Genomic DNA, 72089 nt, shown 5'->3' on the forward strand with positions numbered 1-72089 from the left:
GTTTCATTTTAATAAATAACATTTTGTCAGGACATACACAAATGAAATAAATATCTTACCTTATATAACAAGAAAAGGGATAGAAGCCTCCACTGGAACCACCACCCAGCGCTGCGCCCACGTCGTGGTGGTCCAATGACGTCACGATCCCATGACGTGCACCTCCCGCTGTCGTTACCATGGGCACCCGCACAACGTGCGCTTCAGCACAGAAAGAATTTTACAGCAAACAGCCCTCACTTCTGGCTAACACTAAAACTGAGAACTTTAAACCGAAGTCGTCCTTTGATCCAACTTCCACTAACAACTGCATCAAAGTTTTTTTCAGGACTTTGAACCGATGTGTGGTGGATAATGTGAGGAAATCCCCACCAACACAAAACAACTTGTCTAAAGTGGAGAGTACTGCACTAAATAATCTTAAAGGCTATACTGACATAGTGATCTGCCCCGCCGATAAGGGTGGCGCTGTGGTTGTCCTCAACTTGGACTATTATAAGAATGAGCTGTTACAACAGCTAAGTGACCCACTGGTTTACCGCAAGTTGGATGCAGACCCCACTCAGGTATTTAAGAGAGAATTGGATGAGTTATTATCATATGCGGTGTTACAGTACATCAGTTTATTCCTGAAAAAGTATCAAAGACTCTTAGTTAGGACTACCCATTAACCCCAGTTCTTTACCCAATACCTAAGATACACAAAAACGCAATCTCTCTTCTTAGACGCCCTATCATTAGCGCAAGGGATTCACTTTATTACACCATTTCCCAATACCTGGACAGTTTCTTGCAGGAGTTGATACAGCAACAGCCAACATATTTGAAGGCTACAAAGGCACTACTGGTTGCCTTATCCCCACTTCCTCCTGTTTGCTTCCTATGCACACTTGACGTTATTTCGTTGTATACGAACATGCCCCATGGTAAGGGGGTTGAAGCCGTACAAAGATTTCTGATGTCCAAATCATCGTATTAGGGACCAGACATTAACTTTTTTGCCAGCTTTTGACCCTAACTCTAACGAGGAACTACTTCCTCTTCGATAAGAACTGGTACATCTCACTACGGGGTTGTGCTATGGGATCCTATGTAGGGCCGTCATTAGCAAATATCTTTATGGTTGAGTTGGATAATGATTTATTCCTTTTAAATTCATTGGTACAGTCTAAAATCCTTTATCTATAGCGCTATATTGATGACCTCTTTGTCATTTGGTCAGGGACGAAGAAGGAATTTGTCTCTGCAATGGATTATATCAATAAACTGGATCAAAATATCCAATTTACATTTGAAATCAGTGAAAATGAAGTACACAATCTGGATGTCGAGATCTCCCAGATAAATGGTCACTTATACACAGACCTATACAACACACCACCAGGAATACAATTTTGAAAGCAGACAGTCAACATCCAAGCTCCCTTAGAAAATAGTCTCCCCCATTCACAATTTTTCCAAGCGGTAAGAATTTGTGATAACACTGCTAAGGCGGGGGCTAGAATTGATGAGATGTCAATGCGATTAATAAGAAGGGGTTATGATGCGATGCAACTGAGAACTGTCAAGCAACAAGTTCAGTATATTCGGAGAACGGATATACTGAAGGTGCTCTCATGGGATGCTAGTAAAACAGAATTCCATTTGTACAACAATTTCATCCATACTGTCATACCAACATGCAGACCAGTAAATAACTATGGCCTATTATTACAGGTGACCCGGAGTTGAAGGCGTTAAAGGATTCCAAACTGATGCCCAGCTACAGGAGGACTAAAAACCTACATGATAACCTGGTCCTAATAACATCTCGGGCTTGGGTAAAACATGTCCCTCTAATTTTTTATCCCGGCAACCGGGAAGTTACAAGTGTCTCGGTTTTACTACTTGCCGGTACATGGAACATGGTCCCATATTCTCGAACCCACATTTGGGTATTCAAGTGAAGATTAAACACGTATTATCTTGCCTTAGTTATTTTGTTATTTACTACATACGTTGTGACAATGCTAAATTCTTTTATCGTATAAACAACCCTTTATGAGGTCTAAGAACACTGTACGCTGTTTACTTAAGAAGTACCGTAAGGGTACGCTAGTTGCGTAACGATCGCTTAGCCGTAGGCGAGACGCTCAAGCGTCACGTTCGCTCACGGCCCAGAGATCACAGGCAGGCACGCTATTGGCTGTTGACTAACGTAATGATTCGCTATGGCGTAGCAGACGCTCGAGACCACGAGGAGATCACCAGCGGCGCAGACGCTCACAACGCTATACCTTGATATCTATACCTTTAACAATGAGATACACAGTATACCTTTATGTAGAGACAATGTGTAAGTGCAACCTGGTGTAACCTGATTAACTACAAAGCTGTTTGAGCGTCACCGACGCTCTGTGAACACTTAACACTATGAGAAAATACACAGATACTTGTTTAGGGTCCAAAGCCTATTATCTGTATTATGACTATTATACTTGCAAAAAGAATCACAGTACAAATGATACACTACAATATAACAGAGACTTCCTAACCAAATAACTATACAAGAAATACAATACAATACAATACTAATCAAGGGAAAATACGAGAGAAAAGAGAAGGGAGAGAGAGAGAGAGACGGAGAGAGAGAGAGAGAGATGGAGAGAGACGGAGAGAGAGAGAGAGAGAGATAGGGAGAGAGATGAGAGAAATGGCTCACAGAAAGACAATGATTACGGAGAGAAACTTACGCACAAGGGTAACGATCGCAAGCGCTTCTGGACAGCCAGCTTCCCGATTATCAGCAATGAGAACCGTTTGATGAGAATTGCCAGCTGGATGCCACAGGCCCGTCTTTTATGCTACTCACACAATGCAATCCAATGGTCCCTACAATCTCATTGTCCATTGGACGCAGGAATTCGGCTTCGCATTATAACAAAGGTCATAGGTTGATTCATACAGGTGGGCTGTGTTGTATCAGTGGCCTTGGTTATGCAACACAATGGGTGATGACCAACACATTCCTGTCTTCTGGAGAGCTATTGTTTGACGAATACAAAACAGAATCCTGTTTGGGTTTTGTTCTATATTCATGATGTCCACTTTCAGTTGAGACAATGACATCTCAGCCCTCATTCTCCTGGATACAAACCCTAATCCATTCGAAAACACAGGTGTTGGCCCTCCTCATTGAGTCTCAAAGCTCAGTGTAATTAAAGACTATTGTACTCCGTCTGCGGGAAAGATACTGATTTGGAGTACAATTGATCTTCAATTACTATTCCGGTGCTTACCTTATGCATGTAAAGTTATGAGGCCCTCCCAACATGCAAACTATTGTTTGGGGGATCTCTGAGGTCAAAGAGCCATTTGAGACCCACTGATACCTGTCTCCACTGTTCAGGTGCATGACTAAGTAAGAACAAATAATAATAAATGGACATAACTTCTTATGTCCATAACTATTCGCACGAGCGATTAATCCGCTCCAAACCAACACCGGAATATTGCTATTTAAATACTCTTCCGATGGGTACCAAACACCACTGTATGACTCCTGTTAGACCCTTCGCACAATACAAAGAGGGATCCCTCCGTTCAGGGACATTCTATATTAACCAAACTTTCAGAATCTATCAAAGGGACCATGATCTATAAAATACATTATTTATAAAAATGTGTAACGAATGAGTCGCACGCTACGACTACATACTCTTTACCGTAAATACGCATACCGAGTGCGAGCGAGTGCACACAGTAGCGGGTATGCGCCTTCACGGGAAAGCGCACGCATGCGCAGCGCGTACCAGGGTGAGGTGCAAATATGGCAATGTGTATAGAAACATTTTTCTGACTTTGACAGTCCACCCTTTGGCAGTCAATAATAACTGCCACCTTCTAAAACATTTCAAAAGGAGAAAAATGTAAGTCAGGGGTTAATTGATTTCCATGGTGGGGTAAGGAAGAAGAGTGGAGCAGGTGTGAAGAGGGTATGACCTAGTGAGAAAGCAGAAGCATGTGTGTATGAGTCCATGTTTGGAGGGTCATGTATCATCGTGCCGTACGTGTGGTAAATCAAGCTTCGAGGTATTGCGAAGTATACATTTGAATTCCTTCTTATCCCGTGGTACAGGTCTGTGGATGGGCTGTCAAACTTTACCGAGCTCATTTCGGCTTTCAGTTGTAACAAAATGGGGATGCACATTTTAGTTGATGATACATGAATGGGGGAAGTATGTGGTTGCTGATATCTGTGCCTGTATTCCCTATCGACTATGTGTGTCATTACCTGAGGGTTGTAGAAATGAAGAAAAGACATAATTACGGTAAATGCGGTGGTATTCTATGTCAGGGAAATGTACATCTGTTGTTGAAGTTTTGTTCGGTATCTGTTGAGAGTCGTCTTCTTTGCGCTGTATTGCTCCTTGGGCATGAGCAAATAGCTTTGTCAGTGCCATCAGATTTACAAAAATGTTGGGCTAGCGTGAGTTTAAAAATACTAGGGAAACTGGGGATCCATGGCAAAGTTCATCAAGTGTCCATATCATAGGTTGTCAAAACTTCATCTTTGGTGCTTGTCTGTTGTCTGTATAGCGTCTCGTCAACTTCCTCGTCCAAGGGGGTCTTTGTACCTTGGTGAAAAGCAGAAAAACAGGTGAAAGAAACGGACCTTATAATCGCATTTTCATCACATCATGGTTTCTATCATTGGGTCATAAATCAAATCCAGGTTAATTACAGTTTCCTCACTCCTCAAACTCATCACTCTTGTACTTTGTTTGCACCTCATTAAAGCCTGCCCGCATCTAAATATCAATCCAATAAATATAACAACACCTAAGATACATAGTAGAAACTTTCCAACATCCATTATGACTCCTTGAGCCCAGTCTCCCAAACCGGAGAACCAATTTCGCGGGTTCAACCATGACACCCAACTAGTCAGCTCATTACCTACAGCAGCAAGGGTGAGATTGTGTTTTCGGCGAAATTCCCACTTTAATTGGAGAATATCGTCCATCTTTTGGTCTATGACCTCTACCGGATCCTCGGTGCTATTTGTGATATACGTGCAACACTTTATACCGTACTGTGTTGCCAATGTAACACAATATCCGCCTGTTACTGCTGTAAGATAATTAAGAACCATCCTATGCTGAACTAGTTCTGTTTTGTAGGCTTGAAGTTCTCTTCCAGTGTATCTAAACGTGTCATCATACATTTCAGTGATATTATCTAACAAATTTGCAAGCGCAGAGATGTATCTATAATTCATCACTCCTCGAGCGGTACGAGTGAAATCTAACGCCACCAGAACCTGAATCCCGGTGGATTCATGGATTAGATCAGAGGCCGGATGCTCTAACCTTTCTGACAGGTGTCTTTTAACTCGGTGCTCATAATGAGTGTGAGTATAAGGAGCTTGGGCACCACGGTGTATGTCTTTCATTTTGTCATGTGTTACAGTCATCACTTCAGGCAATACTTTTCCAATATAACACAATCCTTCAGAGTTTGGGGCAAGCCACTTGTACGCCTTTCTCCCGCATATGAAATATGCATCATCGGGGAGAACATATGGGACAGAGAAGGACATTACCATATTACACACCTTCCAGGTGAACTCTCCTGACCCTAATTCTTCCATCTGCTTAATGCACGTATCAGACTGTACGATATGTGCACAGTATCCTGGTGATACTTCTCCAACTCTAGTAATTCTATTTCCTAGGGTGTATCTATACCGGAAAGATTTTCCTCTACTGGCTATGTGGCGTACAAGCTCTGTATCTGTAGGCATTCTATCTGCTCTATGCGAGAAGGTCATGGTTAAGTTGCTCCATGACACTTCCCAATTTCCCGGCTTTCGGGGATTGGAGATGTTGAAACATAAGAGGGACCTATCCACATGGTATTGGTGGAGCTTCAAACTAGGAGGGCTGGAGATGTTAAACCTCCGGTCCACCGGTCTCCCACCACTTAGCTCAAGTACCTCCCCTAACGTTAAAGGAAATGGTACTAGCCCTGATTTGCTATGACCCTGAGGTACTTGAGAGCATACCCAACAGTCTGTTTGGTTTAATACGTTACCCACTAAGGAGTGATAGTCACTCAATGGATGCCGGTCCATATGGATATTAAAACTGGATTGGCATTTCTTTATGCACCCATCCTCAATCAAATTGTCACAGAGCCTACAGATACAGTTTTCTTCAGCTAATAATCCGTCACAATTTCTTCTATGATCAATGCTATCGGATCGCTTTCTGATACTCGCCTTTGCTTGTTGGTTTGGTTGATCTTGGAAAACTACGCCTCCATCATCATAATCGGAACCCATTCCAGAACCTCTCTCGACCTCTATGGTACTCTCGCCGGAACAGACTGCTCTGGTCAACATCATGGTTAACATCAAAATCCATATCACAGTCTCTTGGGGCAAGTCCATCTTACAGGAGGAGAAAAGAAGAAATTTGTAAAGGGGGTATAAGAAAACAGTTTGAGGGGGAGAGAACTTGTTACGATAATAAGTTCTCTCGTCTTGTTGTTCTTCTTGTTCTGCTGTCCTCTCAAAGGTGCTGTCTCTCAGTCTTCCAAACGAACATTCTGGTGATGCAATATTCCCTTCCTAACCGACGATCTTTCTGTAAGGAGCAAAAATCTGGCATTACCATTGGTCCAACTGAGGGGTGACATAGCATCTTTAAACCATGGAAACATGAGTGAGAAGAGAGAGAAAACACAAAAAAAACAAAAGAGATAGAGAACAATTCATGTGCATATATACATTACATAACTCGACAATAACCATCAATAAGAAAAGAGAAACAAAACATTTTTTTTAAACATTGTCAACATTAAGAAAACATTGTTAGCATTAGAAAAACATTGTCAGACTTATTAGGCTGTCATATCTATGTGTCTAATGGTCTCCTTGAGCAGTCCCTCCCCACCAGCACCTGCATTACTCCACTGTCTGTATCTGGCCAGAAATACATTGTGGCGGAGGTCATGCTGGGGTTTGGTAGACTTCTGCAAGGACCAAGTGGATATGCAATGTGTGAATTCTTACCACTACTCGTCAGAGATGGGGATAGAGAGAGAGAGAAAAAAAAACATTTTTCACAAATACATTTACAACTTTTCACCTGGTCATTCCTGTGTCTTCAGTGAATGACCTCCCACTTTGTTAACCGTTACCTCAGGCTTACCATCCGTCGTATGCTCATCTTTCTTGACTACCTATCATGGGTGTGGCTCAAAATTCCTCCTATCTGATCTCTGATTATAATGGTGTGTGTTGTAATTTTGCTCATTTCTTGGTCTAGGGGGTCTAACTTTATGTGGGTTATTACAGTTGTTGGCATAATGCCCTTCTCTTCTACAATGGTAACAGATCCTTGGCTTTCTCCAAGTGTCAGTGAACTGGGGTCTTGGCTGATTTGATGCCTCCTCAAACGCTTGGATGCTCATCACCATCAACCGCTTTCCCTGTACCTACCTGATTCCTTGGATACCATGATTATGTCGTTGTCTAGGGAGTTGATATACCTTCTGTGAATCTTTGATCATACAGTTAGATCTTTCCTAGGATCTGGGTAATCAGATATGATTGATCTCAATTCTGTCCGGGACCAGGGATGGCGCATTGCACTGTCCTTGACGGGAATGGTTCCCTGATCGCCAGTCTTCCCATTGGGGACTGCAATCACCCTGACCAGATCGAACTCAGCTACATCACCTTGTTTTGGTCTTACAATATGGGGTACATTTGTTTGTGCGTGATATAAAACATTGTACGTACCTGTGGACACGACCTCACCTGACCCTCCGTTAGGGGGTTTGATTATTGCCTTTACCGATTTGATCGTGTCCACCTGGATGTCTTGTAGGATGGCTTCTGGAAGAGGTGCCGACATTGTTCTGGGCTCACTTTCTTGTTTGTATTCCTGGGGAAAGTTTGACATGGGGTGCAACTTGCATAGGTTAATAGTTGTACATTCAACAACATTACAATAATCATTGTTACATTTATTACACTTATTCTTATGATCTATACTACAGTTGCTAAGAGCGTTTTTATTGTTCAACCTTGTGCTTTTCTCCGCAACCACAATCCTCCCTGATGCCATGTCTCTCTTCTCAAGATAAGAGTCAGAAAAGTCAATTGACTCTCTTTGTAATTCACCTTCCTGTTGCCATAACTGCAAATAATCATAATGTTTACTTCGTCTCTTTGTTGGTTCAATGAGACATATCCTCCTCCTTAAATTTTGTAACACTTTTGGGCTAAAGCTGTCTATATTTGGGAACTTCTCCCCATCATGTACAGTCATTCTTTCCCATTCATCACATAAAACTTCTGTGTGACTTCCATGTTTCTCACACATTATGTACCTGGCCGATCCTACTGGACGGTCTTCTGAATCAACCCGAACCGAGGTTGATCGCCCCCTACCTGAACAACTGGCCCCCATAATCTGCAGGTGTTGCTTACTACTCCTTTGATCTTTATATCACGGTCTTCAGCGAACCCTTACAGCAAACCAAATTATTCAAAATAGGCCGGCGGTGGCGGTTTACCGAGTACCCCACTCACTCGCCCACCTCGACCAATACGACCTGATCACACCGATATGGTGCTGGCGTACTCGATACAGGGCCCTACCAAAAAACCTTCTGTTTACTGGAACATATGAGGGTTACCCGCAGGACACTTACTCTTTCCAGTAAAGGTGGGGTTGTTAGATAGTTCCTGAGTGACCAGCGAACTTCCCTTTAAAAATAAAAAATTACACAAATCACGTCAGAATGTACAAATAGCGTTTGTGACCACTTTACTCTAATGGTATTAGGTCAGATTACTAACTACTGCACACAATTACGTGCGGTACAATCGTTCAGTACATAAGCACTACCTGTTATGTACTGAGAGATCAATGGAATCGAAAATTACGGCTGCGAATTCCTTCAGCCAGAGCTTCCAATGGCCTATATGGGTTTTAGCACCAACCCCCGGGGTTGTGCTTCTTGTACCTTTATAGCGGACCTTCTTTGTCTCCTTATGACCTCCTGGTCTTGTTCTGTACGACCTCCTGGTCTGACCTCCTGGTCTTGTATACTGGTCCGCTATACTCTAATGCTCATATTTTATTTAACCAAGGATGCCTCCTTAGCCACCGTATATGTCACTTACACGTATGTCCTACCCGATTTCTTTTTGGTTCAACCTCTAAGTTATATAAACTTATGTAATAAAAACACACTCACTCAACACATGTATACTTTCGTTTCTATATCTATTTCTGCGCAGAAATTTTCTTTAGCCCAGCTGTGTTACCAATTAGGAGCAGGATCTGTTAAACTAAATTTCAGATTTCCAAAAATAGACTTGCGTTATTTACCGCGTCGCGTTATCTACCGCTTTGCGCTAATTATCGCTTATCGTGACTTGAGCTACGTGGGCGTAACCGGACGCTACGTTGCGTAATGAACGCTGCGTGCGTCGGCCTTTGGATTGCGTACGCTAGTCTTTGTTAGAGACACGTGTACGCAAAACAAAGATCCACCGTAACACAATATACTTTTATCAATGTAAACGATCCCTGATCATCTACCGCGTACCCCACTGGCTTTGCCTTATCTCCCAGGCAAACCTGTGTGTTTGTCTTACACTTTTAACTATTACCTCTATTCTTAAACTATGAAATAACAGCAAGTCTCTTTTAGCACTTTTCTTTCAACTATAAAACTGGCAAACAGGATAGTGATATACGAAAAATGAAATACACAGATGGAAAAGAAATGCAGATATATATATGTATGCGTGCGTATATACGCAAGACAGAAGAAAAATAAACAGTTTTAAAAAAAACACAAGCGTTTTGTTCTTACCTCCGGTTCCCGGATTCCTTCAGCACTCTTTATCTAAGCAAAGCAGACGCTTATCCCGTCAGCACTGCGAGACAACCTCCCGCCCTTTGCTGAGGGATAATGTCTGCTGATCTACCTAGTGCAGATATGTGAAGGACTGGACGGCCCCCAATTGACAATGCTAAATTCTTTTATCGTATAAACAACCCTTTATGAGGTCTAAGAACACTGTACGCTGTTTACTTAAGAAGTACCGTAAGGGTACGCTAGTTGCGTAACGATCGCTTAGCCGTAGGCGAGACGCTCAAGCGTCACGTTCGCTCACGGCCCAGAGATCACAGGCAGGCACGCTATTGGCTGTTGACTAACGTAATGATTCGCTATGGCGTAGCAGACGCTCGAGACCACGAGGAGATCACCAGCGGCGCAGACGCTCACAACGCTATACCTTGATATCTATACCTTTAACAATGAGATACACAGTATACCTTTATGTAGAGACAATGTGTAAGTGCAACCTGGTGTAACCTGATTAACTACAAAGCTGCTTGAGCGTCACCGACGCTCTGTGAACACTTAACACTATGAGAAAATACACAGATACTTGTTTAGGGTCCAAAGCCTATTATCTGTATTATGACTATTATACTTGCAAAAAGAATCACAGTACAAATGATACACTACAATATAACAGAGACTTCCTAACCAAATAACTATACAAGAAATACAATACAATACAATACTAATCAAGGGAAAATACGAGAGAAAAGAGAAGGGAGAGAGAGAGAGAGACGGAGAGAGAGAGAGAGAGATGGAGAGAGACGGAGAGAGAGAGAGAGAGAGAGATAGTGAGAGAGATGAGAGAAATGGCTCACAGAAAGACAATGATTACGGAGAGAAACTTACGCACAAGGGTAACGATCGCAAGCGCTTCTGGACAGCCAGCTTCCCGATTATCAGCAATGAGAACCGTTTGATGAGAAGTGCCAGCTGGATGCCACAGGCCCGTCTTTTATGCTACTCACACAATGCAATCCAATGGTCCCTACAATCTCATTGTCCATTGGACGCAGGAATTCGGCTTCGCATTATAACAAAGGTCATAGGTTGATTCATACAGGTGGGCTGTGTTGTATCAGTGGCCTTGGTTATGCAACACAATGGGTGATGACCAACACATTCCTGTCTTCTGGAGAGCTATTGTTTGACGAATACAAAACAGAATCCTGTTTGGGTTTTGTTCTATATTCATGATGTCCACTTTCAGTTGAGACAATGACATCTCAGCCCTCATTCTCCTGGATACAAACCCTAATCCATTCGAAAACACAGGTGTTGGCCCTCCTCATTGAGTCTCAAAGCTCAGTGTAATTAAAGACTATTGTACTCCGTCTGCGGGAAAGATACTGATTTGGAGTACAATTGATCTTCAATTACTATTCCGGTGCTTACCTTATGCATGTAAAGTTATGAGGCCCTCCCAACATGCAAACTATTGTTTGGGGGATCTCTGAGGTCAAAGAGCCATTTGAGACCCACTGATACCTGTCTCCACTGTTCAGGTGCATGACTAAGTAAGAACAAATAATAATAAATGGACATAACTTCTTATGTCCATAACTATTCGCACGAGCGATTAATCCGCTCCAAACCAACACCGGAATATTGCTATTTAAATACTCTTCCGATGGGTACCAAACACCACTGTATGACTCCTGTTAGACCCTTCGCACAATACAAAGAGGGATCCCTCCGTTCAGGGACATTCTATATTAACCAAACTTTCAGAATCTATCAAAGGGACCATGATCTATAAAATACATTATTTATAAAAATGTGTAACGAATGAGTCGCATGCTACGACTACATACTCTTTACCGTAAATACGCATACCGAGTGCGAGCGAGTGCACACAGTAGCGGGTATGCGCCTTCACGGGAAAGCGCACGCATGCGCAGCGCGTACCAGGGTGAGGTGCAAATATGGCAATGTGTATAGAAACATTTTTCTGACTTTGACAGTTGCTCATGTGGACTTTTATATGTCGGAAAGACTATCAGGCAATTACGTGAGAGAATGGCTCTGCATCGGCAGGCCATTAGAGCAGTGTTGGAAAGAAAACATCAAGATCAACCGGTGGCTCACCACTTTGGGGACTTTAAACACCCTCTAGCCACAATAAGGCAAAAGATTATAGACAACATCCCTGTTAACATCAAAGGAGGTGATCGGAGTACACAATTACTGCAGATGGAGGCACGTTGGATGATGGATCCATTATCTCTGGACAGTGGCATCCCTGGGCCTCAATCAGACCAATAACCTGGGATGTTTTCTTTGAAGATCTATTCCCTTTTCCAGATTAGCATTTCACATTCTGTCCAACTAACCATTTGTCTTTTCAGGTTTAAATTAAGGTGATTGGCCGGGGCATTATAGCCTTTAGTACAGTTAGCAATAGATAATTTACTGAATTTGGACTAATAGAGCGTTTAATAGATGTTTTCTAAAAATATGAACATGGCAGAGTTCTGTCTGATTATAGGCCCTCATTCCGAGTTGATCGCTCGCTAGCTGCTTTTAGCAGCAGTGCAATCGCTAAGCCGCCGCCCACTGGGAGTGTATCTTAGCTTAGCAGAAGTGCGACCGAAAGGACCGCAGAACGGGTTACATTTTTTTCAAGCAGTTTCAGAGTAGCTGCAGACCTACTCCTTCTTTGCGATCACTTCAGTCTGTTTAGTTCCTGTTTTGACGTCACAAACACGCCCTGCGTTCGGCCAGCCACTCCCCCGTTTCCCCAGCCACGCCTGCATTTTTGCCTGACACGCCTGCGTTTTTTAGCACACTCCCGGAAAGAGGTCAGTTACCACCCAGAAACACCCACTTCCTGTCAATCACTATACGATCAGCAGTGCGCCTGAAAAGCGTCACTAGACCTTGTGTGAAACTGCATAGTTTTTTTAGAAAGTATGTCGCACGTGCGCACTGCGGCCCATACGCATGCGCAGAAATGCCGATTTTTAGCCTGATCGCTGCGCTGCGAACAACGGTAGCTAGCGATCAACTTGGAATGACTCCCATAGTTAGCACCGTTCTACCTTCTAGATCGCTAACTGGATGTTTTTTCATTACACTGTTCTTATACTCTGCTGCCATCTTGTGGTTCTAAATAAGTATGCACCTTTTCTCTATGGTGTTTTCTTTCTGTGCTGAAGCGCAGGCTGTGCGGGTTCCCACGGTAACAACACCGAGAAGTGCACGTTGCAGGATCGTGACGTCATTGGACTCCGACGGCATGGGCGCAGCGCTGGGTGTGGGTTGCGGTGGAGACTTCTATCCCTTTTCTTGTTATATAAGGTAAGATATTTACGCTTCTTGTGTATGTCCAGACAAAATTTTAGGCTGATGTTTTTAGTTAGCAAGTCTTCTGGAGAAATGAAGTCCCAGGAGTGCAGCAGGGCTAATGTTTGATATATATATATATATATATATATATATAGTAACAAGCAACCTACCACCAGACAAGACGCTGACACGGTTGTATGAAAGAAATGCAGTCCGTTTACTTCCACAGCATAGTAAACAGATTTTATCACAGCAAGTTCAATGGGTACCTTAATTAGGCACCAGTTCACAAACAGCATGTACACAATCTCAGGCTCCCTGTCTCTAACCCACTGGCCCGTCCTCTATCGCCTGGCCACTTGTTGGAATCAGGAGTCCTGAGCCCTTGCCCTAACAAGCTTTATAAAAGTGTGGCACATGTGTGCCTGATTGCTGGGAGCGCTTGCTCCAATACCTGGACTGGACCTACATGGATGGGATCTCATGTATGGAATTGCAGGGTATTTCTGTGTATCAACAGCAATACAATATTATAATTTCCAACTGCCAGATAATCTTTGACACAACATTAAAGAGACAACTTGATGTGTCCCAACACCTCCCTGGGCTTCCTCTTGGTCCAGCCCTAAACCCAGGTCGCCTTAGCCCAGGGCACCCGAACTGTTGTGCCCTGTCCTGCAAACACCCGGGGTGGCATCCAGACTGGACTGCCACATATCCTCTCCCTAAGCTTCGAGCCTCTGGGTGAAGCTGAGTCCTTCTTTGGCGCACATACCTGCTTGCCAATCTCAGCAGGCATACCCCTTTTCGGGTTGGTCTCTCTCCGAGTATTCCTCCCCACCTCTAGCTGCACCCCACAGAGCTCTGCATCTTTTGAGGATAGAAACTTCCTTGAAAGGGCATCCGCGTTGCCCTGTAATCCTCCTACTCTGTGCTGGACCTTGAAGTGGTACAGCTGGAGGGCAAGAAACCACTGTGTTACCTGGGCGTTGGTCTCCTTATTTAGGCACATCCATTAGAGCGGAGCGTGATTGTGATTAAGGTGAACTCCCGTCCCAGGAGATAGTACCTCAGAGTCTCTACTGTCCACATGATAGCCAGGCATTCCTGCTCTACCGTGGCATATCGCTGTTCCCGAGGCAGTAATTTCTTGCTGAGATAGAGGACTGGTTTCTCTTCCCCACCTACCTCCTGAGACAACACTGCACCGAGGCCTGTTCCTGAAGCATCCGCCTGCAGGATGAACCTTTAACCGAAGTCCGGGGCTATCAACACTGGTACTTTGCACAGGGCACTTTTTAAGTCCTTCCAGGTCTCATGTTCCTGGAACGTCCACACAAGCTTATCTGGACTGTGCATTTTCAAGCAATCAGTGAGCGGGGCTGCTCTGGTGGCAAAGTTCGGGATAAACCTGCAGTAATATCCCACTAGGCCCAAGAAGGCCCTGAGTTGGATTTTCCTCTCAGGCCTTGGACAGACAGCAACTGCCTCCACCTTATTGACCTGAGGTTTGATTTGGCCCTGGCCCACTACGTACCCCAAGTATTTAACCTCCGACATACCTATCGCAAACTTCTCTGGGTTGGCCGTGAAGCCGTGGAAGTGCAGAGACTTTAATACGGCTTCTACTTTGGCCAGATGAGACTCCCAGTCATCACTGAAGATAACCATAACATCTAGGTACGCGGCTGCGTACTTTCGGTGGGGCTGGAGGAGCTTATTCATAGCCCGCTGGAACGTGGTCGGGGCCCTGTGAACCCCAAGAGTGGTCAAGTATTGGCTTTTGACCAGTTGCTCAATCATCTCATCAACGCGTGGCATGGGATAGGCTTCAAATTTAGATACTTGGTTCAACCTGCGTTGGTCGTTGCAGAACCGCAGTGCTCCGGACGGCTTGGGAACCAGCACTATGGGGTTATTCCACCCGCTGGTGGACTCTTCAATAACCCCCAGGCGTAACATGTCCTCCACTTCCTTGCATACTGAATCCCTCTTTGCCTCGGGTATCCGGTATGGCCGCAGATTGACTACTACCCCCGGAGGAGTAACGATATCGTGCTTGATGATCTTTGTCCTCCCTGGAATCGCCGAAAGACATCTAAATTTGATGCGGCTTAACCTCATCGAGAAATCTGTCAATTGGGACCGCGCATGTCGAGATCTTGGCCACTCTTGCAGTTGCTGTCTCTGAGCTTTCCCTCCAAGGCTTCAGCAGATTTATATGATAGATCTGTGTAAGCTTTTGCTTTCCCGGTTGGCTCACACAATAAATCACTGGTCCCACTGCCTCGAGCACTGTATATGGCCCTTGCTAATGGGCATAAAGCTTGCCCTCCACTGTGGGTACCAGGACCAAGACCTTGTCTCCAGGGTTAAAACTCAGTTTCTTAGCTGGGACATCATAATGACGTTTCTGTCTAGACTGGACCTGAGTCATATGGTCCCTAACCACCGGAGCTATCTGCTAGAACTGCCAGCTGGTGGATGAACTTACTACAGTTGGCTCCTTGGATGTCTGTTGTTCCCATCCCTCCTTTAGGAGGTCCAGTATTCCCCGGGGCTGTCTGCCGTACAACAGCTCAAAGGGGCTGAAGCCTGTAGAGGACCGGGGAACCTCTCAGGTGGCGAACATCAGAAAAGGTAGGAGCTGGTCCCAATCTATTTTGTCCTGGGCGACTGCCCTCCTGAGCATCTGCTTGAGTGTGCGGTTAAAATGCTCCACCAAGCCATCAGTCTGGGGATGATTATACGCTGAGGTGCGAATCTTCTTAACCCCCAGCAGCCGATATAAGTCGCTTATCAGCCGGGACATAAATGGTGTCCCCTGGTCAGTGAGGACCTCCTTGGGTATGCCCAGGTGGGAGAAGATCAGCATTAGTTTTTTGGCAATGGTTGCTGTCTTCATGTTTCTTAGAGGTATGGCTTCAGGTTATCGTGTGGCATAATCAAGGAGGACTAAGATATACTGATGTCCCCTTGCTGATTTTTCTACCGGCCCCACAATATCCATGCCAATCCTTTCAAATGGAACGGATATTACCGGAAGAGGGATGAGGGGAGCTCTGTACTGGGGCTTTGGTGCAGTGTGCTGGCAGATGGGGCACTCCTGGCAGTACTTTGCTTCCGATGCTCAGATTACCGGCCAGGAAAACCACTACTGTATCCTCTGTAGAGTTTTCTACTCCCCCAAATGTCCTCCCCACAACTGTGAATGGGCAGCTTCCAGGACAAGAGGCTGATGGACCCGTGGTACTATAAGCTGCTCAACTTTCTTGCCCCGTACCTCGACAACCCGATATAGTAAATCCTTCTCTACTATGAAATAAGGGCTGCCCCCTCTGGATAAGGGCGAATACATTTTCCCATTATAAGTACAATCGTTCTGGAAAGCATTTGTGAGGTTCAGGTCTTCCCGCTGGTATCGTCCGAAATCCTGAAGTGATATGATAGTTTTTAATGTCCTTTCGTCACTCGCCTCCTCCGGATCGGTCGGCTCTTCTGGCATAGACGTACCGACTCCACACAGACACTCGGTTCCTGAAGACTTACTCGACCTTCGAGCCACAGAGCTGAAAGATAAAGGCAGCTCCTCGAGTTGAAATGCCAGCAGTTCAGATAGGCCAGAGAAATCTGGCCGCAGGATCAAAAGATAAAGTGAGGGCAGGGTGACGGCTCCCACAAGCTGGATTGTCTGCCCAAGATGTTGCACTGGAAACCGCACTCTAGGGTGGCACCATGACGCAGAGCACCTCAACCGCAGGTAAGACCTGGTCAGTGCCTTCAGGGTCCGACCCCACGGAGATAATTGACAACTCACTCCCGGTATCGACAAGCGCCTGGATTGGCCGTGCTGTGATCTGGAGGGTCACCTGGAACCGCGAGGGCACAGACGAACCCTTGCTTCCAACACAGCTGAAGGCTGGTTGCCCTGATTTCCCTGCACCACACTCCATAGGCTCAGGTTGTTTGGTGCAGTCCTTTCGGATGTGGCCCTGTTCCCCGCACTCATAGCAGACGATCGGATTGGTCCGGGCCCCCATTTCCGGAGGTTAACAGGTCCGGGGTCTTGGGACTGGTCGAATCTCTCAGTCTGAGGGCTTAGCCATTTTCCCCAGCACAGCATATCTCTCCATTGCGGTGGCTAGGTCCTCCATATTTTGAGGGTCAGCCTGGAGAACTCACCTTTGCATGCCTCTGTCTAAGACCCGCACATAGTGGTCTATGGCTACGGTCTCCATCACTTGGGCAGCCGTATTCCTTTCCGGCTGAAGCCAAGACATCGCCATTTTTAGAAGTTCAGCCAGCTGGATTTGATAATTCTCTGTCGAGGTCCAACGCCAGTCCTGGAACCGCTGGGCTTTGCAGTCCTTGGTTACGCCAATGTGACCCAGTATGGCAGCTTTAAGCTGCGAATAGGTGGATGCCTGGTCTGTCGGGAGGTCAAATATGGGGTTAGCTTATTCAACCAGCTATCCTCTGGCCATCCCAGGCATGCGGCTGCGCGCTCAAAGGTCCCCAGGTAGACTTCCACATCGTCTGAGGGACACATCTTTTGCAACGGCCTAGGCTCCTGATGATGCTGTCCCAAAAGACTCACTTCATCACGAATCCGGCGCAGGGTTTCCTGCTGAGCCTGTACTTGTGTTTGGAGAAGCTGCATCTTGAATTTTTGCCCCGCAGCCACATTAGTTAAGGCCCTTACACCACCAGCCTGGCTGGTTACTAACCAGACCAGAGGAAGTTTGCAGAGTCTGTGGAGACTGTCACCACTCTGGCAGCAACCACATTGGGCGCCAATTTGTAACAAGCGACCTTCCACCAGACAAGATGCAAACACAGATGTATGAAAGAAATGCAGTCCATGTACTTCCACAGCATAGTAAACAGACATTGGGGGTCATTCCGAGTGGATCGTAGCTGTGCGATCAGGCACTCAGACATACGGGGGGACGCCCAGCACAGGGCTAGTTCGCCCCGCATGTCAGTGCCGGGTCCTTCCCCCCCCCGCAGAAATGCAAAAGCATCGCAGAGTGGTGATGCTTTTGCATTTGAGGAGTAACTCCCGGCCAGCGCAGCTCCTGCGAGTGGCCGGGAGAACCTCTTTGCTGCCCGGGTCGCAGCGGCTGCGTGTGACATCACGCAGCTGCCGCAGCCTGCCCCCCAACGGTCCGGCCACGCCTGCGTTGGCCAGACCACGCCCCCTAAATGGCGGCTTAACGCCGCCTTCCAGCCCCCTCTCGCCCAGTGACCGCCTCTGCCTGTCAATCAGGCAGAGGCGATCACTAGGGAAATACGGCATTCGGCCGTCCAGCATGCACAGGCGCACTGCGGTGCCAGCGCATGCGCAGATCCGACTTGATCGCTGCGCTGCGATAAACTGCAGCGAACGAACGGGTCGGAATGACCCCCACTATCAGCGCAAGTTCAATGGGTACCTTAATTAGGCACCAGTTCCCAAACAGCATGTACACAATCTCAGGTTCCCTGTCTCTAACCCATTGGCCCGTCCTCTATCGCTTGGCCACTTGTTGGCATCAGGAGCCCTGAGCCCTTGCCCTAACGAGCTAAGCTATAAAAGTGTGACACAGGTGTGCCTGATTGCTGGGAGCGCTTGCTCCAATACCTGGACCGGATCTACATGGATGGGATCTCATGTATGAAATTGCAGGGTATTTCTGTGTATCAACAGCAATACAATATTATAATTTCCAACTTCCAGATAATCTTTAACACAACCTTAAAGAGACAACCTGCTGTGTCCCAACACCTCCCTGGACTTCCTCTTGGTCAAGTCCTAGACCCAGGTTGCCTTAGCCCAGGGCACCCAAACTGTTGTGCCCTGTCCTGCAAACACCCGGGGTGGCATCCGGACTGGATTGCCACAATAGATAGATAGATAGATAGATAGATAGATAGATAGATAGATAGATAGATAGATAGATAGATAGATAGATAGATAGATAGATAGATAGATAGATAATACAAATAGATAAGATAGATAGATAGATAGATAGATAGATAGATAGATAGATAGATAGATAGATAGATAGATAGATAGATAGATAGATAGAAAACCATAAGTCCCGCACTCTCCTATTTCTTCTTAGATAACTTTCGGGGTGCTCCCAATGGATCCACACAAATGGTCCACCGAATATATACCGTCCCACTGTAGGGTTGGAGGGTGCACTCTCCAGGAAAAAACTCCAATGCAATTAACTCGAGTTGTCATCAATTTTATTCAGCGTAGCCTCATAATATCTCAAAAACTTGAATCTTCATCAGGAGAAGGCATACAACTTTCCAACATCAATAAAATCCAAATACATGTAATTGAAATGAAACTCAGTGTCTAAACAGAGGAAAACATATGATACAAATCAGACTCAGACTGCCAGGCCACCACTGAGCGCAATACTATGTGAAACACAATGCCTCCACCAATCCAGTGTACTATACCAATGTCACTTCTATGTGGTAAAACTTTAAAGATATGACTCACTGCGTGTCGTGTCCATAGGCATATGGCAAAATACCAAAGCGACTCACGACAACGCCAGGAAGGCCAGCATGCTTCTAAACACAATGTAAAAGTAGCTACATAAATACACAGTGATGGGAAAAAAATGGACAATATCACTTGTAGGAAAGAAAAACACTCTCGTACAATAGTATGCTATCAGGACCATATATCATACATCATGCGCACTAAGCATCAGGTCTTCTTAAACACACTATAAATGATCAGAGGAGAGCAATCAATACTATAAATACTCACAATGCAATAAGGCAGAGGTTCTCAAACTCGGTCCTCAGGACCCCACACAGTGCATGTTTTGCAGGTCTCCTCACAGAATCGCAAGTGAAATAATTAGCTCCCCCTGTGGACCTTTTAAAAAGTGTCAGTGAGTAATTAATACACCTGTGCACCTGCTGGGTTACCTGCAAAACATGCACTGTGTGGGGTCCTGAGGACCGAGTTTGAGAACCTCTGCAATAAGGGATTAAACAACCTAATGTTAAGAACACTCACCAGTACAATGCTCAAAGACAGTATCCATTCTGGCCGTACTAAGGGAAAAGACTACCAGATATTTATAGAGCACTAAACATGAAGTGCTCGTTAGGCCGGAAGTACGGCGGCATAACACTGAAATATACACCAAACACAGTTATATATCCATTAATCTCTACTAGAGATGAGCGGATCCCTGAGATCCGAACCCTACCGAACCTCCCTACCCAAGTCCGGATCTGAGTCAGGCTCGGGTTTTCCTGCCTGACTAGGAAACCAGAACAAGGCAAAACATCATCACCCCGCTGTCGTATTCTCGCGGGATTTGGATTCCATATAAGGAGCCAAGCGTCCCCGCCGTTTTCACTCCGGCATTGGAGAGTGTAGAGAGAGGACGTGTCTCTGTTCTCTCAGTGGGGGTCATTCCGAGTTGTTCGCTCGTTATTTTTTTCCGCTACGGAGCGATTAGTCGCAAACTGCGCATGCGCAATGTTCGCAGTGCGCCTGCACCAAGTAAATTAGCACAAAAGTTTGGTATTTTACTCACGGCTTAACGAAGATTTTTCATCGTTCTGGTGATCATAGTGTGATTGACAGGAAGTGGGTGTTTCTGGGCGGAAACTGGACGTTTTATGGGAGTGTGCGGAAAAACGCTGACGTTTCTGGGAAAAACGCGGGAGTGGCTGGAGAAACGGGGGAGTGTCTGGGCGAATGCTGGGTGTGTTTGTGACGTCAAACCAGGAACGAAACTTACTGAACTGATCGCAGTGTAGGAGTAAGTCTGGAGCTACTCAGAAACTGCAAAGAAATTTCTATTCGCAATTCTGCTAATCTTTCGTTCGCACTTCTGCTAAGCTAAGATACACTCCCAGAGGGCGGCGGCTTAGCGTGTGCAATGCTGCTAAAAGCAGCTAGCGAGCGAACAACTCGCAATGAGGGCCAGTGTCCGTGTCTTGTGCTGCATCTGTCCAGTCACAGTGGTTGTGTCCTCTTGCCTCATCAGTTCAGTGGTGGTGTATTGTGCTGCATCAGTCCAGTGGTAGTGTCCTGTGCATCAGCCATCAGTCAGTCCAGTGGCCAGTCACAGTGGTGTCCTCTGCTGCCATATGTCCAGTGCTGCTGAATAATAACAAGTCCCTTACAGTGTTGCTGTGTTGTCCTGCATCGGACCAGTGGTAGTGTCCTGGGCATCAGCCATCAGTCAATCCAGTGACCAGTCACAGTGGTATCCTCTGCTGCCATATGTCCAGTGCTCCTGTGCCGCATATTGTGTTATATAACTCCAGAAAAATAATGGAGAACAAAAATTTGGAGGATAAAATAGGGAAAGATCAAGAACCACTTCCTTCTAGTGCTGAAGCTGCTGCCACTAGTCATGACATAGACGATGAAATGCCATCAATGTCGTCTGCCAAGGCCGATGCCCAATGTGATAGTAGAGGACATGTAAAATCCAAAAAGCCAAAGTTCAGTAAAAAGACCCAAAAAAGAAATGTAAATGGTCTGAGGAGAAATGTACACTTGCCAATATGCCATTTACGACACGGAGAGGCAAGGAACTGATAAGGCCCTGGCCTATGTTCATGACTAGTGGTTCAGCTTCACATGACGATGGAAGCCCTCATCCTCCCGCTAGAAAAATTAAAAGAGTTAAGCTGGAAAAAGCACAGAAAAGAACTGTGTGTTCTGAGATGGTATCACAAATACCCAAGGAGAGTCCAAGTGTGTCGGCGGTTGCGATGCCTGACCTTCCCAACACTGGATGGGAAGAGGTGGCTCCTTCCACCATTTGCACGCCCCCTGCAAGTGCTGGAAGGAGCACCCACAGTCCAGTTTCTGATATTCAAATTGAAGATGTCACTGTTGAAGTACACCAGGATGAGGATATGGGTGTTGCTAGCACTGAGGAGGAAGTTGACGATGAGGATTCTGATGGTGATGTGGTTTGTTTAAATGAGGCACCGGGGGAGACACCTGTTATCAGAGGTGTAGCTAGGTGCCATGGTGCCCGAAGCAAGGGTATGTTTCGGCACCCCCTCCCCTTTACTAAATTGGGTGAATGTTACATTTGAAAAGAAGAAATATTAAAAAATCCAAAATTGGTGGCAGGGCTGGTTCTAGACTTTGTGGAGCTCAGGGTGAAAGTTTCCTTTGGCGCCCCTATGATTAACATAGGGACTCCTAAAAATATAAGAGTGTGGCTTCATGGGGAAGGGGCGTGGCCACAGAATAGTACCAATTGAGATTACACAGCACAGTTTTGTCTGATATTCACATTACACCACACAGTAGTGTCCATTATTCACATTACACGACACAGTAGTACCCCTCTTATACACTTTATGCCACACAGTAGAGCCCCTTATACTTGTTACACAACACAGAGAGGTGCTGTAGCAACTGGGGCAGAGAGCGGTGCTGCAACTGCCTTGGCAGAGATTGATGCTGCAGCAGCCGGGACATAGAGGGAGGTGCTGCAGCAGCTGGGGCATAAATAGGTGATGCAACAGCTTGGACAGAGAGAAGCGCTGCAGCAGCCGGGGCAGAAAGAGGTGCTACAGAGAGTGGTGTAGCAGGACAGAGTTAAGCCTGCTTCACAGTTACAAGCAAACTATGAGACATGTAAAGAGGGCGGCAGAGATCCAGCATGTGCTAGCTGTCAGTGTCTCCTGCTGTCACCTCTGACCTGCCCTGTTCCCCACCCAGTCTCCGAGTCTGAATAAGTGTGCGCCCCTCTGCTTCTTTTGTTACTGCCCTGCGGCTGTCTGTAAAGTGGCATGTGGTTTAGCGGGTGAAGAGAGGGGAGAGTCAGACGGCAGCACGCCCTTTACATTTTCCAGCACCCGGAGCTCATGCTCCGCCAGAGCCACCCTTGCTACACCCCTGCCTGTTATCTGTGGGATGAAGAAGCCCATTGTGATGCCTGTGCAAAATACCAAAAAAGCCACGACTTCAGTGTGGAATTATTTCTCCACAAATCCGGACAACAGGTGTCAAGCCGTGTGTTGCCTCTGTCAATCTGTAATAAGTAAGGGTAAGGATGTTAACCACCTAGGAATATTCTCCCTTATACGTCACCTGCAGCGCATTCATCAGAAGTCAGTGTCAATTTGTGAAACTTTGGGTAAGAGCATAAGCAGCCCAATGACACTTAAATCCCTTCTTCCTCTTATACCCAAGCTCCTGCAAGCCACACCACCAACTCCCTCAACATCAACTTCCTCCTCAGCCATGAACATCAGTAGTCCTGCAGGCGATGTCCCTGTCAAGACTGACGAGTCCTCTCCTAACCGGGATTACTCGGGAGGATCCTTGAGTGGTACGCCTACTGCTGCTGTTGCTGCCGCTGCTGCTGTTGTTGCTGCTGGGAGTCGATCGTTATCCCAGAGGGGAAGTCGGAAGACCACTTGTACTACTTCAACTAAGCAATTGACTGTCCAACAGTCCTTTGTGAGGAAGATGAAATATGACAGCAGTCATCCTGTTGCAAAGTGGATAACTGAGGCCTTGACACATATGTTGGTGTTAGACGTGCATCCGGTGTCCGCCATTAGTGCAGTGGGATATAGACAATTGATGGAGGTATTATGTCCCATCTAGTTTCCACTTCACTAGGCAGGCGATACAGAGATTGTACAGAGACGTCAGAAAAAGTGTCACCAGTGTCCTAAAAAATGCGGTTGTATCCAATGTCCACTTAACAACGGACATGTGGACAAGTGGAACAGGGCAGACTAAGGACTATATGACTGTGACAGCCAACTGGGTAGATGTATGGCCTCCCGCAGCAACAGCAGCAGCGGCACTAGTAGCAGCATCTCGCAAATCCAAACTCGTTTCTAAGCAGGGTACGCTGTGTATCACCGCTGACAACCTCTTGCGGAAACTGAGGGACATCATCGCGCATTGGCTTACCCCACTTAGACTCTCCTGGGGATTTGTGATATCGGACAATGCCACCAATATTGTGCGTGCATTACAACTGGGTAAATTCCAGCAACTCTCATGTTTTGCACATACAATTAATTTGGTGGTGCAGAATTTTTTGAAAAATGACAGGAGTGTACAGGAGATGTCGGTGGCCCGAAAAATTGCGGGCCACTTTTGACATTCTGCCACTGCGTGCCAAAGACTGGAGCAACACTCCTGAACCTGCCCTGTCATCAACTGAAGCAAGAGGTGGTAACGAGGTAGAATGCAACACTTTATATGCTTCAGAGGATGGAGGAGCACCAAAAGACCATAAAAGCCTTTGTATCCACCTACGATATAGGCAAAGGAGGGGAAATGCATCTGACTCAAAAAGAGTGGAGAATGATTTCCGTCTTGTGCAAGGTTCTCCAACCCTTTGAACTTTCCACACGTGAAGTCAGTTCAGACACTGCCAGCTTGAGTCAGGTCATTCCCCTCATCGTGCTTTTGCAAAATCAGCTGGAGAAATGAAAGGAGGAGCTAAGACAGAGCGATTCTGCTAAGTATGTGGGACTTGTGGATGGAGCCCTTCATTCACTTTGCCAGGATTCAATGGTGGTCAATCTGTTGAAATCAAAGCACTACATTTTGGCCACCGTGCTCGATCCTAGGTTTAAAGCCTACGTTGTATCTCTCTTTCCGGCAGACACAAGTGTGCAGAGGTGCAAAGACCTGCTGGTGAGTAAATTTTCAACTCAAGTGGAAAGTGACCTGTCAACAGCTCATCCATCAATTTCTCCCGCCACTGGGGCTGCAAGGAAAAGGATAAGAATTTCTAGCCCACCCACTGGCAGTGGTGCAGGGCAATCAGGAGCGAAAGCTGACATCTGGTCCAGACTGAAGGACCTGCCAACGATTACTGACATGTCTACTGTCACTGCATATGATTCTGTCACCATTTGAAAGAATGGTGGAGGATTATATGAGTGACAGCATCCAATTAGGCATATCAGACAGTCCGTATGTATACTGGCAGGAAAAAGAGGCAATTTGTATTCCCTTGCACAAACTGGCTTTATTTTACCTAAGTTGCCCCCCTCCAGTGTTTATTGCAGCCGGTAACCTTGTCAGCGATCGGCGTAGGAGGTTACTTCCAAAAAATGTGGAGAAGATAATGTTCATCAAAATTAATTAGAAATTCCTCCAGGAGACCTTGACCAGCAATTGTCTCCGGAAAGTACACATGGACCTGAGATAGTGGATTCCAGTGGGGACAAATGTATACTCTGTGAGGAGGGGGCTGTACACAGTGAAAGGGGTGAGGAATCGGAGGATGAGGTCGACATCTTGCCTCTGTAGAGCCAGTTTGTGCAAGGAGAGATTGATTGCTTCTTTTTTGGTGGGGGCCCGAACAAACCAGTCATTTCAGCCACAGTCATGTGGCAAACCCTGTCGCTGATTGGTTTGTTAAAGTGTACATGTCCTGTTTATACAACATAAGGGTGGGTGGGAGGGCCCAAGGACAATTCCATCTTGCACGTCTTTTTCTACTTTGCATCATGTGCTGTTTGGGTACTATTTTTTAAAGTACCATCCTGTCTGACACTTCCGTATATGTCCAGTGGTACTGCCATATAATTACAGTGATACTGCCGTATATGTCCAGTGGTACTGCCATATAATTCCAGTGATATTGCCATATAATTCCAGTGATATTGCTGTATAATTCTAGTGGGAATTGTTTGTGTCGCTTGGCTTAGTCAGACAGCTACTCCATTGCACCTCTTCTACATCTTTGCATGAGGTGCTGTTTGGGACCTAGTTTTTGAAAAGTGCCATCCTGTCTGCCACTGCAGTGCCACTCCTAGATTGGCCAATTGTTTGTGTCACTTGGCTTAGTCATACAGCTACCTCATGGCACCTCTTCTACATCTTTGCATGAGGTGCTGTTTAGGGCCTTTTTTTATAGCTGCCCTCCTGTGTGCCACTGCAGTGCCACTCCTAGACGGACAATTTTTTGTGTCGCTTGGCTTAGTCATACAGCTACCTCATAGCACCTCTTCTACATCTTTGCATGAGGTGCTGTTTGGGGCCTTTTTTTCATATCTGCCCTCCTGTCTGACACTGCAGTGCCACTCCTAGATGGGCCAGGTGTTTGTGCCGCACACTTGTGTCGCTTAGCTCAGTCATCTAACAACCTCGGTGCAACCTTTTGGCCTAAAAACAATATTGTGAGGTGTGAGGTGTTCAGAATAGACTGGAAATGAATGTTATTGAGGTTAATAATACCGTAGGATCAAAATTACCCACAAATTCTGTGATTTTTGCCGTTTCTATGTTTTTTTCAAAAATCATCCAGATCCAAAAACCAAAACCAAAACACGAAGGTGTGGTTTTGGCAAAACCAAGCCAAAACCAAAACACAAAAGTGGAATTAGAACCAAAACCAAAACACGAAAAGTGCCAGCCGCACATCTCTAATCTCTACCAGTTGAGACACTGAGACACTGTAGCCACCGCATGCCACATGCCAATTCCATACTACATAGTAGGGAGGAGAGTGGCTCAATAATTACACCAGAACAACGATCCACGCCACGACCGGAAATCGCGCATGTTCCACAGGTCAACTGGCCGGAAGTTGCCGCCAAAGACAGCCATACAACCTGACTCAAAGATCCTAGTGCTCCACTCATAACCAGATGGACGAAACGTGCGTTTTACCTCAACAGGGGAGCCAACAGTGTAATATCAAGTACATCTGTGCGTTCCACTGCCTTCAACTGCGAAGTGCGGTGCGTTACACCTCTGTAAAAACTAATCCACAGCACAACCATAATAATCCTACTACAACACTATTATTATGTTCAGGGTGACCTGGCAGAAAAACAAAGGACCCTCCATGCTAAAAAATAACAAAGGAACAAATAAATCCATTGATATATAAAAGGATAAATAAACAAACATACATATAACATATACGCAATCGCATACCGATACATACATATGCCTATTAGATACCTATATGACAATGCCAATCAGATTGCATATACAACATAATGGTACATATAACGTAGGGAAATCCAAGATAAAGTCCCACCATTGATTTAAACAGGATTTTGGTACTCACCGTTAAATCCTTTTCTCCTAGTCCGTAGAGGATGCTGGGGACTCCAAAAGGACCATGGGGTATAGACGGGATCCGCAGGAGCTTGGGCACACTAAAAAGACTTAAAACTGGGTGTGAACTGGCTCCTCCCTCTATGCCCCTCCTCCAGACCTCAGTTATAGGAACTGTGCCCAGGAGAGACGGACAGTACAAGGAAAGATTTTTGTTTTAACTAAGGGCTACCAAACTACCAGCCCACACCATAAACATACCGTACAACCGGAATAACGCCAAACCAGATAACAGTATGCATAAAACTCCAGCAACCAGCTGCAACAAACCTATACACAACTCGTGTACAAATTAACTTAACCAGTAAGAAAACACACTGCAAGTAATAGTCCGCACTGGGACGGGCGCCCAGCATCCTCTATGGACTAGGAGAAAAGGATTTAACGGTGAGTACCAAAATCCTGTTTTCTCTTACGTCCTAGAGGATGCTGGGGACTCCAAAAGGACCATGGGGATTATACCAAAGCTCCAGAACGGGCGGGAAAGTGCGGACGACTCTGCAGCACCGACTGAGCAAACGCCAGGTCCTCATCGGCCAGGGTATCAAACTTATAGAACTTAGCAAAAGTGTTCGAACCCGACCAAGTAGCTGCTCGGCAAAGCTATAGCGCCAAGACACCTCGGGCAGCCGCCCAAGATGAGCCCACTTTCCTGGTAGAATGGGCTTTAACCGATTTCGGCACCGGCAGTCCTACCGAAGAATGAGCCTGCTGGATCGTACTACAAATCCAGCGTGCAATAGTCTGTTTTGAAGCGGGATGACCAATCTTGTTGGCCGCATACAAAACAAACAACGCTTCAGTTTTCCTAGTAACAGCTGTCCTAGAAACATATACTTTTAACGCTCTTAGAACATCCAGAGATTTTGGAATCGCCCCCTCTTCCGTAGCTACCGGAACCACAATAGGTTGGTTAATGTGAAATGAAGAAACCACCTTCGGTAGAAATTGTCGACGAGTCCTCATTTCCGCCCTATCCGAATGAAAAATCAAGTACGGGCTCTTATGAGATAAAGCTGCCAATTCCGACACTCGCCTGGCAGAAGCCAGCACCAAAAGCATAACGACCTTCCAAGTGAGAAATTTCAACTCAACCTTACGCAAAGGTTCAAACCAGGAAGACATGAGAAACCGTAAGACGACATCGAGGTCCCATGGAGCTACAGGAGGTACAAACGGCGGATTGATATGCATTACACCCTTCACAAAGGTCTGAACCTCTGGGAGGGCAGCTAACTCTTTTTGAAAGAAAATAGACAAAGCCAAAATTTGCACTTTGATGGAACCCAATTTCAGGCCTGCATCTACGCCCGCCTGTAAAAAAGTGGAGAAAACGACCAAAGTGAAAATCCTCCGCAGGAGCCTTTTTAAGCTCACACCAGGAAACATACTTCCTCCAAATACGGTGATAGTGTTTTGCCGTAACCTCTTTCCTAGCCTTAATGAGAGTTGGAATTACTTCCCTGGGAATACCCTTACGAGCTAAGATCTGGCGCTCAACCTCCATGCCGTCAAACGCAGCCGCGGTAAGTCTGGAAACACGCATGGACCCTGCAACAACAGATCCTCTCTTAGAGGCAGCGGCCAAGGATCTTCCACCAGCAAGGCCTGAAGATCCGGGTACCAGGCCCTTCTTGGCCAGTCTGGAACGACGAGAATCGCCTGAACCCTTGCTCGACGAATGATCCCCAGCACCTTTGGAATGAGAGGAAGTGGAGGGAACACATACACCGACTGGAAGACCCACGGAGACACCAGGGCGTCCACTGCCATGACTTGTGGGTCCCTTGACCTGGAACAATACCTCGGGAGCTTCTTGTTGAGCCGAGACGCCATCATGTCTATCAACGGAATTCCCCAGCGTCTAGTCACTTCTGCAAATACCTCTTGGTGCAGAGCCCACTCTCCCGGATGGAGGTCGTGTCTGCTGAGGAAATCCGCTTCCCAGTTGTCCACCCCCGGTAGGAAAACTGCTGACAGTGCGCTGACGTGTTGTTCCGCCTAGCGAAGGATCTTTGTGGCCTCCACCATTGCCGCTCTGCTCCTTGTTCCGCCTTGCCGGTTTATACGGGACACCGCTGTGATGTTGTCTGACTGTACCAGGACCGGTCGATCCTGAAGAAGACTTCTTGCTTGGAGCAGGCCGTTGTAAATGGCTCTTAACTCGAGAATATTTATGTGGAGGCAGGCTTCCTGGAGCGACCATTTTCCCTGGAAATTTCTTCCTTGGGTGACTGCGCCCCAGCCCCGGAGACTTGCATCTGTCGTCAGAAGTACCCAATCCTGGATACCGAATCAGCATCCCCCCAGGAGGTGATGAGCTTGTAGCCACCACAGGAGAGAAATTCTGGCTCTGGGAGATAGACTTATCTTCCGGTGAATGTGTAGATGAGATCCAGACCATTTGCTCAGCAAGTCCCACTGAAACACGCGGGCGTGAAATCTGCCAAATGGAATGGCTTCGTACGCCGCAACCATCTTCCCCAGAACCCGAGTACAATAATGGATCGACACACTCGTCGGCTTCAGAAGTTCTCTGACCATCGTCTGCAGTTCCCGAGCCTTTTCTTCTGGAAGGAATACCTTCTGTAACTCCGTGTCCAGAATCATGTCCAGAAAAGGAAGCCGAGTGGTCGGAATCAACTGGGATTTCGGCAAATTGAGCACCCAACCGTGCTGTCACAGAACCGATAGTGACAACTCTACACTTCTCAGCAACCGTTCCTTGGACCTCGCCTTTATCAGGAGATCGTCCAAGTACGGGATAATTGAAACCCCTTGTTTGCGAAGAAGAACCATCATTTCTGCCATGACCTTGGTGAAAATCCTCGGAGCCGTGGAAAGCCCAAACGGCAACGTCTGAAATTGGTAATGAGAATCCTGTATCGCAAACCTGAGGAAAGCCTGATGTGGAGGATATATCGGCCCATGTAAGTAGGCATCCTTTATGTCGACTGACGCCATAAAATCCCCCCCCCCCCCTCCAGGCTGGCAATCACCGCTCGAAGGGATTCCATCTTGTACTTGAAGACTTTCAAGTATGGATTGAGGGAATTTAGATTTAGAATTGGTCTGACCGAACCGTCCGGTTTCGGTACCACAAAGAGGCTCGAGTAGAACTCCTCCCCCCGCTGGGACGGAGGGACGGGAACAATGACCTTCTGTAGACACAATTTTTGAATCGCCGCCCGGACCACCTCCCTGTCCGGAAGAACCACTGGTAATGCCGAAATGAAGAACCGGTGAGGGGGCATCTCCTGAAACTCCAGTTTGTATCCTTGAGACACGATTTCTAACACCCAAGGATCCAAGTCTGATTGAATCCAGACATGGCTGAATACCTGAAGACGGCCCCCCACCGGTCCGGACTCCCCCAGGGAAGCCCCAGCGTCATGCGGTGGACTTGGTAGCAGCCGGGGAGGACTTCTGGTCCTGTGCGCCTGAGGCTGCAGGAAGTTTTCCTCCACGTCCTCTACCCTTTGAGGCGAGGAAAGACGAACCTTTCCCACGCCTGTATTTATTGTGACGAAAGGACTGCATTTGTTGATGTGGTGCCTTTTTCTGTTGTGTGGGAACATAAGGAAGAAAAGAGGACTTACCCGCAGTCGCGGGTCCGCCAGGCCGTCCCCAAACAAGACAGTACCTTTAAAGGGTAGAGCTTCCATAGACCTCTTGGAGTCGGCATCAGCATTCCATTGATGGATGCACAAGGCCCTCCTGGCAGATATCGACATGGCATTGGTCCTTGATCCCAAGAGACAGACGTCCCTTGCCGCGTCCTTTAGGTAATCCGCAGCGTCCTTAATATAACCGAGAGTTAGAAGGACCTTATCTTTATCAAGAGTATCCATGTCACTAGCTAAATTCTCAGCCCATTTAGCAATAGCACTACTCACCCATACCGACGCCACAGCAGGTCTGAGCAATGCACCCGTATTAGCGAAAATGGACTTCAGACACGTCTCCAACTTGCGATCCGCCGGATCTTTGAGAGCTGCCGTGTCAGGAGACGGAAACGCCACCTTCTTAGACAAACGGGATAGAGCTTTATCAACAGTTGGAGATGTCTCCCATTTTTCCCTGTCATCAGAGGGGAAAGGATACGCCATATAAATCCTCTTGGGAATCTGCCATTTCTTATCCGGCGACTCCCCAGCCTTTTCACAAAGAGTATTCATTTCATGAGAGGGGGGAAACTTCACCTCAGGTTTCTTTCCCTTGAACAAGCAAATCCTTGTTTCCTGTACCGCAGGTTCATCAGAAATCTGCAAAACATCCTTTATAGCCACAATCATGTACTGAATACTCTTAACTAATCGTGGATGTAACGCAGCCTCAGTGAAATCGACCTCGGAATCAGAGTCCGTGTCGGTATCCGTATCCCCCACCTGAGTAAAAGGCCTCTTATGGGACCCGGATGGGGTCTGTACCTGAGATAAAGCCTCCTCCATGGACTTTTTCCACACCTGCGTCTGTGACTCAGACTTATCTAACCACTTAGATAAAGAAGCTACATTGGAATTTATTGTATTAAGGAGTGCTAGTAAATCAGGAGTCGGCTGCGTCGACAGTGCTACATCTAGCCCCGCATCCCCACCTCCCATAACCTCCTCTGGTGAATAACATCCAGGCTCCGACATGTCGACACGTAGTACCGACACACAACACACACAGAACCGTCCCAGCAAGGTGACAGGCCCACAATGCAGCCTAGAAGAGGAGACAGAGGGAGTATGCCAGCTCACACCCCAGCGCCTGTATATTGGTACACGAATATATGTACCCAGCGCTGCCTTATTATCAAAAAGACTGGTACCCCACTGCGGCTCCCCTCAGGAGATGCCCCCTTTACTTGAAATCAGCGTGGAGGTCCCGGCAGCGTCTCTCCCTCCGTCTGGTGCAGGGAGAAAATGGCGCGTGTGAGCCGCGGACCGAAGCTCCGCCCCCTTCCCGGCGGCTTCGGCCCGTCAAATTCAAACTCATGTAAAATGCCGGCGGGGGTCTGTAAAAGGTGCCTCGGCACCCACAATCATATGCCGCCCTTACAAAACTTCAGTAACATGCCTCCCAGGGCGCCCCCCCCCCAGCGCCCTGCACCCAGTGACAACCGTTGGTGATATGTGTGTGGGAGCATGGAGCACAGCGTTACCGCTGTGCTTTACCTTCCGTCACTGAAGTCTTCTGCCGTCCTGAAGTCTTCTGATCTTCTCATACTCACCCGACTTCTGCCTTCTGGCTTCTGTGAGGGGGTGACAGCGTGGCTCCGGCGCACCAAGTGATCGAACCCTCTGGAGCTAATGGTGTCCAGTAGCCGAGAAGCAGAGCCTTGAAACTCACAGAACTAGGTCCTGCTTCTCTCCCCTCACTCCCACGCTGCAGGGAGCCTGTAGCCAGCAGGGCTCCCTGAAAATAAAAAACTTAACAAAAGTCTTTTTCTAGAGAAACTCAGTAGAGCTCCCCTAGTGTGCATCCAGTCACTCCTGGGCACAAAGTCTAACTGAGGTCTGGAGGAGGGGCATAGAGGGAGGAGCCAGTTCACACCCAGTTTTAAGTCTTTTTAGTGTGCCCAAGCTCCTGTGGATCCCGTCTATACCCCATGGTCCTTTTGGAGTCCCCAGCATCCTCTAGGACGTAAGAGAAAATTCTTTACAATATGTTATACTCAATGTATCCCAATGTACTCCACACCATGTGTAGGGAAAAATATGAGTTCAGAGAAAAATATTTAAACTGTTGTATTCATTCATTCCCTTCGGGGATACTGTATCCAACATATGGATCCAGAAACTTTCTCTCTGTTTCAACAGCAATACCCGGTCACCCCCGAGTACAGGCGGGGGGACCCAATCAATTAGTTTACATTTTAAAGCAGCCACCCGATATTGAAATTCCAAAAAATGACGTGCCACCGGCTTATCCGTGTGTCCAGTCAACAGTGCTGAATGTATCGATGACCGGTGGTTGGCCATACGATCTCTAAAAGGACGTGAGGTAAACCCTACGTAATATAATCCACATGGGCATACCAATATGTATATTACAAAGTCTAAACGACAATGTAAATGGTAGAAATCTTAATTTTTTTACCCATGTGTAAATGAGCAAAATAGGGACCCGTAATCATAGCACGACATGTTGTGCAATTACCACATTAAAAACTACCAGGTATAGATTTCATTAATTGTACATGGTCCAAGCTCATTCCAGGTTTCATTGAAGGTCACATAAGCTAATGCTTTAAATTGGGACCCCTCCGATATACACACAATGGAAATTAATATAACAAATCCTAAATGCTCTATAGCTACATGTTTAACACAAATAACATAAATAAATCCACTTCATGAGCTAACACAAAATATTACTACTGAGTGACTGCACCTCTGTAAGATACTGATCAAACACATCTCCTTTCTTCTGATCACAATAGAAAAATAGAAAATGGGAGGAAGCTGGGTCTGTCTCTCTGACAGAATACTTACGGCTGTCCTCCATTGTGTAATAAATGTTTTTGTTTTCTTTCTGTCTAGATTCTGAGGTAAAGTCACTGCCAAAAGTCACGTCTCTTCTTTGCTCAACAGATAGAAATAAAGTGGTCTATTCCTGCTGGCAGTGATTCTTTATTATTTAAACTGTTTGTTTGAAATATATTTCTCTAACGTCCTAGTGGATGCTGGGGACTCCGTAAGGACCATGGGGATAGACGGGCTCCGCAGGAGACATGGGCACTTTAAGAAAGAATTTAGGTTCTGGTGTGCACTGGCTCCTCCCTCTATGCCCCTCCTCCAGACCTCAGTTTGATACTGTGCCCAGACGAGCTGGGTGCTTTTCAGTGAGCTCTCCTGAGTATGCTGAGAGAAAGTATTTTGTTAGGTTTTTTATTTTCAGGGAGCTCTGCTGGCAACAGACTCCCTGCATCATGGGACTGAGGGGAGAGAAGCAGCCCTACTCTCTGAAGCTAGGTCCTGCTTCTTAGGCTACTGGACACCATTAGCTCCAGAGGGATCGTACGCAGGATCTCACCCTCGCCGTCCGATCGCAGAGCCGCGCCGCCGTCCTCCTCGCAGAGCCGGAAGACAGAAGCCGGGTGAGTATGAGAAGCAAAGAGGACTTCACAGGCGGCAGAAGACTCCGTTCTTCACTGAGGTAACGCACAGCACTGCAGCTGTGCGCCATTGCTCCCACACATCTCACATACTCCGGTCACTGTAAGGGTGCAGGGCGCAGGGGGGGGTGCCCTGGCCAGCATTTGGGACCTCTTTTGGCAAAAGTTAAACATATATACAGCTGGGAACTGTATATATGTATGAGCCCCCGCCAATAATTGCATATTTAAGCGGGACAGAAGCCCGCCGCCGAGTTGGCGGAGCTTCTTCCTCAGCACTCACCAGCGCCATTTTTTCTCCACAGCTCCGCTGAGAGGAAGCTCCCCAGGCTCTCCCCTGCAGATACACGGTGGAAGAGTGTAAAAAGAGAGGGGGGGCACATAATTAGGCGCAAAAAACAATATATAAACAGCAGCTACTGGGTTAACATTAAGTTACTGTGTTATTCCTGGGTTTATAGCGCTGGGGTGTGTGCTGGCATACTCTCTCTCTGTCTCTCCTAAGGGCCTTGTGGGGGAACTGTCTTCAAAAAGGGCATTCCCTGTGTGTGTGGTGTGTCGGTATGCTTGTGTCGACATGTCTGATGAGGAAGGCTATGTGGAAGCAGAGCGGGAGCAAATGAATGTGGTGTCTCTGCCGACGGCGCCGACACCTGATTGGATGGATATGTGGAAGGTTTTAAATAATAATGTTAATTCCTTGCATAAAAGGTTAGAAAAAGCTGAAGCCTCAGGACAGTCAGGGTCCCAACCCGTGCCTGATCCTATGTCGCAGAGGCCGTCAGGGTCTCAGAAGCGCCCACTATCCCAAATTGTTGACACAGATACCGACATGGATTCTGACTCCAGTGCCGATTACGATGATGCAAAGTTACAGCCAAAATTGGCTAAATCCATCGTTATATGATTATAGCAATTAAGGATGTGTTGCACATCACAGAGGAAATCCCAGTCCCTGACAAGAGGGTACATATGTATGGGGAAAAGAAGCCGGAGGTAACCTTTCCCCCCTCACATGAGCTAAATGAGTTATGTGAAAAGGCTTGGGAATCTCCAGATAAAAAACTGCAGAAATTTCAAAAGGATTCTTATGGCGTATCCTTTCCCGCCAACGGACAGGTTACGCTGGGAATCCTCCCCTAAGGTGGACAAAGCTTTAACACGCTTATCCAAGAAGGTAGCCCTGCCGTCACAGGATATGGCTACCCTCAAAGATGCTGCGGATCGCAAGCAGGAGGTTACCCTGAAGTCCATTTATACACATTCAGGTACCTTACTGAGGCCGGCGATCGCGTCGGCCTGGGTGTGTAGTGCTGTAGCAGCATGGACGGATACCGTGTCTGAGGAAATTGATACCTTAGACAAGGATACTATATTGACCTTGGGGCATATTAAAGACGCTGTCCTATATATGAGAGATGCTCAAAGAGACATTAGTCTACTGGGTTCTAGAATAAATGCTATGTCAATTTCTGCCAGAAGGGTCCTGTGGACTCGGCAATGGACAGGTGATGCCGACCCAAAAAGGCATATGGAGGTTTTACCTTACAAGGGTGAGGATTTGTTTGGGGAGGGTCTCTCGGACCTGGTCTCCACAGCTACTGCTGGAAAGTAAAAATGTTTGCCATATGTTTCCTCACAGCCTAAGAGAGCACCGTATTATCAAATGCAGTCCTTTCGATCACAGAAAAACAAGAAAGTCCGAGGTGCGTCTTTTCTTGCCAGAGGCAGGGGCAGAGGAAAGAAGCTGCACAACACAGCTAGTTCCCAGGAACAGAAGTCCTCCCCGGCCTCTACAAAATCCACTGCATGACGCTGGGGCTCCACAGGCGGAGCTAGGCCCGGTGGGGGCACGTCTTCGAAATTTCAGCCACAAGTGGGTTCACTCCCAGTTGGATCCCTGGGCAATAGATATTGTGTCTCAGGGATACAAGCTTGAAATCGAGGAGATGCCCCCTCACCGATACCTCAAATCGGCCCTGCCAGCTTCCCCCCACGAGAGGGAAATAGTGTTAACTGCAATTCACAAATTGTATCTTCAACAGGTGGTGGTCAAGGTTCCCCTCCTTCAACAAGGAAGGGGTTATTATTCGACCATGTTTGTAGTCCCGAAACCGGATGGTTCGGTCAGACCTATATTGAATTTAAAATCCCTGAACATATACCTGAAAAGGTTCAAGTTCAAGATGGAATCGCTGAGAGCGGTCATCGCAAGCCTGGAAGGGGGGGGATTTTATGGTGTCTCTGGACATAAAGGATGCATACCTTCATGTCCCCATTTATCCACCTCATCAGGCGTATCTCAGATTTGTGGTACAGGATTGTCATTACCAATTTCAGACGCTGCCGTTTGGTCTCTCCACGGCACCGAGAATATTTACCAAGGTAATGGCGGAAATGATGGTACTCCTGCGGAAGCAAGGAGTCACAATTATCCCATACTTGGACGACCTCCTCATAAAAGCGAGATCAAGAGAGCAGTTGCTGATCAGCATAGCACTTTCTCTGGAAGTGTTACGGCAACACGGCTGGATTCTAAATATTCCAAAGTCGCAGTTGGTTCCTACGACTCGTCTGCCTTTCCTGGGCATGATTCTAGACACAGACCAGAAAAGGGTTTATCTCCCGATGGAGAAAGCTCAGAAACTCATGACACTGGTCAGGAACCTAGTAAAACCAAAACAGGTGTCAGTGCATCACTGCACTCGTGTCCTGGGAAAGATGGTGGCATCATACGAGGCCATTCCCTTCGGCAGGTTCCATGCGAGGACTTTTCAATGGGACTTAATGGACAAGTGGTCTGGATCACATCTTCAGATGCATCGGTTAATCACCCTATCCCCCAGGGCCAGGGTGTCACTCCTGTGCTGGCTGAAGAGCGCTCACCTTCTCGAGGGCCGCAGATTCGGCATTCAGGACTGGGTCCTGGTGACTACGGACGCAAGCCTCCGAGGTTGGGGTGCAGTCACACAGGGAAGAAATTTCCAAGGTCTGTGGTCAAGTCAAGAGACTTGCCTTCACATCAACATCCTGGAACTAAGGGCCATATACAACGCCCTACGTCAAGCGGAGACCCTGCTTCGCGACCAACCGGTTCTGATTCAGTCAGACAACATCACCGCAGTGGCTCATGTAAACCGTCAAGGCGGCACAAGGAGCAGAGTGGCGATGGCGGAAGCCACCAGAATTCTTCGCTGGGCGGAGAATCACGTAAACACACTGTCAGCAGTGTTCATCCCGGGAGTGGACAACTGGGAAGCAGACTTCCTCAGCAGACACGACCTCCACCCGGGAGAGTGGGGACTTCATCAGGAAATCTTCGCACAGATTACAAGTCGATGGGAACTGCCACAGGTGGACATGATGGCATCCCGCCTCAACAAAAAGCTACAGAGGTATTGCGCCAGGTCAAGAGACCCTCAGGCGATAGCTGTAGACACCCTGGTGACACCGTGGGTGTTCCAGTCGGTCTATGTATTTCCTCCTCTTCCTCTCATACCCAAGGTGCTGAGGATAATAAGAAAAAGAGGAGTGAGAACAATACTCATTGTTCCAGATTGGCCACGAAGGACTTGGTGTCCAGATCTGCAAGAAATGCTCACAGAGGACCCGTGGCCTCTTCCTCTAAGACAGGACTTGTTGCAACAGGGGCCCTGTCTGTTCCAAGACTTACCGCGGCTGCGTTTGACGGCATGGCGGTTGAACGCCGGATCCTAGCAGAGAAAGGCATTCCGGATTAGGTCATTCCTACGCTGATAAAGGCTAGGAAGGACGTGACAGCTCAACATTATCACCGTATATGGTGAAAATATGTTGCTTGGTGTGAGGCCAGGAATGCTCCTACGGAGGAATTCCAGCTGGGCCGTTTCCTTCACTTCCTGCAGTCCGGAGTGAATTTGGGCCTAAAATTGGGTTCCATTAAGGTCCAGATTTCGGCCCTATCCATTTTCTTTCAAAAGGAGTTGGCTTCTTTACCTGAAGTTCAGACATTTGTAAAGGGAGTGCTGCATATTCAGCCCCCTTTTGTGCCTCCAGTGGCACCTTGGGATCTTAACGTGGTGTTGAGTTTCTTGAAATCCCACTGGTTTGAACCACTCAAAACGGTGGAGTTGAAATATCTCACATGGAAGGTGGTCATGCTATTAGCCTTGGCTTCGGCTAGGCGTGTGTCAGAGTTGGCGGCTTTGTCACATAAAAGCCCCTATCTGGTTTTCCATGCGGATAGAGCAGAATTGCGGACCCGTCCACAATTTCTGCTGAAAGTGGTTTCATCCTTTCATATAAACCAACCTATTGTGGTGCCTGTGGCTACTACTGACTTGGAGGATTCCGAGTTACTTGATGTGGTCAGGGCTTTGAAGGTTTATGTAGCCAGAACGGCTAGGGTCAGGAAAACAGAGTCTTTGTTTATCCTGTATGCTTCCAACAAGCTTGGTGCTCCTGCTTCAAAGCAAACTATTGCTCGCTGGATCTGTAACACGATTCAGCAGGCTCATTCTGCGGCTGGATTGCCGCTGCCAAAATCAGTTAAGGCCCATTCCACTAGGAAGGTGGGCTCTTCTTGGGTGGCTGCCCGAGGGGTCTCGGCATTACAGCTTTGCCGAGCGGCTACTTGGTCAGGTTCAAACACTTTTGTAAAGTTCTACAAGTTTGATACCCTGGCTGAGGAGGACCTTGTGTTTGCTCAATCGGTGCTGCAGAGTCATCCGCACTCTCCCGCCTGTTTGGGAGCTTTGGTATAATCCCCATGGTCCTTACGGAGTCCCCAGCATCCACTAGGACGTTAGAGAAAATAAGATTTTACTTACCGGTAAATCTATTTCTCGTAGTCCGTAGTGGATGCTGGGCGCCCGTCCCAAGTGCGGACTTCTTCTGCAATACTTGTATATAGTTATTGCTTCAATAAGGGTTAAGTTATGGTTGCATCAGGGTTTGACCTGATGCTCTGTTATTTGTCATACTGTTAACTGGTTGTTATCACATGTTATACGGTGTGATTGGTGTGGCTGGTATGAATCTTGCCCTGGATTACCAAAATCCTTTCCTTGTACTGTCAGCTCTACTGGGCACAGTTTCTCTAACTGAGGTCTGGAGGAGGGGCATAGAGGGAGGAGCCAGTGCACACCAGAACCTAAATTCTTTCTTAAAGTGCCCATGTCTCCTGCGGAGCCCGTCTATCCCCATGGTCCTTACGGAGTCCCCAGCATCCACTACGGACTGCGATAAATAGATTTACCGGTAAGTAAAATCTTATTTTTTGTATGTTAAGTGAGTGGAATACATTTTTGTTTCTATCTCAGAGTCTGAGGTACAAATCACTGTCAAAAGACACCTTTCCTTCCAGAGACTATTCAGGGATGCCTGTTCAGGCAAAAATGTGTCTGTTCCTGAAATTGCCCACAGGTGGTAAAACATGAGGTGCAAAAGTGAATGTGGAGGAAAATTCACACAGAGATGCCTGCCCAGGCAAAATGAATCCTTCCCTGAAATTGCCCGAAGGCAGCAAAGCACCAGTGTCTGCACCAGACACATTTCTCACGCCGGTAGCTGGCAAGGTACGGTTCCCCGAAGTTGGCACCATTAGGGCACCCATTAAGACAGAAGGGGTCCCAGTACTATGCTATAGTATTAAACTCTCCTGAGTATGGATGTCCAGCATGTCTCACTTCAGTGGACTGTGAGCCAGAAGAGGTGACTAGGTCCTCAGCCTCTTCAAAGAGGCAAGTATAGTGACATACAGACAGACAGCATGGCACTAGCATCCAAGATCTCGCACCAAATTATATAGCTTACATTGGAAGCTTAGTCAGAGGTACACAAGTTTGTCCAGCTAGCCTACAGATCAACCCTAGTCAAAGGGGTATATTTACTAAGCTCCCGATTTTGACCGAGATGGTGTTTTTTCTTCAAAGTGTCATCTCGGGAATTTACTAAACTCTAATCACGGCAGTGATGAGGGCATTCGTATTTTTTTGGAAGTCCACGAAAAAAAATACGAATGATTACACCATCGGTCAAACGCGGCTGTTTAGGTATGGATCACGGTCATTTACTAACCATTCGTATTTGAAATCTCTACCGTGAAAAAGCATTTGCGGCCGTGAAAAAATACAAATCGTAAAAAAGTCCTAAAAAACAGTAGACCTGCTTTTGATAAGCGTGTTTACATGTGTTTTCAATTATACATTAGTCACACCTGAATTTTTGGCCCTTTAAAAGGGACCCAAGCACATTTTGAGCAACTCTCACTCTGAAATGGCTGCTGCCGTGTGTAGTACAGATTTCTTGTTTGCTGGGGGATACCTGAGACTGCTCCATGAGGCTACAATAAACCAGGGCCAGGTAAGTGAACATGGTCAGCAGGTTGTACAGGTGCCACGGAGGCTGCGCAGGCCTCGTTTTTTTAGGGGGCGTTTAAACTTGAACGCATTGGCCGATGATAGGTTCATACAGATGTTTCGGCTAAATAAAAACAACATTTTCCGTCTGTATGACCTTGTCAAACTGGACCTAGACCCTGAGACAGCACGCTCTCGCTCTGTCTCAGGCCTGCACAAACTCCTGGCTGTGTTGCACTTTATGGCTACTGGGAGCTTCCATGCTGTGACTGGCGATGTAATTGGTATCTCCCAGCCCACCTTTTCAAAATATTTAAATAAGGTGAGTTTAAACATACATACATGTCTATGTCTAAGTGTTGCTTCTGTTATGTAATATAACATAGTATTGTATTGCTTACAGATCATGACACTCACCTTATATTTTGTAATGTCCACTCAGGTTTTGGATGTCTTGGAACCCCACATAGATGCCTCTATCTGCATCCCTACCAAGGAGTCGCAGTGGCATGCAGTCAGGGTAGCTTTCTATGAGCTTGCTGGCATGCCCAATGTGCTGGGTGCCATAGATTGCACACACGTTGAGCTGAGACCACCTAGGGGCAGGCAATATATTTATACAAATAGACATATGGGCCAATCCACTAATGTCCAGGTGGTTTGTGATGCAAATCTCAAAATTATGAGTGTGGTTGCAGGTTACCCTGGCGGCTGCCATGACTCCTTCATCCTCAGTCAGTCATCACTCTTCGATAAGTTTGAGGACGGACAAATGCCTGATGGCTGGCTGCTGGGTATGTTCCAAGTGTGTTGTGTGTATGTGTGGTAACTTCAACCTCCTGATTTTTGTATGTGATTTACCATAATCCACATGTCCTAATGTTGCCTATATCTGTCTTTCAGGTGATGGTGGTTATGGCTGCTACTCTTGGCTCCTTACTCCATTGTCCCAACCTGATTCTCCTGCTGAACACAATTATAATAATGCACATAAGTCTACGCGGAATGTGATAAAAAGATGTTTTGGGGTGCTGAAATCTAGGTTTCGGTGTCTGGATAAGTCTGCTGGGCTTTTGTTGTATAGTCCCTCAAAGGTGACTAGGATTGTGTTCTGCTGCTGTTTTCTTCATAACATGTGTTTGCGGCAACATCTGCCACATGTTGGTGATGAAGAAAACAGCCAGCAAGTAGGTGAGTTAGATACATCTGGTGACAGTGTGAGTACAGATGTAGGGAGGCAGGTAAGGCAAGAAGTGATTCTGCGTTATTTTAACGGTAAGTATTATTTAGTTATAAATAACCTTGCCTAACCACTTTTCTAAAATGTATTGTAGGTGTGAATGTTGTTTGTGTTGCGTTAGTGATTGGTATTTATACTGTTCTTTACAGTTATACTGTAATTTGAATAACTTACACTGTCACTCATTAGCACATTAAACCATACACATATTGCGTGTTTAAAAATGATTTGCTTGAACACAGGCATTTTTGGTGTAACAATTCCCAAAACTTTATAGGTAAACAACGATTTGCAGCATCCTTCATTTTTTTTTTTGTGTGTGCTGGGTGCAGAGGATTGGCCTGGTTCGTTGGTCCGTGTTCTGCTGGAGCGTCTAACAGGGGAGGTAACTGGGGTCTGGCTTGGTGTGGTAGTTCCCGAGCTTGATTGATTTGTTGGGATGCCAACACATTAATGCTTTGGCTCAGGTTGTGTATGCTTGCAGTCAGTTGTGTATTTGCGGCAGTGTTGTTGGCAATAATTCGGGAGAGGTTTTCGTTTATCAGTTGGTTGTGTTGGATAATTTGTATGAGGGCTTGTTGCTGCCGCTGTTGTTCATCCATGATTCGGAGTAAATTGGCTTGCATTTGACTGTTGTCTGCCCTCATCTGCTCCATTGAATTGGCAATTCTGCCAACCTGAACTATCAGTCTGCCTGAGTTCCGACTGAGGCGAGGCAGATGATGGGGCAGACTGGCAAGGTATTGGGTGTGGGTGTTCAGACAGGCATAGTGTTGCGCCTGTTGTGTGGCCCAACTGCTCCAAAACTCTGGGGCCATTTGTTGCTGGGGTGGTGTTGGCCTCAATTGGGGGCTATGGGATGTTTGGGGTGATTGTGTTATGTCCTGCGGCGTGGTTGGCTGGGTAGGATCGATGGGCTGCAGGTGTAGTGTGTAGGTAGGCTGCTGGTCACTTTCCTGCTGGGCGTCCTCGTCCATGATGGGTGGTTCTGTATGGGGTTGATAACAGCCACTATTTAGTTTTTATATTATTTCTTTGCTTTACGTCAACATGCCTTACTTAATAATATTCATGTTGTAAATGATACAGAGATTGTGGGCTAAAATTAACTAGGTAGCTCACCTTTTTGTAGACATATGTGGCTTCTAACTTTCCATACTCAGTAGAAAAATGATTTAGGTAATTGTCGGACTCTGAGCCATAATTAATATGCAAACACGAAGAACTGTCTCAATTTTAAATTAATGCATTCACAGATTGTGTATGAACCTACCTTTTGTTAAAAACACACAATACATTAAATGTGTTTTGGAAAACACTCATACATTGTTCAAGGCAGTCAGTGTTGTGTGCAAAAATTTTACAAATAAAGTAAAACACAAATTATTCATTATAAATGCATGTAAATGTCTTAAAGTGGCCTATGTTTAGAAATGGTGATGTTGGCCATGCCAAACAATTGGATTATAGATTACATTTATGTTGCTGTTTCTGGCAAATTAAATATAATTCTATGGGCAACATCACATCTGAAAATGTAAACACAAAAATAACGTAAAGCCCATGTGCTTGTTGTTTGTGATTATGTTGTTTGTGATTATTACCTGGATTCTTAATTAAAACAAATACATTATTTTTGGCTGTACACAAACAATGGTGCAGATGAAGTAACCTGGAGAAGGCATAAGGAAGTGATAAACCAGTGATATGTGCAAGGTGATAAAGGCACAAGCCAAACAGCACCAATCTGTAATTTAACTGTTAGGATCTGTTTTGCTTCTGCCTTGATCACCATGCACATATCAGTGGTTTATCACTTCATTATGCCTTATCCAGGTTAATTCATAGACCACACTGTTTTTTAATTTTGTTACAAATTACTTTTATGTTTACTCACCAGACAGCTGAGGTGATTGTGGATCCTCGCTTTGTGGACTCGCCAAAATTGCTTGTGGTGGCAGGGACAACACTGCGGAGATGCGCCGTTGGGGTGGTGATGATGGTGCTGCAGATTCAGCCTCAAGACGGCGTCTCTTGGTTGGCCTCCTAGGGACAGTCACCGAGCCCTGTAATGGGCGCCTTAGTAGAGGGGGGTTTGCAGAAGAAGAACCTATGTGATAAGATAAACATTAACATTTTGTGTTTCTATGTGTTTGCTGAATATGTGTTTTCAGTGAATTCTTACCTGCATTCCCACCATCTGCATCACTTGGCAGTGTTGGATGTGGCCTGGCTGTGCTGCTTCTCTGGCGTACTGTAGAAATATGAAGAATTACCTTATGAACATACTTTTTTATAACATTGTTTTCTGAAAATCATTATTGTGATGTAAACATATGTGGAACCTGATGATAAGTAAACTAAACGATGCTTATGCTTTTCTGCCTGACTTCATTGGGTGTGTATACTTTAAATAAGATACAATTTCACCAAATAATCCATACACAAAGGCAAATAATGCACAATATTATAATGGTTAAAAACCAAATCACATAGCCTGACACAACCACAATATTGCACGCTAAGGTACCAATTTAAATACACACCAGAAAACACTAGGCACAAATATCTGCTCAAAAATTAGTCCACTACATAATAGACCAGGACATAGCAATCAGTCACCAAGGTCTAACTCTACACTGGCCAGCTCAGATTTTCCATAAATTAATTAAAATCTTTTCTTTTCTGACTCCTTTCCAAACATAGAAGATATATCTTCTCTCTCTCTGACGGCTCTTCCAGAGAAAGTGGTCAGAAATACATTTCACTGATCGTTCAACATCAGAATATATACTTAGACAACCTATTAGAAAAGGGAAGGCCTTGCTCCCCCAGGCACTTCCATGTTTCCCTACACAATTGGGGAGCATTCACTCAAAACCAGGCAGTGAGAGGCAGATGGTCCATAATAGAGTAGTAGGCTCATATTAATCTGCTCAATTTAAGGCCAGCCATGTTAGCCCTCAGAGCTTTAATTTCCAGTCACCTATGGGAATTTGCAGTTCAAAGTTGTCTAGACAACAACTGCACTTTCTACTCTTAACTGGATAGGAAACCTAGATCTCTGTTACAAAAGCCCTAGTCATAGGCGTGCGCACGGGGGGTGCCTGGTGCGCACAGGCACCCCACGCACGCCACGTCTGCTGCAGCAATCATTGAACGTCGCCCCGGCCCTCGAGCCGCCGCCAACCCAGTGCTGCTCATTGCCGCAATCGCACTGTGCCTCCCCCACCGCTTCGCCCGCCGCCCGCCTTGGACATGCAGTATACAGCTTATACGGCTGCACGTTGGGGGGGGGGGACTGACATCACGCTTCACCTCGCGATGTGACATGTCACACCGCGCGCCCTCCCTCCCCGCTCTCAATCAACTGTGCCCTGCCAAGCCCAGGAGGACTCAGAGCTGCCGCCGGAGCTAAGGACACACTCGGCTGAACACTGACTTCATCAGAGCGTGAGACTCAGTGTAACATTATTTTTTACATATATACTGTATACTAGCTGAATGCTTGGCTGAGCTTATGTATATATATATATATATATATATATATATACATACACACACACACACACACACACACACACACTGTATACACACAAACAGGGGTCCGCCACAGCCACATAGAGGAAACTTAACACTGGGTGCCTTCACAGATGAATGGATATAGTATACGAGAGGTGCGGCACTCCGATTATTCACTCCAAACCGCATAATACGGTTTGGAGTGAATCATTGGAGTGCCACACCTCTTGTACAATAATTGTATATATATATATATATATATATATATATATATAAAATATTTGTACTTTTTTTTTCATGAGTACACCCGCAGATATGTATGTGTTTGTGTGTCAAAATCCGGCACTCTTCCGGTTCACATCAGTCATAACCTTTAAACTGGGTCAAACTGACTCATTCAGCTATAAATTTACTATGAGGAGGACTGCATCCTCATCTCCTGAGGAAGCCCTGACGGGCGAAACGCGTTGAGAAACCTATGCAGAACTATACCTGGCTGCTAAGCTAAGCTATATTTGACTTTTATGTTTTATTTTTATTTCTGAATGTTCGATTAATGTTTTATAGCCTTATAGTTTCAATAAATCTTTTTATTGTTTATTTGACTGAGATCTCAAATACCCCATTCTACTGGATCTGGTGAAAAATATCTGGAGATATAACCATTGGGTGTTTATGCTGACTATTCTCCTGAATCTGGTACGCTGACCTGGGCGACTGTGGGGCTATTACTGATTAACCAGAGATATTACGCTATGCAGCGGTTTTTTTCTCTCTCTGATTTATAGATGATGATGATGGTGAGAAACATCACGATCGGTATCTTATTAGACGTGTTATAAAGATTTCATCCGGTACGCATTAATTTATTATTAGCGTCAACATACACTTTTAAGAACTTACTGCACCATAGGCGCTTGTTCTTCTTCCTCCTTTTTGCTACAGAATTCATGCCATATACCTATGGTACATTGAGGAACTGAGCAGCCACCCTGAAGAGTGGAAGGTGCTGACAAAGACTTATTCAAGCCTGGAAAACTGATACCAGCCATTTGCGGCTACCTTATTAGCATAAATATAAATTGTTCAGATAAATACTTTATCATTGTCGATTCCTAGAGAAGCGCACTGGTCTATACATTCTTTTTTCGTTGATTATTGTTCTGGTACCATAGACTAGAGCCGCTCTTTAACAATCGACCCATATTATTGTAAAAAATATCTTGTTTACACTGTTAAAATGTTACGTTTATGTGGCCTGAGTAAGAAAAGGTCAGAGTTATGTCAACAAGTTTTTAATGAAGAAAAATCCCTGGTTAATTTGGTAATCAATGAAAACATTGATTCCCTTTTTTGGGACATAGAAAAAACATTAATTAAGGAAGTCAGAACATGGTGGGACATTAAAGGCTTAGAGCATTATCTCAAAGTCAACAGAGTGCCAAGGGGCTTAAGGCTAATAAAAAACCCTACATTCGGATTAGACAGGACAGAATTCATGAGTGAATGGGACAAAATTCTCCATGACTGTTCCATTAATCTCATGAGATTAATTGTGAAAGAAAAGAAAAATGAACTGTCTTCTATAGAAGAAGACCTCAAACATAAAGACCTGGCACTCACTAAATTCAAAGACAGTGAGGAGTTTAAAATAAACGAAAAAGTCCTCAATAAAAAATTAGAGAGAGTGGAAGAAGAAGTCATCAAAAATAAAGAACACAAATTCCTGAGAGACAAAAAGGATTATGACAACAACAACATCAAAAATTGGTCTAGAACTCGGCCACAAGACAGAAGTAGAGGAAGATTACCCTTCAAAACAAGAGATCAATCACAAGGCCGACAGAAACAAAGAAATGGATCATCTTCCACCTTCAAACAGCCATCTAATCAAAGGATTGAGTCAATAAGGACTGAAAACCGCTACACTACATTAGAACAACCATCTATAAGTACACAAGTTGACACAGGGGAACGTTTTTTAGAACAAAGACCCCAGAGACCATACAGAGACAAGGATCCACACACAAGAATAAGGGAAGTTACTCAAACAGCATCACCACTAAAAAGAAGATTACAAGAAGGGGGAAACGAGGAGGACGAAGAAGAAAACCCCAAAAAAAGATATTACCGTTAGTCAACCCAAAGGACAAGGGTATATTCAACCTATCGAGACACATCTTAACACAACCTCAAATCTCATTACTAAGCAAAGGAATCACTTTCGCACCAACTCAGAAACCAGACAAATTCTCAATGTTCATTGATCTCAATAAATATGTGAGGAATTTAACGCTGAAAAGACACTTCGCAAGGAAAGAAACAGCCATCATGACCAACTTTAATGCATCAAAATCAGGCTTAAGACCACCATCAAAATTCTATCCATTAGAATCAAAGGGATCACATGTCAACATCTTTTATGATCTTGTTAAGAAGGATTTAATAGAAACTGGTGATTTCAAGGTAAAGAAATACAACCTGACAAACTCAGAAAAACATGCACTGAAGGAACTGAGGACTAATGACACTATTATCCTTAGACCAGCAGATAAAGGTGGTGGTCTAGTGATTCAGAACAAAGAGGATTATATCATGGAAGCACTAAGACTACTTGAAGACACTGCATCCTATAAACCACAACCTAAAGATCCGACGGATGGATTTATTGATGAACTAAGATCAACACTGGTACCTGCTCTACATAAGAATCTCATCACAAAGGACGAGTATCAATATCTTATGAACAGCAACCCTGTTATTCCTATCATGTATCATTTACCAAAAATTCACAAGAGATTAGACGCACCACCAGGAAGACCCATCATCGCGGGCATTGATTCCCTAACAGCACATCTTTCCGAATACGTAGACATTTTCTTAAAACCGTTTGTTCAAAACCTATCCTCATACCTTAAGGACACTACCAGTGTTCTTAGCCTGTTAAAAGATTTTAAGTGGAAAGACACGTACATGTGGACAACTATTGACGTACAGTCCCTTTATACAAGTATTACCCATGAAAAGGGCATCGAAGCTTGTCGTGTGAAATTAGTTTCGGACCCGAACATTTCACAACAGCATTGTGACCTTTTATGTACGTTAATCGAATTTATTTTAACGCACAATTATTTTAAATTCAGAGACACATTTTATTTACAGGTATGCCGTACCGCAATGGGCACAGTTTTTGCGCCAAGTTATGCAAATATTTTAATGGGGATGTGGGAACATATCCACATTTATAACAGCCCATGGTTCAAGAGCAATATCCGGTTTTATAAAAGATACATTGATGACATTATTTTAATTTGGGATGGAAACCTGGAGAGCTTTAATCAATTTATGGAAGAAATTCAGACTAATGATTTTAACCTCACATTCACCAGCACAGCAAATAAAGAACAAGTGGAATTTTTAGACCTAGTACTCAGTAACAACAATGAAACGGTCATTACAAAAAATTTCATCAAACCAGTAGACACTAACAGCTACCTGCATTACGACAGTGGTCACACTTTGAAGTGGAAAAACAACATCCCTTATTCCCAGATGTACAGAATCAGAAGGAATTGCACCGATGTGGAGACATTCAATGACCAATGTAATATCTATGCGGGCAGGTTCAGAGAAAGAGGCTATCCTGAACACATCATAAAGGAAGCGGTTGACCGAGGAGAAAAACTGGAAAGAGAATCCCTCTTACAACCAAAATTGAAAAACCTCAACAAGAAGCTTGTAGCACCTTTTATAACTAAGTATAATTGCGAGGAGCACAAGATCAGGAAAACCTTCTCTAAACACTGGCACATCCTTAGAATGGATCCTATACTGAAGGAGCTACTACCCGAACAACCGGAGATTATATTCAGGAAATCACAAAATTTAAAAGAAATACTTGCACCAAGTTTACTCAAGGAAGTTCAAACTGACGCTACTGGATTTCTAAAATGCAAAGGGATGTATAAATGTGGTCATTGCATTATGTGCAAGTTTGTGCACCCCAATAGAAGAGTGTTTTTAGACACAAGTGGCACAAAAGAGTTCAAGATCAAAGACTTCATAAATTGCAACACCACATCAGTAGTGTACATGATCGAATGTGGATGTCAGCGTAAATACATTGGGAAAACCAAGAGACCGCTAAAACTACGTATTCAAGAACATGTGCGGAACATAAAAAATAAAGTTGAAAGCCACCCTCTCTCTAGACACTTTACAGAATTCCACAATTCTAACACAGATACATTAACCTTCAAAGCGATTGAACACGTCAAATTGGGCGTAAGAGGGGGAGACTTACTGAAAAAACTGTCTCAACGCGAGATGTACTGGATTTTCACTTTAAACACCATGTTCCCACATGGACACAACGAGGGCTATGAAATTGCACCCTTTTTATAACATCCTAGAGACAGCTTCCTTATATCCAGCAGCCATATCTCATTTTATTTTTAAAATATCATATTTAATGTCATTTTATTATTTAAGTGTGATGTGTCTTTCTATACAATTCTGATTTGTGTTATCATGTGTCTCTGATGTAACAGCCTCATCAATTATGCCATTTACATATGTAGCAGTATTCTGGTTTGTAATGTACAGATACTGAGAAGTGGATGGAAGCATGTTTTAACATTGATAGGTTTTACTATTGTTAGGTTTTTAAATCCTCATTCCCATTTTAAAATCTTTTATCAGTTCATTCCATGTTTTTATTATGATATGTTTCTTATTTCTACATTATTTTTACAAAAGGCATTTTTTCCCCTGCTTAGTAGTTACCTCAGATTGTTTACATATGCTAATTTTACGGCCGATACGTCACTTCCGGTGACGATTAATTCACTGGCTGGGGACTACACTAATACTCAAACTGCCTCACACATTGCCAGTATTGAAAACCAAATATTCTATATATGGTCAACGCATGACTACCAGGCACACACTGTGAGTGCTCGGCTCCCAGCCGTTTCCGCACTGGAAAGAAACAGGAAGTGACGCAGACGAGCGGAGACGCGTCACTTCCGGTTTCGTAGCGGCACTGTGTATGGGATTATAACGCACGGACGGCGCCTGTTACAAGCCGTCCGTGCGCTCTTAGGCTCATAAAACACCCACTGACACCACCAATGTAATAAGGTCACTATTACATATTATAGCAATTATACGGAGACAGGAAGTGACGCGACCGGACGGAAAGTGTCACTTCCGGGATCGTGTCACATCGGGTTTTTAAATCTAATTCAATAGCCTCTGTTCGTATTTTATTTGCCTTTGAATCATGACTACTGCCCACTATTAATGCATTAAGCACCCCACTTAACTACTAATAATATTAGCACAAGATAATGATTTGTTTTTATCTGTATTAGTGCTTTCACTTTCATTTTGTTGAATATGACATCACTTCCGGTTCCGGAATTACACTGAACCGGAAATGGAGGGTCAAACTGACTCATTCAGCTATAAATTTACTATGAGGAGGACTGCATCCTCATCTCCTGAGGAAGCCCTGACGGGCGAAACGCGTTGAGAAACCTATGCAGAACTATACCTGGCTGCTAAGCTAAGCTATATTTGACTTTTATGTTTTATTTTTATTTCTGAATGTTCGATTAATGTTTTATAGCCTTATAGTTTCAATAAATCTTTTTATTGTTTATTTGACTGAGATCTCAAATACCCCATTCTACTGGATCTGGTGAAAAATATCTGGAGATATAGCCATTGGGTGTTTATGCTGACTATTCTCCTGAATCTGGTACGCTGACCTGGGCGACTGTGGGGCTATTACTGATTAACCAGAGATATTACGCTATGCAGCGGTTTTTTTCTCTCTCTGATTTATAGATGATGATGATGGTGAGAAACATCACGATCGGTATCTTATTAGACGTGTTATAAAGATTTCATCCGGTACGCATTAATTTATTATTAGCGTCAACATACACTTTTAAGAACTTACTGCACCATAGGCGCTTGTTCTTCTTCCTCCTTTTTGCTACAGAATTCATGCCATATACCTATGGTACATTGAGGAACTGAGCAGCCACCCTGAAGAGTGGAAGGTGCTGACAAAGACTTATTCAAGCCTGGAAAACTGATACCAGCCATTTGCGGCTACCTTATTAGCATAAATATAAATTGTTCAGATAAATACTTTATCATTGTCGATTCCTAGAGAAGCGCACTGGTCTATACATTCTTTTTTCGTTGATTATTGTTCTGGTACCATAGACTAGAGCCGCTCTTTAACAATCGACCCATATTATTGTAAAAAATATCTTGTTTACACTTTTAAAATGTTACGTTTATGTGGCCTGAGTAAGAAAAGGTCAGAGTTATGTCAACAAGTTTTTAATGAAGAAAAATCCCTGGTTAATTTGGTAATCAATGAAAACATTGATTCCCTTTTTTGGGACATAGAAAAAACATTAATTAAGGAAGTCAGAACATGGTGGGACATTAAAGGCTTAGAGCATTATCTCAAAGTCAACAGAGTGCCAAGGGGCTTAAGGCTAATAAAAAACCCTACATTCGGATTAGACAGGACAGAATTCATGAGTGAATGGGACAAAATTCTCCATGACTGTTCCATTAATCTCATGAGATTAATTGTGAAAGAAAAGAAAAATGAACTGTCTTCTATAGAAGAAGACCTCAAACATAAAGACCTGGCACTCACTAAATTCAAAGACAGTGAGGAGTTTAAAATAAACGAAAAAGTCCTCAATAAAAAATTAGAGAGAGTGGAAGAAGAAGTCATCAAAAATAAAGAACACAAATTCCTGAGAGACAAAAAGGATTATGACAACAACAACATCAAAAATTGGTCTAGAACTCGGCCACAAGACAGAAGTAAAGGAAGATTACCCTTCAAAACAAGAGATCAATCACAAGGCCGACAGAAACAAAGAAATGGATCATCTTCCACCTTCAAACAGCCATCTAATCAAAGGATTGAGTCAATAAGGACTGAAAACCGCTACACTACATTAGAACAACCATCTATAAGTACACAAGTTGACACAGGGGAACGTTTTTTAGAACAAAGACCCCAGAGACCATACAGAGACAAGGATCCACACACAAGAATAAGGGAAGTTACTCAAACAGCATCACCACTAAAAAGAAGATTACAAGAAGGGGGAAACGAGGAGGACGAAGAAGAAAACCCCAAAAAAAGATATTACCGTTAGTCAACCCAAAGGACAAGGGTATATTCAACCTATCGAGACACATCTTAACACAACCTCAAATCTCATTACTAAGCAAAGGAATCACTTTCGCACCAACTCAGAAACCAGACAAATTCTCAATGTTCATTGATCTCAATAAATATGTGAGGAATTTAACGCTGAAAAGACACTTCGCAAGGAAAGAAACAGCCATCATGACCAACTTTAATGCATCAAAATCAGGCTTAAGACCACCATCAAAATTCTATCCATTAGAATCAAAGGGATCACATATCAACATCTTTTATGATCTTGTTAAGAAGGATTTAATAGAAACTGGTGATTTCAAGGTAAAGAAATACAACCTGACAAACTCAGAAAAACATGCACTGAAGGAACTGAGGACTAATGACACTATTATCCTTAGACCAGCAGATAAAGGTGGTGGTCTAGTGATTCAGAACAAAGAGGATTATATCATGGAAGCACTAAGACTACTTGAAGACACTGCATCCTATAAACCACAACCTAAAGATCCGACGGATGGATTTATTGATGAACTAAGATCAACACTGGTACCTGCTCTACATAAGAATCTCATCACAAAGGACGAGTATCAATATCTTATGAACAGCAACCCTGTTATTCCTATCATGTATCATTTACCAAAAATTCACAAGAGATTAGACGCACCACCAGGAAGACCCATCATCGCGGGCATTGATTCCCTAACAGCACATCTTTCCGAATACGTAGACATTTTCTTAAAACCGTTTGTTCAAAACCTATCCTCATACCTTAAGGACACTACCAGTGTTCTTAGCCTGTTAAAAGATTTTAAGTGGAAAGACACGTACATGTGGACAACTATTGACGTACAGTCCCTTTATACAAGTATTACCCATGAAAAGGGCATCGAAGCTTGTCGTGTGAAATTAGTTTCGGACCCGAACATTTCACAACAGCATTGTGACCTTTTATGTACGTTAATCGAATTTATTTTAACGCACAATTATTTTAAATTCAGAGACACATTTTATTTACAGGTATGCCGTACCGCAATGGGCACAGTTTTTGCGCCAAGTTATGCAAATATTTTAATGGGGATGTGGGAACATATCCACATTTATAACAGCCCATGGTTCAAGAGCAATATCCGGTTTTATAAAAGATACATTGATGACATTATTTTAATTTGGGATGGAAACCTGGAGAGCTTTAATCAATTTATGGAAGAAATTCAGACTAATGATTTTAACCTCACATTCACCAGCACAGCAAATAAAGAACAAGTGGAATTTTTAGACCTAGTACTCAGTAACAACAATGAAACGGTCATTACAAAAAATTTCATCAAACCAGTAGACACTAACAGCTACCTGCATTACGACAGTGGTCACACTTTGAAGTGGAAAAACAACATCCCTTATTCCCAGATGTACAGAATCAGAAGGAATTGCACCGATGTGGAGACATTCAATGACCAATGTAATATCTATGCGGGCAGGTTCAGAGAAAGAGGCTATCCTGAACACATCATAAAGGAAGCGGTTGACCGAGGAGAAAAACTGGAAAGAGAATCCCTCTTACAACCAAAATTGAAAAACCTCAACAAGAAGCTTGTAGCACCTTTTATAACTAAGTATAATTGCGAGGAGCACAAGATCAGGAAAACCTTCTCTAAACACTGGCACATCCTTAGAATGGATCCTATACTGAAGGAGCTACTACCCGAACAACCGGAGATTATATTCAGGAAATCACAAAATTTAAAAGAAATACTTGCACCAAGTTTACTCAAGGAAGTTCAAACTGACGCTACTGGATTTCTAAAATGCAAAGGGATGTATAAATGTGGTCATTGCATTATGTGCAAGTTTGTGCACCCCAATAGAAGAGTGTTTTTAGACACAAGTGGCACAAAAGAGTTCAAGATCAAAGACTTCATAAATTGCAACACCACATCAGTAGTGTACATGATCGAATGTGGATGTCAGCGTAAATACATTGGGAAAACCAAGAGACCGCTAAAACTACGTATTCAAGAACATGTGCGGAACATAAAAAATAAAGTTGAAAGCCACCCTCTCTCTAGACACTTTACAGAATTCCACAATTCTAACACAGATACATTAACCTTCAAAGCGATTGAACACGTCAAATTGGGCGTAAGAGGGGGAGACTTACTGAAAAAACTGTCTCAACGCGAGATGTACTGGATTTTCACTTTAAACACCATGTTCCCACATGGACACAACGAGGGCTATGAAATTGCACCCTTTTTATAACATCCTAGAGACAGCTTCCTTATATCCAGCAGCCATATCTCATTTTATTTTTAAAATATCATATTTAATGTCATTTTATTATTTAAGTGTGATGTGTCTTTCTATACAATTCTGATTTGTGTTATCATGTGTCTCTGATGTAACAGCCTCATCAATTATGCCATTTACATATGTAGCAGTATTCTGGTTTGTAATGTACAGATACTGAGAAGTGGATGGAAGCATGTTTTAACATTGATAGGTTTTACTATTGTTAGGTTTTTAAATCCTCATTCCCATTTTAAAATCTTTTATCAGTTCATTCCATGTTTTTATTATGATATGTTTCTTATTTCTACATTATTTTTACAAAAGGCATTTTTTCCCCTGCTTAGTAGTTACCTCAGATTGTTTACATATGCTAATTTTACGGCCGATACGTCACTTCCGGTGACGATTAATTCACTGGCTGGGGACTACACTAATACTCAAACTGCCTCACACATTGCCAGTATTGAAAACCAAATATTCTATATATGGTCAACGCATGACTACCAGGCACACACTGTGAGTGCTCGGCTCCCAGCCGTTTCCGCACTGGAAAGAAACAGGAAGTGACGCAGACGAGCGGAGACGCGTCACTTCCGGTTTCGTAGCGGTACTGTGTATGGGATTATAACGCACGGACGGCGCCTGTTACAAGCCGTCCGTGCGCTCTTAGGCTCATAAAACACCCACTGACACCACCAATGTAATAAGGTCACTATTACATATTATAGCAATTATACGGAGACAGGAAGTGACGCGACCGGACGGAAAGTGTCACTTCCGGGATCGTGTCACATCGGGTTTTTAAATCTAATTCAATAGCCTCTGTTCGTATTATATTTGCCTTTGAATCATGACTACTGCCCACTATTAATGCATTAAGCACCCCACTTAACTACTAATAATATTAGCACAAGATAATGATTTGTTTTTATCTGTATTAGTGCTTTCACTTTCATTTTGTTGAATATGACATCACTTCCGGTTCCGGAATTACACTGAACCGGAAATGGAGGGTCAAACTGACTCATTCAGCTATAAATTTACTATGAGGAGGACTGCATCCTCATCTCCTGAGGAAGCCCTGACGGGCGAAACGCGTTGAGAAACCTATGCAGAACTATACCTGGCTGCTAAGCTAAGCTATATTTGACTTTTATGTTTTATTTTTATTTCTGAATGTTCGATTAATGTTTTATAGCCTTATAGTTTCAATAAATCTTTTTATTGTTTATTTGACTGAGATCTCAAATACCCCATTCTACTGGATCTGGTGAAAAATATCTGGAGATATAACCATTGGGTGTTTATGCTGACTATTCTCCTGAATCTGGTACGCTGACCTGGGCGACTGTGGGGCTATTACTGATTAACCAGAGATATTACGCTATGCAGCGGTTTTTTTCTCTCTCTGATTTATAGATGATGATGATGGTGAGAAACATCACGATCGGTATCTTATTAGACGTGTTATAAAGATTTCATCCGGTACGCATTAATTTATTATTAGCGTCAACATACACTTTTAAGAACTTACTGCACCATAGGCGCTTGTTCTTCTTCCTCCTTTTTGCTACAGAATTCATGCCATATACCTATGGTACATTGAGGAACTGAGCAGCCACCCTGAAGAGTGGAAGGTGCTGACAAAGACTTATTCAAGCCTGGAAAACTGATACCAGCCATTTGCGGCTACCTTATTAGCATAAATATAAATTGTTCAGATAAATACTTTATCATTGTCGATTCCTAGAGAAGCGCACTGGTCTATACATTCTTTTTTCTTATATATATATATATATATATATATATATATATATATAAAATATTTGTACTTTTTTTTCATGAGTACACCCGCAGATATGTATGTGTTTGTGTGTCAAAATCCGGCACTCTTCCGGTTCACATCAGTCATAACCTTTACCCGTTGTGTCCTGCATGGACACGTCCCCATATACTCTGCGGCACTTCTGTGACATTTCAGCCAGAGTGCCGTTGAGTTGCAGAGTATATGTATATGATGGTATGGTATAAAAGGATGGTATGGTAGCACCACCTCTCTTTTAGTATTAGCATATAGAATTATAGATGATACTCATACTGTATGGCATAATGTATATTTCGGCCCATACCATGTGACGTAATGTGAATTTTGGAACGTGTGACGTAATGTGTATTTTGGCTCATACCGTGTGACGTAATGTGAATTTCGGCTCATACTGTGTGACGCAATGTGAATTTCGGCTCAAACCATGTGACGTAATGTGATTTTCGGCTCATACCGTGTGACTTAATGGGATTTTGGCTCATACAGTGTGCTGTAATGTGAATTTTGGCTCATACCGTGTGACGTAATGTGAATTTTGGCTCATACCGTGTGACGTTATGTGAATTTCGGCTCATACCGTGTAGCGTAATGTGAATTTCGGCTCATACCGTGTGGCGTATTGTGAATTTAGTCTCATACCGTGTGACGTAATGCGAATTTCGGCTCATACTGTATTGCAAAATGTGAATAAGGGGCACTACTGTCAGTTGCTGGTGAGCATGGGGACATGTGTAAAAGTGCTGGTGTCCTGTGGAGGGGGGGAGCTGATGCCATAGAAAGAGGCAGATGTGGCTGTGATGGCATAAGTGTACATTTTAAAATGTACTTGTGTTATGTTAAAACTCAAATGTTTGGCCCCCTAAATCTCCCGTACTTTTCAGAGCAGCCAACTCAAAATCAGGCTGTAGTTGCTGGGGGTGCAAGGCGTGGGGTGTGTGTGTGTGGGGTGTGTGTGTGTGGGGGGGGGGGGTATGCATATGCACCTAGGCTCACCACTCGCTAGTTCCGCCACTGGGTCAGGGATAGGCTGGGGAAGTGTACGCAGTAGGGATGAGCGGGTTCGGTTCCTCGGAATCCGAACCCGCCCGAACTTCATGTTTTTTTACACGGGGCCGAGCGACTCGGATCTTCCCGCCTTGCTCGGTTAACCCGAGCGCGCCCGAACGTCATCATCCCGCTGTCGGATTCTCGCGAGACTCGGATTCTATATAAGGAGCCGCGCGTCGCCGCCATTTTCACACGTGCATTGAGATTCATAGGGAGAGGACGTGGCTGGCGTCCTCTCCGTTTATAGAGAAGAGAGTGAGACAGTAGAGAGAGACAAAGTAGTAATTTTGGGGAGCATTAGGAGGAGTACTAGTTACTTGCTGAAGTGATAGATAGTGTGACTGTATATTATCTGACTTGTGGGGGAGACACTGACAGTGGGGAGCAGTTAGAGTCTGAGAGCAGGACTCAGGAGTACATATAACGTACAGTGCACACTTTTGCTGCCAGAGTGCCACACTGCCATTGTGACCACACTGACCACCAGTATAATATATATTGTGATTGTCTGCTTAGGAGTACTACTTGCAAGTTGCTGATAGTGTGACCAGTGACCTGACCACCAGTCACCACCAGTTTAATATATATATAATATATATAATTGTATATAATATATATATAATAATGTATACCACCTACCCGTGTTTTTTTTTTTTTTCTTTCTTCTTTATACATACTACTATAGTAGCTTACTGTAGCAGTCTGCGGTGCTGCTGAGCTGACTGTGTCCAGCAGGTCCGTCATCAGTCATTACATAATAAATATATATACCTGTCCGGCTGCAGTACTAGTGATATTATATATATATATATATATATATTGATTTCATCTCATTATCATCCAGTCTATATTAGCAGCAGACACAGTACGGTAGTCCATGGCTGTAGCTACCTCTGTGTCGGCAGTCGCTCGTCCATCCATAATTGTATACCACCTACCCGTGGTTTTTTTTCTTTTCTTTCTTCTTTATACATACTACTATAGTAGCTTACTGTAGCAGTCTGCGGTGCTGCTGAGCTGACAGTGTCCAGCAGGTCCGTCATCAGTCATTACATAATAAATATATATACCTGTCCGGCTGCAGTACTAGTGATATTTTATATATATATATATATATATATTAATTTCATCTCCTTATCATCCAGTCTATATTAGCAGCAGACACAGTACGGTAGTCCACGGCTGTAGCTACCTCTGTGTCGGCAGTCGCTCGTCCATCCATAATTGTATACCACCTACCCGTGGTTTTTTTTTTTCTTTCTTCTTTATACATACTACTATAGTAGCTTACTGTAGCAGTCTGCTGTGCTGCTGAGCTGACAGTGTCCAGCAGGTCCGTCATCAGTCATTACATAATAAATATATATACCTGTCCGGCTGCAGTACTAGTGATATTATATATATATATATATATATATATATTGATTTCATCTCCTTATCATCCAGTCTATATTAGCAGCAGACACAGTACGGTAGTCCACGGCTGTAGCTACCTCTGTGTCGGCAGTCGCTCGTCCATCCATAATTGTATACCACCTACCCGTGTTTTTTTTTTTTTCTTTCTTCTTTATATATACTACTATAGTAGCTTACTGTAGCAGTCTGCGGTGCTGCTGAGCTGACAGTGTCCAGCAGGTCCGTCATCAGTCATTACATAATAAATATATATACCTGTCCGGCTGCAGTACTAGTGATATTATATATATATATATATATTGATTTCATCTCCTTATCATCCAGTCTATATTAGCAGCAGACACAGTACGGTAGTCCACGGCTGTAGCTACCTCTGTGTCGGCAGTCGCTCGTCCATCCATAATTGTATACCACCTACCCGTGTTTTTTTTTTTTTTTTCTTCTTTATACATACTACTATAGTAGCTTACTGTAGCAGTCTGCGGTGCTGCTGAGCTGACAGTGTCCAGCAGGTCCGTCATCAGTCATTACATAATAAATATATATACCTGTCCGGCTGCAGTACTAGTGATATTATATATATATATTGATTTCATCTCATTATCATCCAGTCTATATTATCAGCAGACACAGTACGGTAGTCCACGGCTGTAGCTACCTCTGTGTCGGCAGTCGCTCGTCCATCCATAATTGTATACCACCTACCCGTGTTTTTTTTTTTTCTTTCTTCTTTATACATACTACTATAGTAGCTTACTGTAGCAGTCTGCGGTGCTGCTGAGCTGACAGTGTCCAGCAGGTCCGTCATCAGTCATTACATAATAAATATATATACCTGTCCGGCTGCAGTACTAGTGATATTATATATATATATATTAATTTCATCTCCTTATCATCCAGTCTATATTAGCAGCAGACACAGTACGGTAGTCCACGGCTGTAGCTACCTCTGTGTCGGCAGTCGCTCGTCCATCCATAAGTATTCTAGTATCCATCCATCTCCATTGTTTACCTGAGGTGCCTTTTAGTTGTGCCTATTAAAATATGGAGAACAAAAATGTTGAGGTTCCAAAATTAGGGAAAGATCAAGATCCACTTCCACCTCGTGCTGAAGCTGCTGCCACTAGTCATGGCCGAGACGATGAAATGCCAGCAACGTCGTCTGCAAAGGCCGATGCCCAATGTCATAGTACAGAGCATGTAAAATCCAAAACACCAAATATCAGTAAAAAAAGGACTCCAAAATCTAAAATAAAATTGTCGGAGGAGAAGCGTAAACTTGCCAATATGCCATTTACCACACGGAGTGGCAAGGAACGGCTGAGGCCCTGGCCTATGTTCATGGCTAGTGGTTCAGCTTCACATGAGGATGGAAGCACTCAGCCTCTCGCTAGAAAACTGAAAAGACTCAAGCTGGCAAAAGCACCGCAAAGAACTGTGCGTTCTTCGAAATCCCAAATCCACAAGGAGAGTCCAATTGTGTCGGTTGCGATGCCTGACCTTCCCAACACTGGACGTGAAGAGCATGCGCCTTCCACCATTTGCACGCCCCCTGCAAGTGCTGGAAGGAGCACCCGCAGTCCAGTTCCTGATAGTCAGATTGAAGATGTCAGTGTTGAAGTACACCAGGATGAGGAGGATATGGGTGTTGCTGGCGCTGGGGAGGAAATTGACAAGGAGGATTCTGATGGTGAGGTGGTTTGTTTAAGTCAGGCACCCGGGGAGACACCTGTTGTCCGTGGGAGGAATAGGGCCGTTGACATGCCTGGTGAAAATACCAAAAAAATCAGCTCTTCGGTGTGTAAGTATTTCACCAGAAATGCGGACAACATTTGTCAAGCCGTGTGTTGCCTTTGTCAAGCTGTAATAAGTAGGGGTAAGGACGTTAACCACCTCGGAACATCCTCCCTTATACGTCACCTGCAGCGCATTCATAATAAGTCAGTGACAAGTTCAAAAACTTTGGGCGACAGCGGAAGCAGTCCACTGACCAGTAAATCCCTTCCTCTTGTAACCAAGCTCACGCAAACCACCCCACCAACTCCCTCAGTGTCAATTTCCTCCTTCCCCAGGAATGCCAATAGTCCTGCATGCCATGTCACTGGCAATTCTGACGAGTCCTCTCCTGCCTGGGATTCCTCCGATGCATCCTTGCGTGTAACGCCTACTGCTGCTGGCGCTGCTGTTGTTGCTGCTGGGAGTCGATGGTCATCCCAGAGGGGAAGTCGTAAGCCCACTTTTACTGCTTCCACCAAGCAATTGACTGTCCAACAGTCCTTTGCGAGGAAGATGAAATATCACAGCAGTCATCCTGTTGCAAAGCGGATAACTGAGGCCTTGACAACTATGTTGGTGTTAGACGTGCGTCCGGTATCCGCCGTTAGTTCACAGGGAACTAGACAATTTCTTGAGGCAGTGTGCCCCCGTTACCAAATACCATCTAGGTTCCACTTCTCTAGGCAGGCGATACCGAGAATGTACACGGACGTCAGAAAAAGACTCACCAGTGTCCTAAAAAATGCAGTTGTACCCAATGTCCACTTAACCACGGACATGTGGACAAGTGGAGCAGGGCAGGGTCAGGACTATATGACTGTGACAGCCCACTGGGTAGATGTATGGACTCCCGCCGCAAGAACAGCAGCAGCGGCACCAGTAGCAGCATCTCGCAAACGCCAACTCTTTCCTAGGCAGGCTACGCTTTGTATCACCGCTTTCCAGAATACGCACACAGCTGAAAACCTCTTACGGCAACTGAGGAAGATCATCGCGGAATGGCTTACCCCAATTGGACTCTACTGTGGATTTGTGGCATCGGACAACGCCAGCAATATTGTGTGTGCATTAAATATGGGCAAATTCCAGCACGTCCCATGTTTTGCACATACCTTGAATTTGGTGGTGCAGAATTTTTTTAAAAACGACAGGGGCGTGCAAGAGATGCTTTCGGTGGCCAGAAGAATTGCGGGACACTTTCGGTGTACAGGCACCACGTACAGAAGACTGGAGTACCACCAAAAACGCCTGAACCTGCCCTGCCATCATCTGAAGCAAGAAGTGGTAACGAGGTGGAATTCAACCCTCTATATGCTTCAGAGGTTGGAGGAGCAGCAAAAGGCCATTCAAGCCTATACAATTGAGCACGATATAGGAGGTGGAATGTACCTGTCTCAAGCGCAGTGGAGAATGATTTCAACGTTGTGCAAGGTTCTGCAACCTTTTGAACTTGCCACACGTGAAGTCAGTTCAGACACTGCCAGCCTGAGTCAGGTCATTCCCCTCATCAGGCTTTTGCAGAAGAAGCTGGAGGCATTGAAGGAGGAGCTAAAAGGGAGCGATTCCGCTAGGCATGTGGGACTTGTGGATGGAGCCCTTAATTCGCTTAACAAGGATTCACGGGTGGTCAATCTGTTGAAATCAGAGCACTACATTTTGGCCACCGTGCTCGATCCTAGATTTAAAACCTACCTTGGATCTCTCTTTCCGGCAGACACAAGTCTGCTGGGGTTCAAAGACCTGCTGATGAGAAAATTGTCAAGTCAAGCGGAACGCGACCTGTCAACATCTCCTCCTTCACATTCTCCCGCAACTGGGGGTGCGAGGAAAAGGCTCAGAATTCCGAGCCCACCCGCTGGCGGTGATGCAGGGCAGTCTGGAGCGACTGCTGATGCTGACATCTGGTCCGGACTGAAGGACCTGACAACGATTACGGACATGTCGTCTACTGTCACTGCATATGATTCTCTCACCATTGAAAGAATAGTGGAGGATTATATGAGTGACCGCATCCAAGTAGGCACGTCAGACAGTCCGTACTTATACTGGCAGGAAAAAGAGGCAATTTGGAGGCCCTTGCACAAACTGGCTTTATTCTACCTAAGTTGCCCTCCCACAAGTGTGTACTCCGAAAGAGTGTTTAGTGCCGCCGCTCACCTTGTCAGCAATCTGCGTACGAGGTTACTTCCAGAAAATGTGGAGAAGATGATGTTCATTAAAATGAATTATAATCAATTCCTCCGTGGAGACATTGACCAGCAGCAATTGCCTCCACAAAGTACACAGGGAGCTGAGATGGTGGATTCCAGTGGGGACGAATTGATAATCTGTGAGGAGCGGGATGTACACGGTGATATATCGGAGGATGATGATGAGGTGGACATCTTGCCTCTGTAGAGCCAGTTTGTGCAAGGAGAGATTAATTGCTTCTTTTTCGGTGGGGGTCCAAACCAACCCGTCATTTCAGTCACAGTCGTGTGGCAGACCCTGTCACTGAAATGATGGGTTGGTTAAAGTGTGCATGTCCTGTTTATACAACATAAGGGTGGGTGGGAGGGCCCAAGGACAATTCCATCTTGCACCTCTTTTTTCTTTCATTTTTATTTGCGTCATGTGCTGTTTGGGGAGTGTTTTTTGGAAGGGCCATCCTGCGTGACACTGCAGTGCCACTCCTAGATGGGCCAGGTGTTTGTGTCGGCCACTAGGGTCGCTTATCTTACTCACACAGCTACCTCATTGCGCCTCTTTTTTTCTTCTTTGCGTCATGTGCTGTTTGGGGAGTGTTTTTTGGAAGGGCCATCCTGCGTGACACTGCAGTGCCACTCCTAGATGGGCCAGGTGTTTGTGTCGGCCACTAGGGTCACTTATCTTACTCACACAGCTACCTCATTGCGCCTCTTTTTTTCTTCTTTGCGTCATGTGCTGTTTGGGGAATGTTTTTTGGAAGGGCCATCCTGCGTGACACTGCAGTGCCACTCCTAGATGGGCCAGGTGTTTGTGTCGGCCACTAGGGTCGCTTAGCTTACTCACACAGCTACCTCATTGCGCCTCTTTTTTTCTTCTTTGCGTCATGTGCTGTTTGGGGAGTGTTTTTTGGAAGGGCCATCCTGCGTGACACTGCAGTGCCACTCCTAGATGGGCCAGGTGTTTGTGTCGGCCACTAGGGTCGCTTAGCTTACTCACACAGCTACCTCATTGCGCCTCTTTTTTTCTTCTTTGCGTCATGTGCTGTTTGGGGAGTGTTTTTTGGAAGGGCCATCCTGCGTGACACTGCAGTGCCACTCCTAGATGGGCCAGGTGTTTGTGTCGGCCACTAGGGTCGCTTATCTTACTCACACAGCTACCTCATTGCGCCTCTTTTTTTCTTCTTTGCGTCATGTGCTGTTTGGGGAGTGTTTTTTGGAAGGGCCATCCTGCGTGACACTGCAGTGCCACTCCTAGATGGGCCAGGTGTTTGTGTCGGCCACTAGGGTCGCTTATCTTACTCACACAGCTACCTCATTGCGCCTCTTTTTTTCTTCTTTGCGTCATGTGCTGTTTGGGGAGTGTTTTTTGGAAGGGCCATCCTGCGTGACACTGCAGTGCCACTCCTAGATGGGCCAGGTGTTTGTGTCGGCCACTAGGGTCGCTTATCTTACTCACACAGCTACCTCATTGCGCCTCTTTTTTTCTTCTTTGCGTCATGTGCTGTTTGGGGAGTGTTTTTTGGAAGGGCCATCCTGCGTGACACTGCAGTGCCACTCCTAGATGGGCCAGGTGTTTGTGTCGGCCACTAGGGTCGCTTAGCTTACTCACACAGCTACCTCATTGCGCCTCTTTTTTTCTTCTTTGCGTCATGTGCTGTTTGGGGAGTGTTTTTTGGAAGGGCCATCCTGCGTGACACTGCAGTGCCACTCCTAGATGGGCCAGGTGTTTGTGTCGGCCACTAGGGTCGCTTATCTTACTCACACAGCTACCTCATTGCGCCTCTTTTTTTCTTCTTTGCGTCATGTGCTGTTTGGGGAATGTTTTTTGGAAGGGCCATCCTGCGTGACACTGCAGTGCCACTCCTAGATGGGCCAGGTGTTTGTGTCGGCCACTAGGGTCGCTTAGCTTACTCACACAGCTACCTCATTGCGCCTCTTTTTTTCTTCTTTGCGTCATGTGCTGTTTGGGGAGTGTTTTTTGGAAGGGCCATCCTGCGTGACACTGCAGTGCCACTCCTAGATGGGCCAGGTGTTTGTGTCGGCCACTAGGGTCGCTTATCTTACTCACACAGCTACCTCATTGCGCCTCTTTTTTTCTTCTTTGCGTCATGTGCTGTTTGGGGAGTGTTTTTTGGAAGGGCCATCCTGCGTGACACTGCAGTGCCACTCCTAGATGGGCCAGGTGTTTGTGTCGGCCACTAGGGTCGCTTAGCTTAGTCATCCAGCGACCTCGTGCAAATTTTAGGACTAAAAATAATATTGTGAGGTGTGAGGTATTCAGAATAGACTGAAAATGAGTGGAAATTATGGTTTTTGAGGTTAATAATACTTTGGGATCAAAATGACCCCCAAATTCTATGATTTAAGCTGTTTTTTAGGGTTTTTTGAAAAAAACACCCGAATCCGACAAAAAAAATTCGGTGAGGTTTTGCCAAAACGCGGTCGAACCCAAAACACGGCCGCGGAACCGAACCCAAAACCAAAACACAAAACCCGAAAAATTTCAAGTGCACATCCCTAGTACGCAGCGATATTGTGCAGCGGCAGCTAGGGCTCGGGGTTTTGCCATAGCAGACAGTCAGTATCAGCCGGTGGTCGCACCATTATGTTTAATTTTATTTCTCTGGGATGTATTATATCTACTTTATTATTAGAAACTAGGGAGAAATTAGATTAAGCCATGAGATTTTACGGCAAGAATGTCAAATAGTGCTAGACACGCCTAAAAGGTGGTGCTAGACACGCCCACCTGCTGTGCACCCCCTAATAAAATTAGCTGCGCACGCCTATAGCCCTAGTGAGTAGGTAATGAGATATTCAAAGGCTGTTCACTGGACTTTGGGCAATGTTCCCTTAAATTCATATTTCAAACATTGGTTCCTAGAATAGATCATTTTGCAAATCCTTTCTATAGCTCAGGTTCCTATATGACCTTTGTACGAGTGTGGAAACAGGGATCATTGAAGGGGGATATAATGTCTTTCCTATGGTCAAAACTTTTTCTCCCATATGTTCTTCTTCCACCTGCTTTTCTGCTGAAGTAGTTGCATAAAATGAAAGCAGACAATGGGGTAAATTTACTAAGCTCCCGATTTTGACCGAGATGCCGTTTTTTCATCAAAGTGTCATCTCGGTAATTTACTAAGCAATAATCACGGCAGTGATGAGGGCATTCGTAATATTTTGAAGTCCAAGAAAAAAATCACGAATGAATACACCATCGGTCAAAACGCGGCTGTTTAAGTATGAATCTCGGTCATTTACTAAGAAGTGCACAGCAAAAAAAAAACAAACACTGCCGTGAAAAATTACAACTCGTAAAAAAGTGCTAAAAAAAAACAGACCTACTTTTTTTTTCCGTGATTGGATAGGCATGCAGGGATCCATGAGATCCGTGCATGTATATCAGTGGGAAGGGGTGGGAAAGTTGTTATTTTATTAAAAAAAATTGCGTGGGGTCCCCCCTCCTAAGCATAACCAGCCTCGGGCTCTTTGAGCCGATCCTGGTTGCAGAAATATGGGGAAAAAATTGACAGGGGTTCCCCCATATTTAAGCAACCAGCATCGGGCTCTGCGCCTGGTCCTGGTTCCAAAAATACGGGGGACAAAAAGAGTAGGGGTCCCCCGTATTTTTAAAACCAGCTCCGGGCTCCACTAGCTGGACAGATAATGCCACAGCCGGGGGTCACTTTTATATAGTGCCCTGCGGCCGTGGCATCAAAAATCCAACTAGTCACTCCTGGCCGGGGTACCCTGGGGGAGTGGGGACCCCTTCAATCAAGGGGTCCCCCCCCCCAGCCACCCAAGGGCCAGGGGTGAAGCCCGAGGCTGTCCCCCCCCATCCAATGGGCTGCGGATGGGGTGGCTGATAGCCTTTGTTGTAAAAGAAAAGATATTGTTTTTAGTAGCAGTACTACAAGTCCCAGCAAGCCTCCCCCGCATGCTGGTACTTGGAGAACCACAAGTACCAGCATGCGGCGGAAAAACGGGCCCGCTGGTACCTGTAGTACTACTACTAAAAAAATACCCAAAAAAACACAAGACACACACACCGTGAAAGTATAATTTTATTACATACATACACACATACATACATTTTATTATTATTATTATTATCCTTTATTTATATGGCGCCACAAGGGTTCCGCAGCGCCCGATTACAGAGTACAAATGCACATAAAAAATAGGAAAACAGTGACTTACAGTTGAATACAATATAGGACAAGTACAGGGCAGCTAAGCATAACTACACCAGTAAACATAGAGATAAGTTCCAGGTGGTCAAAAAACTGTGGGATCTGGGCGGTTGAGGATTATTAAAGTAAGAAAAGTATAAGCACATGAGGGAAGAGGGCCCTACTCGTGAGAGCTTACATTCTAAGGGGAGGGGTAGACAGACAGGGATGACACAGATGGGGTACATAGAGAGCGTGGAACAGAGGGTTATGTTGAGATTTGGCTACGTTTGGTAAAGAAATGGGTCTTAAGAGCCCGTTTGAAGTTTTGTAGAGAGGTGGAGAGTCTGAGGGGGAGAGGTAAAGAATTCCAGAGAAATGGAGCAGCACGTGAAAAATCTTGGAGATAGGAGTGGGAGGAAGTAATCAGAAGACAGGAGAGACGGCGTGCATTAGCAGAGCGAAGAGGACGGGTGGGAGAGTAAAGGGAGATAAGGTCAGAGATGTAGATGGGAGAGGAGTGGGTGAGTGCTTTGTAAGTGAGTGTGAGAAGTTTGAATTGGATTCTGAAAGGGAAGGGAAGCCAGTGGAGGGCCTGTAGGAGGGGGGAGGTAGACGTAGTGCGTTTGGTGAGGAAGATGAGCCGGGCAGCAGCATTGAGGATAGATTGGAGTGGAGAGAGGTGATTGTCAGGGAGGCCAGTTAAGAGGAGATTACAGTAGTCCAGTCTGGAAATAATCAGTGAGTGAATAATGATCTTAGTGGCATCCTGTGTGAGAAAAGGTCTGATTCTAGAAATGTTTTTGAGATGAAAATGACAGGTTTGTGAGAGGTGCTGAATGTGTGGTTTGAAGGAGAGGGAGGAGTCAAGGATTACGCCAAGACAGCGTACTTGGGGGCTAGGGGAGATAGTTGCCTTATGTTCCCACGCAGGTCGGTCCTCTTCTCCAGTAGAATCCAAGGGGTACCTGTTGAAGAAATTATACTCACGAGATCCAGGGGCCCAGGGTCCTCGGAGAAATCCTTTGTAATCCACGTATTTGAAAAAAAAAAAAAAACGCTTACCCGAGCCACGCACTAAAAGGGGACCCATGTTTGCACATGGATCCCCTTTTCCCGACTGCCAGAAAACCCACTCTGACTGATGTCTAAGTGGGTTTCCTCAGCCAATCAGGGAGCGCCACGTTGTAGCACTCTCCTGATCGGCTGTGTGCTCCTGTCCTAACTGACAGGCGGCACACGGCAGTGTTACAATGTAGCGCCTATGCGCTACATTGTAACCAATGCTGGGAACTTTCTTGCTCAGCGGTGACGTCACTTTAGGTCAACCGCAGGGCAGAAAGTTCCCATCATTGGTTACAATGTAGCGCATAGGCGCTACATTGTAACACTGCCGTGTGCCGCCTGTCAGTGAGGACAGGAGCACACAGCTGATCAGGAGAGTGCTACAACGTGGCGCTCCCTGATTGGCTGAAGAAACCCACTTAGACAGAAGTCAAAGTGGGTTTCTGGCATTCGTGGAAAGGTGACCCATGTGCAAACATGGGTCCCCTTTCAGTTCGTGGTCGGGACACCGTTTTTTTTTTTTTTTCAAGTACGTGGATTACCCCTGGATTTCCAGAGGAGCCTGGACCCCTGGATCTCGTGAGTATAATTTCTTCAACAGGTACCCCTTGGATTCTACTGGAGAAGAGGACCGACCTGCGTGGGAACTTAAGGTAAGTATGTATGTATGTGTGTATGTATGTAATAAAATTATACTTTCACGGTGTGTGTGTCTTGTCTTTTTTTGGGTATTTTTTTAGTAGTAGTACTACAGGTACCAGCGGGCCCGTTTTTCCGTCGCATGCTGGTACTTGTGGTTCTCCAAGTACCAGCATGCGGGGGAGGCTTGCTGGGCCTTGTAGTACTGCTACTAAAAACAATATCTTTTCTTTTACAACAAAGGCTATCAGCCTCCCCATCCGCAGCCCATTGGATGGGGGGGGACAGCCTCGGGCTTCACCCCTGGCCCTTGGGTGGCTGGGGGGGGGGACCCCTTGATTGAAGGGGTCCCCACTCCCCCAGGGTACCCCGGCCAGGAGTGACTAGTTGGATTTTTGATGCCACGGCCGCAGGGCACTATATAAAAGTGACCCCCGGCTGTGGCATTATCTGTCCAGCTAGTGGAGCCCGGTGCTGGTTTTAAAAATACGGGGGACCCCTACTCTTTTTGTCCCCCGTATTTTTGGAACCAGGACCAGGCGCAGAGCCCGATGCTGGTTGCTTAAATATGGGGGAACCCCTGTCAATTTTTTTCCCATATTTCGGCAACCAGGATCGGCTCAAAGAGCCCGAGGCTGGTTATGCTTAGGAGGGGGGACCCCACGCAATTTTTTTTTTAAATTTTACAGTGTTTAATTAAAAAATAAATAAAAATAAAACCCCAGCACGGATCACACAGATCCGGCCGAGATTAATTGTAAAAAAGTCGGCAGTGTTTTGCTAATCACTGCCGTAAAAAACACAAAAAAAACACGAATGACATCGACATCGGAAGAAAAGAAAAACCCGAATACGACAGCTTAGTAAATCCATCGTAACAAATTCAAAAAGTTGCAGTTTTACACTTTCGATGTCATTCGTGATTGAACTTTGACCTGAAACGGGAAAACACGAATCTTAGTAAATTTACCCCAATGTATCGCAGTTAATCCTGGTTTCTCCTCTCTGTCCATACAAGGTATGGCTACCTCTAATCAGCAAGTTGTGCAAAGGACTCTAAATTCCTCTAGGACTCTCCAAAGACTACTTCCAGAAAACTCCAGATCTCCTGGACTAGTTGCCACCATACATGTGGATAATTACATTAGTGGGATACGCTGGGTACACACCAGGATGATGTGTGTCCCACTGATGGTGCTACGCAATGTAATGATATATTGCGCCACGTTACTCACTGCACAATCCGGTATAAGATGGCGTGATGTATCATTACAGCATAAATGTTACTACCTGCAGTTGTTCATTGCTTTGTCCCACTATGTGATATATAATTTTGATCTGCATTGGAATGGTTTAGCGTACAATATATTGCTTAGTGTGTACCCAGCTAAGATTGTCTTCTGTAGTAGTGCTTATCATTGCCTCACAGAGTCAATGCTAGGATAGATATTCTGCCATGTTTAGAGAATTGAATGCACAGCATAGTACTGCTAACACAGATAGATCAGCTTCTCTCTTTCCTGGACTTTCTGGAAGCCAAACTAGGCCTAGAATCTGTCACCATCTGTTTTTACAGTGCAGCTCTTGCCTTGTTATCACCAAAGATAACTATTATTATTATTACAGGTTGAGTATCCCATATCCAAATATTCAGAAATACGGAATATTCTGAAATACGGACTTTTTTGCGTGAGAGTGAGATAGTGAAACCTTTGTTTTCTGATGGCTCAATGTACACAAACTTTGTTTAATACACACAGTTATTAAAAATATTGTATTAAATGACCTTCAGGCTGTGTGTATAAGGTGTATATGAAACATAAATGAATTGTGTGAATGTACATACACTTTGTTCAATGCACAAAGTTACAAAAAATATTGTCTAAAATGACCTTCAGGCTGTGTGTATAAGGTGTGTATGTAACATAAATGCATTCTGTGCTTAGATTTAGGTCCCATCACCATGATATCTCATTATGGTATGCAATTATTCCAAAATACGGAAAAATCCGATATCCAAAATACCTCTGGTCCCAAGCATTTTGGATAAGGGATACTCAACCTGTATTATCCTTTATTTATATGGCGCCACAAGGGTTCCGCAGCGCCCAATTACAGAGTACATAAACAAATAATCAAACAGGAAAACAGCAACTTACAGTTGACGACAATATAGGACAAGTACAGGGTAAATAAACATAGCTACATCAGCAGATGACACTGGAATAAGTATCAGGTGGCAGAAGACTGCTGGATTTGGTGCAGCTGAAGATTATTAAAGTAAGAAAAGGGTAAGCACATGAGGGAAGAGGGAATAGCTGAAGACATGTTTATCCTATTCAGTGCTGTTAATCCAGAGTATTATAGTACTTGGAACATAGAACCTATTCTAACTAGAGATGTGCACCGGACGCTTTTCGGGTTTTGTGTTATGGTTTTGGATCTGGATTTTTTAATTTTATTTTTTAAACATAAAAACAGCAAAAAACAGAATTAGGTTTTTTTTTGTTTTTTTTTACAGTATTATTAACCTTAATAACATTCATTTCCAGTCTATTCTGAACACCTCACACCTCATAATATTGTTTGTAGACCAAAAGGTTGCACCGAGGTAGCTGGATGACTAAACTAAACGACACAAGTGGACGGCACAAACATGTGGTCCATCTAGGAGTGGCACTGCAGTGGCAGACAGGATGGCAGATTTAAAAACTAGGCCCCAAAGAGCACATAATGCAAAGAAGAAAAAGAGGTGCTAGATGGAATTGTCCTTAGGCCCTTCCACCCATCCTTATGTTGTTTAAACAGGACATGCGCAGTTTAATAAACCCATAATTTCAGCGACAGGTGGTCCCCCTGGAAAAAGCTTGCCAAGTTCTCTGATTCATAGCTAGCTAGAAACATACCGCCTCCATATTTGAAGACTTTTCACATTATGCAATGAGG

Source organism: Pseudophryne corroboree, chromosome 2, assembly GCF_028390025.1.
Source record: "Pseudophryne corroboree isolate aPseCor3 chromosome 2, aPseCor3.hap2, whole genome shotgun sequence".
In the NCBI taxonomy this organism is placed as follows: domain Eukaryota; kingdom Metazoa; phylum Chordata; class Amphibia; order Anura; family Myobatrachidae; genus Pseudophryne; species Pseudophryne corroboree.